The 72,089-nt window shown below is 44.5% G+C and overlaps 2 protein-coding genes and 1 pseudogene across 4 annotated transcripts; 2 read left to right on the top strand and 1 right to left on the bottom strand.

Annotated features, from left to right (window-relative positions):
• Nucleotides 1-30,487: 30,487 nt before the first annotated feature.
• Nucleotides 30,488-37,997, top strand: LOC124682305 (probable protein phosphatase 2C 67). Of its 2 annotated transcripts, none has more exons than XM_047217021.1 (11): nucleotides 30,488-30,602; nucleotides 31,330-31,738; nucleotides 31,821-31,929; nucleotides 32,455-32,491; nucleotides 32,938-32,982; nucleotides 34,252-34,304; nucleotides 34,782-34,943; nucleotides 35,475-35,558; nucleotides 36,543-36,632; nucleotides 36,733-36,780; nucleotides 37,566-37,997. In XM_047217021.1, exons 2-11 carry the CDS (start codon nucleotides 31,392-31,394, stop codon nucleotides 37,671-37,673), a joined length of 1,083 nt encoding a protein of 360 aa, XP_047072977.1. In that variant the 5' UTR covers nucleotides 30,488-30,602; nucleotides 31,330-31,391; the 3' UTR covers nucleotides 37,674-37,997. The 2 variants fall into 2 exon arrangements, with proteins under 2 accessions (XP_047072977.1, XP_047072978.1); XM_047217022.1 differs by having other exon boundaries at nucleotides 30,497-30,606.
• A 594-nt stretch (nucleotides 37,998-38,591) lies between these two features.
• On the top strand, nucleotides 38,592-41,917 carry LOC124682303 (GDP-fucose transporter 1-like). 2 transcript variants are annotated; one of them, XM_047217019.1, is made up of 2 exons: nucleotides 38,592-38,802; nucleotides 40,440-41,917. In XM_047217019.1, exon 2 carries the CDS (start codon nucleotides 40,454-40,456, stop codon nucleotides 41,483-41,485), a length of 1,032 nt encoding a protein of 343 aa, XP_047072975.1. In that variant the 5' UTR covers nucleotides 38,592-38,802; nucleotides 40,440-40,453; the 3' UTR covers nucleotides 41,486-41,917. The 2 variants fall into 2 exon arrangements, with proteins under 2 accessions (XP_047072975.1, XP_047072974.1); XM_047217018.1 differs by having other exon boundaries at nucleotides 38,594-38,800; nucleotides 40,437-41,917.
• A 983-nt stretch (nucleotides 41,918-42,900) lies between these two features.
• Nucleotides 42,901-45,672, bottom strand: LOC124682302 (annotated as a pseudogene).
• Nucleotides 45,673-72,089: the final 26,417 nt, after the last annotated feature.

Here is a 72,089-nt window from a genome sequence, read left to right as displayed (position 1 = left end):
ACCATACCTACCTACTACATGGTATTTCTCCGCCATTCCAAAGTAAATTGCTTGAGTGCTACCTTTAAAATTTCCATCATTCACCTTTGCAATATATAGCTCATGGGACAAATAGCTTAAAAACTATTGTGGTATTGAATATGTACTTATGCACTTTATCTCTTATTAAGTTGCTTGTTGTGCGATAACCATGTTTACGGGGACGCCATCAACTATTCTTTGTTGAATATCATGTGAGTTGCTATGCATATCCGTCTTGTCTGAAGTAAGAGAGATCTACCACCTTAATGGTTGGAGCATGCATATTGTTAGAGAAGAACATTGGGCCACTAACTAAAGCCATGATTCATGGTGGAAGTTTCAGTTTTGGACATATATCCTCAATCTCATATGAGAACACTAATTGTTGCCACATGCTTATGCATTAAAGAGGAGTCCATTATCTGTTGTCCATGTTGTCCCGGTATGGATGTCTAAGTTGAGAATAATCAAAAGCGAGAAATCCAAAATGCGAGCTTTCTCCTTAGACCTTTGTACAGGCGGCATGGAGGTACCCCATTGTGACACTTGGTTAAAACATGTGTATTGCGATGATCCGGTAGTCCAAGCTAATTAGGACAAGGTGCGGGCACTATTAGTATACTATGCATGAGGCTTGCAACTTGTAAGATATAATTTACATAACTCATATGCTTTATTACTACCGTTGACAAAATTGTTTCATGTTTTCAAAATAAAAGCTCTAGCACAAATATAGCAATCGATGCTTTCCTCTTTGAAGGACCTTTCTTTTACTTTTTATGTTGAGTCAGTTCACCTATCTCTCTCCACCTCAAGAAGCAAACACTTGTGTGAACTGTGCATTGATTCCTACATACTTGCATATTGCACTTATTATATTACTCTATGTTGACAATTATCCATGAGATATACATGTTACAAGTTGAAAGCAACCGCTGAAACTTAATCTTCCTTTGTGTTGCTTCAATACCTTTACTTTGATTTATTGCTTTATGAGTTAACTCTTATGCAAGACTTATTGATGCTTGTCTTGAAGTACTATTCATGAAAAGTCTTTGCTCTATGATTTAGTTATTTACTCATGTCACTACCATTGTTTTGATCGTTGCATTCATTACATATGCTTACAATAGTATGATAAAGGTTATGATGGCATGTCACTCCAGAAATTATCTTTGTTATCGTTTACCTGCTCGGGACGAGTAGAACTAAGCTTGGGGATGCTGATACGTCTCCGACGTATCGATAATTTCTTATGTTCCATGCTACATTATTGATGATATCTACATGTTTTATACACATTATATGTCGTATTTATGCATTTTCCGGCACTAACCTATTAACGAGATGCCAAAGAGCCAGTTGCTGTTTTCTACTGTTTTGGTTTCAGAAATCCTAGTAAAGAAATATTCTCGGAATTGGACAAAATCAACGCCCAGGGTCCTATTTTTGCACGAAGCTTCCAGAAGACCGAGGGGAAAGGAAGTGGGGCCACGAGGCGCCGACACGCTAGGGCGGCGCGGCCTGGCCCCTGGCCGCGCCAGCCCGGCGTGTGGGGCCCTCGTGTGGCCCCCGCGTTGCCCTTCCGCCTACTTAAAGCCTCCGTCGCGAAACCCCCGGTACCGAGAGCCACGATACGGAAAACCTTACGAGACGCCGCCGCCGCCAATCCCATCTCGGGGGATTACGGAGATCACCTCCGGCACCTCGCTGGAGAGGGGATTCATCTCGCGGAGGACTCTTCATCGCCATGATCGCCTCCGGAGTGATGAGTGAGTAGTTCACCCCTGGACTATGGGTCCATAGCAGTAGCTAGATGGTTGTCTTCTCCTCATTGTGCTTCATTGTTGGATCTTGTGAGCTGCCTAACATGATCAAGATCATCTATCTGTAATACTATATGTTGTGTTTGTCGGGATCCGATGGATAGAGAATACTATGTTATGTTACTTATCAAGTTATTACCTATGTGTTGTTTATGATCTTTCATGCTCTCCGTTATTAGTAGAGGCTCTGGCCAAGTTTTTGCTCTTAACTCCAAGAGGGAGTATTTATGCTCGATAGTGGGTTCATGCCTCCATTAAATGCGGGACGAGTGACGGAAAGTTCTAAGGTTGTGGATGTGCTGTTGCCACTAGGGATAAAACATTGATGCTATGTCTAAGGATGTAGTTATTGATTACATTACGCACCATACTTAATGCAATTGTCTGTTGTTTTGCAACTTAATACTAGAAGGGGTTCGGATGATAACCCGAAGGTGGACTTTTTAGGCATAGATGCATGCTGGAGAGCGGTCTATGTACTTTGTCGTAATGCCCAATTAAATCTCACTATATTTATCATATCATGTATGTGCATTGTTATGCCCTCTCTATTTGTCAATTGCCCGACTGTAATTTGTTCACCCAACATGCTTTTATCTTATGGGAGAGACACCTCTAGTGAACTGTGGACCCCGGTCCTATTCTTTACATCGCATACAATCTCATCGCAATACTTGTTTTCTTGTTTTACGCAAACAATCATCTTCCACACAATACGGTAAATCCTTTGTTACGAGCAAGCCGGTGAGATTGACAACCTCACTTTGTTTCGTTGGGGCAAAGTACTTTGGTTGTGTTGTGCGGGTTCCACGTTGGCGCCGGAATCCCCGGTGTTGCGCCGCATTACATTCCGCCACCATCAACCTTCAACGTGCTTCTTGGCTCCTCCTGGTTCGATAAACCTTGGTTTCTTTCTGAAGGAAAACTTGCTACTGTCTGCATCACACCTTCCTCTTGGGGTTCCCAACGGACGTGTGTCAACTGCACGCATCATAGATACTGTTGCCTTTTGCTGCTCCCGGCCATTTGTGTAGGCTCCCTATGAGACGTATTTTTTAAATACTCGTTTTATGTAATGTGCTCTGAATATGAATGAAAAAAAACGTGTCTTACCGAATGATTGATGTCTATACTTTCTTCTCTTCCAGTTAATTTTCGACAATTATAATGGAGTTGGTCCTTCTGACGCTTCTCCTGCTACCTCCCATTCTGCGAGGGTACCTGGTGTTGCTTCTTTGGATGCTTCGTCGTGTCCTAGATCTATCGACCAAGAGATAGCTGACCTGCGACAACACTTGCAGTCGATGAAAAAGCAAATTGTAACTATTTTAGAACAATCTCATAAATCCTCTGTTCGGGAACAAGCTGCTCTTTGTCAAGCGCAAGAAGCTCTCGAATTGAAGGAATCTGTGAATGTTGACGCCGCTCAATCTTCTCAGCGCGAAAGTTATATGCTTGACCTGATGACTGACGCAAGTCAAGATATGGCGGGTATGTCACTTCTGACTCATTGTTTCTTTGTTGTTTTTTTGTATCCCTCCTTGCGCTATATTGCTTTTCCTTTTTTGTTTCTCATAGGTTCGTTCCTGGATGCTACCGCCGAAGAACAAAGAGTTAATTTGCGAGTTGAATCCCTTCTTCGACTTGCCAAGGCTAATGACATTGATTTTTGGGTGGATGAAAATCGCACTCGCCGTATTGTTCAATTTCAAGATCGAGCCAGCCCAACTCGAGAATTTCTTGACTTCTGCAACAGTACCTTGGCCATGGTGTGTAATGCCATGTTTCCTCGGAACCCTCAGCCCGATAGTCTTACCGAGATCATGGGCAAATTCAAGGACGTGCGCAATATCCACGAATTCGTGAAGGCTCAAATGGTGGCTGGTGCCAAGTTTGCTTTAATTTGGTTGAAGATTTGCCACTCAAAGTTGGATTTTGAGAAAATCTTCGAGAGTCTTCTTCTCAAGATGTCGAAGAGGAGGGTAAACATTGACAAGCACAATGCGGCCGTGTCTCCAATTGCCGAAAAAATGATTGATGAACTCCTTAAGGTGGACGCCAATTTCTTCAAGGATTATCGATACGATGACTCGACAAAAAATATACTTGCTTCTAGAGAAAATATAGATAGGTGGATATAGAACTTCCTTAGTGCGTGAGTTTTTGACCAAGACGCAATGTTGTCTATGTATATTTGTCGTATATCTATATTGTTGTCAATTTCTTCGAGACGGGTGAAGTCATAGCAAAGTCTTCTATTTGTAATGTGTTTTTCCAACTAGCCCCCGAGTATCTCGGGTGGCATGATTGTATTTTACTTTTCACGAGGTATTTGTAGAACCAAGGCGTGTATATTGATAAGTGTACCGAAGTCGAATATATTGTAAGTTTTTCAGGTTCAAGCCCCCGAGCGTTGCTCGTAAAGAGAGAAATATATATCATCACTATTTTTATTTCAACCATGCTATATTGAAGCATCGCAAGCCCGCCTCATTAAAAACCTTTCAGCCCCACTCGGTGCCCTGACAGGAAAAGAGTGTGTCCGAAAATTTGCGAGCTCTTCAAATACAATGTATGTTTACATAGTTGGTACTATATTGATTTCCTTCTAGGCATAAAAATGTCGCAGCTACGCAACATTCCATGGGTTCGGCTCGTCCTTGCCCGTCTTCTTGTCCTTCAGTCGATATGCTCCTCCCGGAATAACTTCAGTAATGATATATGGTCCCAACCATGGAGATTCCAGCTTCTCGTCTCCATCTTGCTTGAGTCGAAGGACTAGATCGCCGACTTCAAATGATTTGGGCTGCAAACGTTGGTTGTGATAATTTTTGAGGTTCTGCTGGTATGCACTTACTCTTGACAGCACCACATCTCTTGATTCATCAATTGCGTCAACATCATCCTCTAGTTCCTTCTGTGAAGCTTCTCCTTCATATTCCACAATGCTGGGAGAGTTGTGTTCTATTCCTATCGGGAGCACTTCTTCAGCTCCATTGACCAGAAAAAACGGAGTTTCTTGAGTTGCTGCGTTTGGTGTTGTTCGTAAGCTCCACAATACATAGGGCAACTCGTCAACCCAGGTGTGTCGCTCTTTTTCAAGCGGTGCCAACAGACGTTTCTTGAGGCCATTTCAGATGAGACAGTTTGCCTTTTTGACTTGACCATTGGTTTGCGGATGCGCCACCGAAGCAAACTGCAACTTGATGCCTACACCTTCACAATAGTCCTTGAATTCTCGGGAAGTGATGTTGCTGCCATTGTCCATGACTATGCTGTTGGGGACGCCGAACCGAAAAACTATCCCCTTGATGAAGTTTACTGCTGATGTTGCGTCTTCCGAAGTTACAGGTACCGCTTCAATCCACTTAGCAGCCACAAGCAAATATACGTGTCCTCCTGGCTAGGACTTGTGCAATTTTTCCACCATGTCTAGTCCCCATTGTGCGAAAGGCCATGCCAAGGGTATTGGCATTAATTCTGCTACTGGAGAGTGAGGCTTAGATGCGACTCTCACAAGATTCTCAGGTGCGCACGATGTCCTTTGCATCCTCTATTGTTGTCAGCCAATAAAATCATGCACAAAAAACTTTGGCTGCTATTGCTCAACTGCTCGCGTGGTGGCCACATATTCCTTCGTGTATGTCTTTCATTATAACTCGCCCTTCCTTGGGTGTAACACACCTCTGCAGCAAACTCGATATGCTTCGCTTGTATAATTCTCCTTTGACCATGGTGAACGCCTTAGATCGTCGAATAACTCGTCTTGCCTCGACCGGATCTTCAGGTATTTCTTTCTACATGATGTATGTCAAGTATACCTGCATCCAGGGAACTTGGATTCATGACCTCCTCTATTTCTTCCTCGTCATCCGACATATGTGTTTCTGGAGCTGATGGAGCCCCCGAGTCTTTCTTGGGTTTCTCCTTTTTCTTTGGCTGCTTCGGTGCCTTCTTTGACTTGGTTGATCTTTCGGTAATTTCTTCCCAGAAAACTCCGGGTGGTATGGGCAGACATTGCAAGCCGATATTTTCCAAAACGTCAGCCTCGTCGTTGCTGAGCCTGCTCACGTGATTGACTTCACAACCATCGAAGGTTTTCTCGAGTTCATTATACACCTCCTTGTATGCTATCATATTGTCATTGACTGCATCACACTTTTTCATCACCTGCTGAGCAACCAGCTAGGAGTCACCGATTTTTTTTAGGCAAGTAGTGCCGCACGCTTTTGCCATCTTCACCCTGTGAATAAGGGCTTCGTATTCTGCTTCATTGTTTGATGCGTTGGGAAGGTCGTCCGCAATATATACTTCACCTTGTCACCTTGTGGTGAAACAAGTACCACGCCTGCTCCCGCTCCTTTCAATCTCTTGGACCCTTCAAAGTTCATATGCCAGGTACTCGTTAAATCTGGGGGTCACGTGTTTTGGATTTTCATCCACTCTGCAAACAAAGTTCGGCAAAATTTGCGACTTGATTGCCTTTCTTTTTCATATGTGATGTCCTGAGGGGAAAGCTCGATTCCCCAAAGGGAAACACGTCCTGTGGCTTCCTGATTGTTCAATATGTTCGAGAGAGGTGCCTCGTCGATCACTATTATCGGGTGTGCCGAAAAATAGTGTCTTATCTTTCGTGCTGACATAAAAACTCCATATGCCAACTTCTGATGGTGCGGGTAGCGCTGCTTGGATTGTGATAAGACTTCGCTGAGGAAATATATTGGTCGTTGAACCCCATGAATTTTCCCTTCTTCCTCTTGTTCTACCACGAGAACCATGCTAACCACTTGAGGTGTGGCCGCAATATATAGCAACAGAGGTTCTTTTTCTCGTGGTGCCACCAATGCTGGAGGTGTCAACATTGTACGCTTCAGATGCTCAAAAGCCTTCTCTACCTCCTCGTTCCACACGAACTTTTCTCCTTGCTTGATGAGCGCGTAAAAGGGCAGCGCTTTTTCTCCTAATCTTGTGACGAACCTGCTCAGAGCTGCGACTCGTCCAGTTAACTGTTGTATCTCTTTGAGCTTGGTTGGTTTTCTCATCGTCAAGATAGCTTGTATTTTCTCTGGATTGGCCTCGATTCCTCTGGCTGACACCAAGTATCCGAGGAGTTCTCACGCAGGAACACCAAAGGAACACTTTGTCAGGTTCAGCTTGAGACGGAATTTGTCGAGGTTGTCGAAAGTCTCCCTAAGACCATCAATGAGGGATGACCCTTGCTTTTCTATTATGACTATGTCGTCGATGTAAACTTGGATGTTTTTCCCGATCTGCATGGCCAGACACTTCTGCATCATCCTATGATATGTGGCTCCCGTGTTTTTCAACCCGAAAGGCATTGTTCTGTAGTAGAACACGCCATAAGGGGATATGAAAGATGTTTTGACTTCATCTTCTTCTTTCAAACGGATATGATTGTAACCAGAATACGCGTCGAGGAAGGAAAGACGTTCACAAACTGTCGTGGAATCGATAATTTGGTCGATCATCGGGAGGGGAAAGTGATCCTTTGGACAATGTTTGTTGAGACACGTGAAATCGACGCACATGCGAAGGACTTCAGTGTTTTTCTTCGGGACCAGCACTGGATTAGCGACCCATGTGGCTTCAGTGTGTAGTTCCTTGATGAAACCCGCTTCTTTAAGTCAACGGATCTCAGATAGCATAGCTTTGCGGTTTGGCTCGAAGAATCGCCGCAAAGGTTGTCGAATTGGTCTAGCTGTTGGATCAAGATTGAGAGGGTGCTCTGCAATTTCCCTGGGTACTCCTGGCATGTCAGCTGAACACCATGCGAAGATTTCCCAGCACTCACGGAGGAACTCAACGAGCGCGCTTTCCTATGCGCTGTCCAAGTTGGAAGCGATGGACGTCGTCTTTTTAGGATCTATCGGGTGGATCTGCACTTCCCTAGAATTCTTGGAGGTGTCGAAAGCTTGCTCTTGCAAGGATCTACCTCCGTCAGGCAACACATCGTAGTTGGTAGTGAGCTTGGATGCCTCATACTTAGCCTGCATCCCGAATGTTTCAGAGAGCTTGTGGAAATCCTTGTCGCATTTATCTGCCATAGAAAAACTTCCTTTGACTGTTATTGGGCCTTAGGTCCAGGGATTCTCCATAGTAAGTACGTGTAGTGGGGCACGGCCATAAATCTGGCATATGCGGGTCGTCCCAAGAGGGCGTGATACTGTGACGGTCATTCGATGACTTCGAACTCCAACTTCTCCTTCCTACAGTTTTCTCGTGTTCCAAAATGCACATCAAGTGCGATCTTGCCCAGAGGATACTTTGGTTTCTCGGGTGCAATGCCGTGAAAACGCGTGTCCGTTGGTGTCAAGTTTGCCAGAGAGATATTCATCTTCCGCAATGTATCCGTGTATATGAGATTCAAACTGCTCCCTCCATCTATGAATATGCGGGAGACATCATATCCCGCGATGACCGCCGGTAGGATCATAGCTGATTGCCCTAGCCGTGGAACTTGAGGTAGATGATCCTCTGGAGTCAATCCTGTTGGTTGTCCCGACCAATTGAGGTACTCAGTGGTTGGTGGAGGAGACTTTTCTGCCATGTACACCTGTCGTGAAATTAACTTATGCGATCTATTCGAAGGTCTGTCATTCTGTATCGTCGACACTGCTCCTGTTGTATCTATGAAGTCGCCATTGTTTCCCAGAGGCGCCGCAAGTTGCAACTGATGTTGGTTTGCACTGGTAATTGCGGGTGGTGGTGGCAGGTGAACTTCACTCCTTGGCCCCTGCGCATATCCCCTGTTTGCTGCTTGCGTGTTTGCATTCTCCGTATATCCCGCAAAGCTTGGGAAGTTTGGCAGTCTTTCTGAAGATGACCCGACTGTCTCTTTCCATCATTGTCAAGGTAGAAGTGCATCTGGCACGGCCCATTCAACAGATCTTTGGGTGACATGTTGTATGGCCTTGGAAACCTTGACCGATTATTTTGTCTGCTGGAACTCGGTGCATCTCTGTGATCATTGTGTTGATCGTTACCCCTTTGGTAATCATCACGATGGTTTCCTCCACTATTTCCTCGGAAGCTAGCCGCTACTTGGCTGGGACCGTCATAATCTGTGAAGTGGCGAAAACTTCGCCTATTTTGATTGTTGTTTCCGTTGCGATCCTTTCCAGGTGACCTCTGTCGTTTGTTATGAACATCATCTTCCCCGTCAGGCCAGCGATTCGTTATTTCCATGAGGTCTGCTATTGTTCTTGGGTTGGACCTACCCAATTATTCGATTAGATCTTTCACTAGTAACGTATGGGTCTTCAATGACGGTATGATACTGACGATTGAGAAATCCATCAGTGATTGTCTTTTTCTATGACGATAGGGCATTTTTGCGTCACAGATGGCGATTTGGGCCACTCGCCCGAAAAATTAGTGACGGGCAAGGTCTAAACGTCAATGATTGTGCAGAAATGAGCGTCGCGAGTACTGGTGGGTGGCCCGAACTGCGGAGTTAGCAGGGGGTGTCACAACAACTTGGCTTCGGGCCGGTGGACACACCTGACCCACACTCTGCACGCTCCTGTTCACGTACTTTTTTGTCTGCCCGCAGAACAGTCCAAGGCCTGCAACACTGGGATCCATATTTGTAAGGGGAGACAACCACTGTCTGCACACATGTGCCTGGCCTGTAGCACTCGGGCCCACATGTCAGGTACCGACACGACCCACCTGCGTGGGGCCGCCTGTTTCGATAGCCTCCCAGCATGCGAAGTGGCCCAAAACTATCAGTACCACCAACATGGGTTCCACATGTCAGTTTCCATGCCAATTTTTTGCGCACGTGCCAGCACAAGTGTCTGCCTGCCATCAATTCTGGACGCATGGCCCCGCAGGTTAGAGCCTGTTGGGACCCTTCTCTAAGAGTTTTGGTGGGTCCAGCATGCCAGAGATCTGTGGAGGACGCATGTCAGCCTGGTGGGACCCACGTATGACAATTTTAGTGGGACCGACATGCTAGAGATATGTGGGGTCCGCATGTTAGAGCCTGGTGGGTCCAAGCATGCCCGAGCTTGGTGGGCTCAACATGCTAGAGTGTGGACCCAATATGTCAGAACTTGTGGGGCACGTATGTCAGAGCTTGGTGGGTCCCTGGTCCCAACCCCGTCGGGCCCACAAAAAGAGAAGATGGTAACTGCAGAACTAGAGGATCTTGTCAACACCTAGCGCAATCAAATAAATCAATTGGCCAGCAAGATGAAGGAAAATGAAGACCTGCACTCTGGGATATATGCAAAGATGGAGGAGTTGCTCAGGTTCATTCACGAGTAAAGGTAGACTTCCAAACCCATATAATGGCTATGATGGACTGGTGCTGCGATGTTCAATGGTTGCTTTTGATGGTTGGCTGGTTATTGGCTGAACTGTTATTTTGGTGGTGCGATGTTGAACTACTGGTTTAGATGGTTGGATGGTTATGGTCCACATTAAACTAATGTTCCTGCAACTATACTCGTTTAACTGTGATGTGTGTATGCTTGTAATAATTCTCGTTCAATGTAATTATATTATTATATATGCCTTTCATGGCTTCTATTTCTGCAAGCAATTCCATTGGGCCGTTTTATGTCATGTACGATGCGTATTCCTGGGTCTGTAATTTATCATAGCAGGCTGATATCTTTTATATGATGGGCCGTGGGCACACCGTGTCATGTATTAAACTGGCAAACTGGGCCGAATATAATCCAGCCGTGAACATATAAATTTCTCGCTTCATAAAGGGCAGTGTCATAATTTTTATTGGGCCGAACTAGAAAACCAGCGCATAAGTAAGCAGGCCTCGCTTTGCGGGCTTCCAACGTGCCTATTTTTACCTGGGCCGAACTTGAAATACGGCCCAACTATAAGCAGGCCTCGCATTGTTGATTCCGAACACGTGGCTATTTCTTACTCGTCCACCTGGCGGAGAGAGCAATGTTAGTACAGACACGTGTCAGTCAACGGGATGGGCCACGTGTCGGTGTGTAAAGTTTGTCGGCCTAAAATTGGCACGTGTCGAAATACTACTGGTCCTCTTGCCCTATTACTATTTGTCCACGAATTGAGATGCTATTGGATAATGTGTCCTTATTCATTTGTCGACGTGGCACGCTTCATTTGGTAAGGCTATCGTCATCAGACAGACACGTGTTGGCTTCCTAATGTGCCACGTTACCCATGCCATAGCGATGCTGGCGTCAGGCTAGATGACAAAGCTTAGAGTCGACCGGACTGGCAGCTTAATGATTGGTCTGACAAGTCAATCATTGTCCCAACATGGTAATCATTGGCCTCACACACCTAACACGGTGGTCGCCGGTGAGGGGAGCCGGCTCATGACGGTTATTTGTGTCACAACTACTTGGGCCAGGCGGGCTCTGGGCCAACACAAATCCGTTATGGATTCGTGACGGCACAATATAACTGTCAGCCTAGCCATTTGTGACGCGAGGTTCGCCACGGTCCTGCAAACCGTCAGCATGAGGCCTCCATGACGGATTTTGCACATTCGCTGACGAACTAAAATCGTTATGGACTAGCCAAATGTTACTAGTGTCTTCTTCGGGTTCCTCCAACAAACACATCGATTGCTCTTTCATCAGACACGTGCTCAGCAGAGTTTTTTAATGATGCTCCACTGCTGAATGTACATCCTCATCGATTCATCCGACTTCTGCTTGCAAGTCCTTAACTGCTCTATTAATGCAGGTTTTTTGCACGTGGAATGGAAACTCCTCACGAACAAATCCTCGAAAGTTTCCCAGCTATCGATGGATCCTTCTGGTAGCTTCTTCATCCTGGATCTTGCGGCTCTAGTGAGGTGGGCCTGAATGCTTTGCATGGCTATTGCTCTGGTTCCGCGCATCAACTTCACTGTCTCCAGATAATCGACTAGCCAATTCTCTGTATCTTGCATCCCATCGAACTTTTTATAGTTATCAGGTAACTTGAAAGTAGTGGGCACTCAAGTTTTGCGAACCCGTCGAGTAAAGCAAGAGAGTCCGCACAAGTCCTTATCATTAACTTCTGGCGAATGTCGACGTTCTCGTGTTCTATTTTCGCGACTCATCTCCTCACGTGCCCCGTCGATTCGAGTTTGAGTCACCGTGTTCCTTGCGTCACCTTCTCTTGGAGAGTCTCGCGCCGCCACCGCAGTGGGTCGGGGACTATTTTGTCTTGGATTGTTTCTGCATGGAGAACTTCGGGTTGTGGTGCAACTTCTCTTCCTGCTATCGCTGCCCCCATAACACTGACTCCTGCCATAGCCATCTGGTACAGTGATGCCTGATACGTCTCCGACGTATCGATAATTTCTTGTGTTCCATGCCACATTATTGATGATATCTACATGTTTTATGCACACTTTATGTCATATTCGTGCATTTTCTGGAACTAACCTATTAACAAGATGCCGAAGAGCCGATTCTTTGTTCTCGCTGTTTTTGGTTTCGAAATCCTAGTAAAGAAATATTCTCGGAATTGGACGAAATCAACGCCCAGGGTCCTATTTTGCCACGAAGCTTCCAGAAGACCGAGGGGGAAAGGAAGTGGGGCCACGAGGCGCCGACACGCTAGGGCGGCGCGGCCTAGCCCTTGGCCGCGCCAGCCTGGCGTGTGGGGCCCTCGTGTGGCCCCCGCGTTGCCCTTCCGCCTACTTAAAGCCTCCGTCGCGAAACCCCCGATCCGAGAGCCACGATACGGAAAACCTTACTGAGACGCCGCCGCCGCCAATCCCATCTCGGGGGATTCTTGAGATCTCCTCCGGCACCCTGCCGGAGAGGGGATTCATCTCCCGGAGGACTCTTCACCGCCATGGTCGCCTCCGGAGTGATGAGTGAGTAGTTCACTCCTGGACTATGGGTCCATAGCAGTAGCTAGATGGTTGTCTTCTCCTCATTGTGCTTCATTGTTGGATCTTGTGAGCTGCCTAACATGATCAAGATCATCTATCCGTAATACTATATGTTGTGTTTGTCGGGATCCGATGGATAGAGAATACTATGTTATGTTAATTATCAAGTTATTACCTATGTGTTGTTTATGATCTTGCATTCTCTCCGTTATTAGTAGAGGCTCCGGCCAAGTTTTTGCTCTTAACTCCAAGAGGGAGTATTTATGCTCGATAGTGGGTTCATGCCTCCATTGAATGCGGGACGAGTGACAGAAAGTTCTAAGGTTGTGGATGTCTTGTTGCCACTAGGGATAAAACATTGATGCTATGTCTAAGGATGTAGTTATTGATTACATTACGCACCATACTTAATGCAATTGTCCGTTGTTTTGCAACTTAATACTGGAAGGGGTTCGGATGATAACCTGAAGGTGGACTTTTTAGGCATAGATGCATGCTGGATAGCGGTCTATGTACTTTGTCGTAATGCCCAATTAAATCTCACTATATTTATCATGCTGGATAGCGGTCTATGTACTTTGTCGTATGTGCATTGTTATGCCCTCACTATTTGTCAATTGCCCGACTGTAATTTGTTCACCCAACATGCTTTTATCTTATGGGAGAGACACCTCTAGTGAATTGTGGACCCCGGTCCTATTCTTTACATCGCATACAATCTATCGCAATACTTGTTTTACTGTTTTTCGCAAACAATCATCTTCCACACAATACGGTTAATCCTTTGTTACAGCAAGCCGGTGAGATTGACAACCTCACTCGTTTCGTTGGGGCAAAGTACTTTGGTTGTGTTGTGCGGGTTCCACGTTGGCGCCGGAATCTCCGGTGTTGCGCCGCACTACATCCCGCCGCCATCAACCTTCAACGTGCTTCTTGACTCCCTCTTGGTTCGATTAAACCTTGGTTTCTTATCGAGGAAACTTGCCGCTGTGCGCATCACACCTTCCTCTTGGGGTTCCCAACGGACGTGTCAACTACACGCATCAAGCAAATTTCTAGCGCCGTTGCCGGGGAGATCAAGACACGCTGCAAGGGGAGTCTCCACTTCCCAATCTCTTTACTTTGTTTTTGTCTTGCTTTATTTTATTTACTACTTTGTTTGCTGCATTATATCAAAACACAAAAAAATTAGTTGCTAGCTTTACTTTATTTACTGTCTTGCTTTCTATATCTAAAACACAAAAAAAATTAGTTACTTGCATTTACTTTATCTAGTTTGCTTTATTTACTACTGCTAAAATGGCTACTCCTGAAAATACTAAGTTGTGTGACTTCACAACCACAAATAATAATGATTTCTTATGCACACCTATTGCTCCACTCGCTACTACAGCGAGAATTCTTTGAAATTAAACCTGCTTTACTCGAATCTTGTTATGCGAGAGCAATTTTCTCAGTGTTAGTTCCGATGATGCTGCTGCCCATCTTAATAATTTTGTTGAACTATGTGAAATGCAAAAGTATAAGGATGTAGATGGTGATATTATTAAATTTAAATTGTTTCCTTTCTCATTAAGAGGAAGAGCTAAAGATTGGTTGCTATCTCTGCCTAAGAATAGTATTGATTCCTGGACTAAATGCAAGGATGCCTTTCTTGGTAGATATTATCCCCTGCTAAAATTATATCTTTGAGAAGTAGCATAATGAATTTTAAACAATTGGATAATGAACATGTTGCTCAAGCTTGGGAAAGAATGAAATCTTTGGTTAAAAATTGCCCAGCCCATGGATCGACTACTTGGATGATCATCCAAACCTTCTATGCAGGACTAAATTTTTCTTCGCGGAATTTATTGGATTCAGCTGCTGGAGGTACCTTTATGTCCATCACTCTTGGTGAAGCAACAAAGCTCCTTGATAATATGATGATTAATTACTCTGAATGGCACACGGAAAGAGCTCCACAAGGTAAGAAGGTAAATTCTGTTGAAGAGTCCTCTTCCTTGAATGATAAGATTGATGCTATTATGTCTATGCTTGTGAATGATAGGACTAATGTTGATCCTAATAATGTTCCGTTAACTTCATTGGTTGCCCAAGAAGAACATGTTGATGTAAACTTCATTAAAAATAATAATTTCAACAACAATGCTTATCGGAACAATTCTAGTAATAACTATAGGCCATATCCTTATAATAATGGTAACGGTTATGCTAATTCTTATGGGAATTCTTACAATAATAATAGGAACACACCCCTGGACTTGAAGCTATGCTTAAAGAATTTATTAGTACACAAACCTGCCTTTAACAAATCTGTTGAGGAAAAGCTCAATAAAATTGATATTCTCGCTTCTAAGGTTGATAGTCTTGCCTCTGATGTTGATCTTTTGAAATCGAAAGTTATGCTTAATAGGGATATTGAAAATAAAATTGTTACTACAACAAATCCCATCCAAGTTAGAATTAATGAGAATATAAGATTAATGGCTGAACTGCGTGCTAGGTGGGATAGAGAAGAAAATGAAAAACTAGCTAAAGAGAAAAATGTAGCTAAAGTTTGGACTATTACCACCACTAGCAATGCTAATGATTCACATATTGCTGCACCTCCTACTATCAATGGTAAAATAATTGGTGTTGGTAATGTTTCTACTCCTAGTGCAAAGCGCGCAAAATTACCTGAAATTGCTAAAACTGCTGAAACTGCCTGTGATAAAACTGCTCAAATTTTTTCCAACCTTGGGGATGATGATCCCATTGCTGTAGCTCATAACGATTTAGATTTTGATGATTGCCACATCTCTGAAGTTATAAAGTTCTTACAAAAACTTGCTAAGAGTCCCAATGCTAGCGTTGTAAACTTGGCTTTCACAAAACATATTACAAATGCTCTCATAAAAGCTAGAGAAGAGAAACTAAAACTTGAAACTTCTATTCCTAGAAAGCTAGAGGATGGTTGGGAGCCCATCATTAAAATGAGGGTCAATGATTTTGATTGTAATGCTTTATGTGATCTTGGTGCAAGTATTTCGTTATGCCTAAGAAAGTCTATGATATGCTTGACTTGCCACCATTGAAAAATTGTTATTTGGATGTTAATCTCAGCTGATAATGCTAAAAATAAACCTTTGGGGAGAGTTGATAATGTTCATATTATGGTTAACAATAACCTTGTCCCCGTTGATTTTGTTGTCTTGGATATTGAATGCAATGCATCTTGCCCCATTATATTGGGAAGACCTTTTCTTCGAACCGTTGGTGCTACTATTGATATGAAGGAAGGTAATATTAAATATCAATTTCCTCTCAAGAAAGGTATGGAACACTTCCCTAGAAAGAGAATGAAGTTACCTTATTATTCTTTTATTAGAACAAATTATGATGTTGATGCTTCGTCTCTTGATGTTACTTGATTTACACTTTCTGCGCCTAGCTGAAAGGCGTTAAAGAAAAGCGCTTATGGGAGACAACCCATGTTTTTACTACAGTATTTTTGTTTTATATTTGAGTCTTGGAAGTTGTTTACTACTATAGCAACCTCTCCTTATCTTAGTTTTATGTTTTGTTGTGCCAAGTAAAGTCTTTGATGGTAAAGTGAATACTAGATTTGGATTACTGCGCAGAAACGGATTTCTTTCTCTGTCACGAATCTGGGCCTAATTCTCTGTAGGTAACTCAGAAAATTATGCCAATTTACGTGAGTGATCCTCAGATATGTACGCAACTTCCATTCAATTTGGGCATTTTCATTTGAGCAAGTCTGGTGCCTCAATAAAATCCATCTTTACGGACTGTTCTGTTTTGACAGATTCTGCCTTTTATTTCGCATTGCCTCTTTTGCTATGTTGGATGAATTTCTTTGATCCATTAATGTCCAGTAGCCTTATGCAATGTCCAGAAGTGTTAAGAATGATTGTGTCACCTCTGAACATGTTAATTTTTATTGTCCACTAACCCTCTAATGAGTTGTTTCGAGTTTGGCGTGGAGGAAGTTTTCAAGGATCAAGAGAGGAGTATGATGCAATATGATCAAGGAGAGTGAAAGCTCTAAGCTTGGGGATGCCCCGGTGGTTCACCCCTGCATATTCTAAGAAGACTCAAGCGTCTAAGCTTGGGGATGCCCAAGGCATCCCCTTCTTCATCGACAACATTATCAGGTTCCTCCCCTGAAACTATATTTTTATTCCGTCACATCTTATGTGCTTTGCTTGGAGCGTCGGTTTGTTTTTTTTTTTTTTTGTTTTTGTTTGAATTAAATGGATCCTAGCATTCACTGTATGGGAGAGAGACACGCTCCGCTGTTGCATATGGACAAGTATGTCCTTAGGCTTTACTCATAGTATTCATGGCAAAGTTTCTTCTTCGTTAAATTGTTATATGGTTGGAATCGGGAAATGCTACATGTAGTAATTCTAAAATGTCTTGAATAATTTGATACTTGGCAATTGTTATGCTCATGTTTAAGCTCTTGCATCATATACTTTGCACCCATTAATGAAGAAATACATAGAGCTTGCTAAAATTTGGTTTGCATATTTGGTCTCTCTAAAGTCTAGATAATTTCTAGTATTGAGTTTTGAACAACAAGGAAGACGGTGTAGAGTCTTATAATGTTTACAATATGTCTTTTATGTGAGTTTTTACTGCACCGTTCATCCTTGTGTTTGTTTCAAATAACCTTGCTAGCCTAAACCTTGTATCGAGAGGGATTACTTCTCATGCATCCAAAATCCTTGAGCCAACTACTATGCCATTTGTGTCCACCATACCTACCTACTACATGGTATTTATCCGCCATTCCAAAGTAAATTGCTTGAGTGCTACCTTTAAAATTCCATCATTCGCCTTTACAATATATAGCTCATGGGACAAATAGCTTAAAACTATTGTGGTATTGAATATGTACTTATGCACTTTATCTCTTATTAAGTTGCTTGTTGTGCGATAACCATGTTTCTGGGGACGCCATCAACTATTCTTTGTTGAATATCATGTGAGTTGCTATGCATGTCCGTCTTGTACGAAGTAAGAGAGATCTACCACCTTAATGGTTGGAGCATACATATTGTTAGAGAAGAACATTGGGCCGCTAACTAAAGCCATGAATCATGGTGGAAGTTTCAGTTTTGGACATATATCCTCAAATCTCATATGAGAATAATAATTGTTGCCACATGCTTATGCATTAAAGAGGAGTCCATTATATGTTGTCCATGTTGTCCCGGTATGGATGTCTAAGTTGAGAATAATCAAAAGCGAGAAATCCAAAATGTGAGCTTTCTCCTTAGACCTTTGTACAGGGCGGCATGGAGGTACCCCATTGTGACACTTGGTTAAAACATGTGTATTGCGATGATCCGGTAGTCCAAGCTAATTAGGACAAGGTGCGGGCACTATTAGTATACTATGCATGAGGCTTGCAACTTGTAAGATATAATTTACATAACTCATATGCTTTATTACTACCGTTGACAAAATTGTTTCATGTTTTCAAAATAAAAGCTCTAGCACAAATATAGCAATCGATGCTTTCCTCTTTGAAGGACCATTCTTTTACCTTTTATGTTGAGTCAGTTCACCTATTTCTCTCCACCTCAAGAAGCAAACACTTGTGTGAACTGTGCATTGATTCCTACATACTTGCATATTGCACTTGTTATATTACTCTATGTTGACAATTATCCATGAGATATACATGTTACAAGTTGAAAGCAACGACTGAAACTTAATCTTCCCTTGTGTTGCTTCAATACCTTTACTTTGATTTATTGCTTTATGAGTTAACTCTTATGCAAGACTTATTGATGCTTGTCTTGAAGTACTATTCATGAAAAGTCTTTGCTTTATGATTCACTTGTTTACTCATGTCATTACCATTGTTTTGATCGCTGCATTCATTACATATGTTTACAAATAGTATGATCAAGGTTATGATGGCATGTCACTTCGAAATTATCTTTGTTATCGTTTTACTGCTCGGGACGAGCGAGAACTAAGCTTGGGGATGCTGATACGTCTCCGACGTATCGATAATTTCTTGTGTTCCATGCCACATTATTGATGATATCTACATGTTTTATGCACACTTTATGTCATATTCGTGCATTTTACTGGAACTAACCTATTAACAAGATGCCGAAGAGCCGATTCTTTGTTTTCTGCTGTTTTTGGTTTCAGAAATCCTAGTAAAGAAATATTCTCGGAATTGGACGAAATCAACGCCCAGGGTCCTATTTTTCCACGAAGCTTCCAGAAGACCGAGGGGGAAAGGAAGTGGGGCCACGAGGCGCCGACACGCTAGGGCGGCGCGGCCTGGCCCTTGGCCGCGCCAGCCTGGCGTGTGGGGCCCTCGTGTGGCCCCCCGCGTTGCCCTTCCGCCTACTTAAAGCCTCCGTCGCGAAATCCCCAGTACCGAGAGCCACGATATGGAAAACCTTACTGAGACGCCGCCGCCGCCAATCCCATCTCGGGGGATTCTGGAGATCTCCTCCGGCACCCTGCCGGAGAGGAGATTCATCTCCCGGAGGACTCTTCACCGCCATGGTCGCCTCCGGAGTGATGAGTGAGTAGTTTACCCCTGGACTATGGGTCCATAGCGGTAGCTAGATGGTTGTCTTCTCCTCATTGTGCTTCATTGTTGGATCTTGTGAGCTGCCTAACATGATCAAGATCATCTATCCGTAATACTATATGTTGTGTTTGTCGGGATCCGATGGATAGAGAATACTATGTTATGTTAATTATCAAGTTATTACCTATGTGTTGTTTATGATCTTGCATGCTCTCCGTTATTAGTAGAGGCTCTGGCCAAGTTTTTGCTCTTAACTCCAAGAGGGAGTATTTATGCTCGATAGTGGGTTCATGCCTCCATTGAATGCAGGACGGTGACGAGAAAGTTCTAAGGTTGTGGATGTCTTGTTGCCACTAGGGATAAAACATTGATGCTATGTCTAAGGATGTAGTTATTGATTACATTACGCACCATACTTAATGCAATTGTCCGTTGTTTTGCAACTTAATATCTGGAAGGGGTTCGGATGATAACCTGAAGGTGGACTTTTTAGGCATAGATGCATGCTGGATAGCGGTCTATGTACTTTGTCGTAATGCCCAATTAAATCCCACTATATTTATCATGACATGTATGTGCATTGTTATGCCCTCTCTATTTGTCAATTGCCCGACTGTAATTTGTTCACCCAACATGCTTTTATATTATGGGAGAGACACCTCTAGTGAACTGTGGACCCCGGTCCTATTCTTTACATCGCATACAATCTCACTGCAATACTTGTTTTACTTGTTTTTCGCAAAAAATCATCTTCCACACAATACGGTTAATCCTTTGTTACGAGCAAGCCGGTGAGATTGACAACCTCACCTGTTTCGTTGGGGCAAAGTACTTTGGTTGTGTTGTGCGGGTTCCACGTTGGCGCCGGAATCTGCGGTGTTGCGCCGCACTACATCCCGCCGCCATCAACCTTCAACGTGCTTCTTGACTCCTACTGGTTCGATTAAACCTTGGTTTCTTACTGAGGGAAACTTGCCGCTGTGCGCATCACACCTTCCTCTTGGGGTTCCCAACGGACGTGTCAACTACACGCATCAATGCCCTGGGATCTCCTTGAGGTGGTTTAGATTACATTAGGTAAGCATGTGTCGCCATATACCCTACCTCCGGATATTTTGGGATGATGTGCCTTCTCGTGTCTATTGACATAAAGGACATGTTGAGATTTTGGATCAGATTCTCCCTATCTTGCTTGGGTATCCCTGCCAATCGAGATCTTGCCCTTGAGTGGGTATTCCTGTGACTATCTCCTGAAGTCCTCGAGTGCCGACTCAGGTTGTTTCTGCGCTCACTTGACGCATCAGCTGCAGCTCTTCTTTTCGTCGAGTGTTCTCCGTAATTTTTCTAACTCGCGTCTGGAACGAGCGATTTTATAGTGATATACTTGCAACACTTCTAGCGTGGCTGTAGTGATCATCGGCTCTATACCATCCATGGCTCTCTGAGCTCTATCCCACGCTTCCTGCAGCAGCTGCACTTTTTCTCGCGGCGTAATTTCGATGTACTTGTTAGTTGTTACCGGTTCCACGTGTGAGATCTGCGGGATCGACGTAAGGGTTGCCCAAATCGTCGAAAGCCTCAGACGCTTCATCCTCTTGATGGCTTGTTCCCGCGATTACGCAGATTTGGTGGTATGTTGCAGCTGTGTTTTCGTTAGCCTCAGGGTCGGTGACGCCGTCGTATAGATCGGCGAAGACCTCCCTACTAGCAGTAGAGTTGTCGATGAAGTCGAAGTTGGTGAAGCCGTGGTTGGTGAAGTCATCGTTGTTGAAGCTTTCCGAGTCACTTTCCAGATCAGAGTCCATGAACGACCCGAAAGTCATGTCACCGAACAGATCGGTGAGTGCTCCGCCGTCGGGAAGCTTGGTGAAGCATGACAGCGAAACTTCCTCGTCGCCTGACTCGACAGATGATGTTGAGGATCCCGAGAAATCAGATCCGACCGCTAACGGTCCCGAAAAAATCGGTGCCGCGAGATGGTGCGATCCTTCTTTCCTGACGAGGAAGCGGAAGCTCCCGAACGTCATCTCCGTCGACTCCTCTAGATCGGCATATGCATGCAAACGGGTGGGAGGGTGAGGAACAAAATCGGCGAGATCAGGTTGGAATCGTTTACCTCTGTCCATCGCGTTGCTTGCTGTTGACGATGATGTTGACGATGCCATCGTAATCAGGACCTTGCAACCTCCAATCCCCACAGACGACACTAATTGACGAGAGATTAACTCGTCAATGCCTACAGATTGTAGACTTAGGGTTTCGTAAGAAGTATAGGGCAAGTATATCTCGAGGGTTTCAGCCGACAAAGGTGCACGACTAAAGGTTTCGATGGTTCTGTTGACAACAGATTCGATCCCTTGCTTTTCCCTCGGCTCACCTTTATATAGGAGGTGGAGTCGAGGCTTTTCGTGCCGTATAAGTTACAAACTGCGAGAGTCGTGTTGAGTCTTTCCTATATTGCTACAACATTCCTATTACAACTCTACTTTCGTTATCTGAAGTTCTCTGGGCTTCTGGGCCTCCAAAGCTTCGGGTTGTGGGCCTCACGTCTTTTCCAGATAACCCATGTGCTTTATTCGGCATGCCTATTCGGCATACCTATGTCACTAGGACACCTTTAAAGTTCAAAGGGTGACTAGATAGAAGTAATTTGAGAACAAGCAACAACATAATCATGAATCAATCAATAATAAATTTTGGGACTATGCACATTATACTCAGAATGACAACTATGCTCTCATAATTGGTGCATAAAGTAAGCAGATGGAGACTCAACATAACAGTAAAATAAAGGCTCTGCGCAGAGGGAAGCAAGATTACTCATGTGCTAGAGCTTTTTATTTTGAATGCAATAGAGGTGTTGAAAATATATTTGGAGAGGTATGTATGTCTATGTCAAAGAATGGTATCAAATGATCTATCATCCTTTCATGTTTAATGGATTCAAGAGCGGCTCTCATAGAGAGAGCAATAAAGTTTCTCTTCTCCTTTCTTTAAACAAGCTAAGTTCATGATTTCTCAAGTACGTAGTGTGTTAGGAGATTTAGATTATTAGTTCAATTTATATTTAGTGGGTGGGCACCCGCACCTGCTATTTTGCAAAATTAAGGACCAACACATTGTGCATGCTAGTCAAAGTGTGAAGCCAAAATAAACATGACAGAGATGATAAAGCATTCAACACTTTCTCATGAGCTAAAACAAAACACAAAACATGTAATAGTTTTTGAAGGTTTAAAGGTAGCACACAAACAATTCACTTTGGAGTGGCGGTGAAATACCACATATAGGTAGATATGGTGGACACAACTGGCAAACTTTAGTTTTTAGGAGTTGGATTCACGACTAGAGCTCATACTCAGTACAGGTGAAGGCTAGCAAAAAACTGGGAAGAGCGACCAACTAAGAGAGAAATAATGACCATAATCATGCATAACGACAAAACATTATTAATCAAAGCATAAAGTGATATTACAACTCAATAAATAAATGATCATAGAGGCTTTAAGTGACTGATTTGTAGTCATAACATGATGTAAACATGTGCCAAGTCAACCCAATAAAGCATCAAAGGAGAATACCACAATATTATGCTTTGTATAATGGAAACAACACATGATTATTTCAATAGCACATTAAGCACTCTCAGATATTTGAGACAAGTCATGCTACAACAATAACTACTAAGCATATAATTAAAATAACATCCAACATGACATGCCAAAGTCTATGCCACCAGTCTAAACAAGCTTCCTTATGCATCACTATAAACATGAAACATTTTACTCGTCTCCAACATCAATCAACTTATTTGAAACAACTCTCATAGATAATAAACAATAAAGACCAGAGAGCTAATCATACCTAACTAAAGAAAACTAACAAGCTCTGAACAAAATACGGGTGGAAAACCAGAGCTAAACGCAATACTAGCAAAAGAGAACACTCGCACAACAATATGAGTGAAAACTAGAGTGTTCTATGCAATTAAAATGGAGTGTGTCATTCTCCAAAATAAATATGTTGGGATCCAACCATATGCTACAGCAAACAAAACAAAATAAAACTACAAACAAAAATATATACGCTCCAAGAACAACACATAGCATATGAAGCAATAAAAATATAGCGTCTTGAAAGATGACCTGATACTTTGTTGATGAAGAAGGGGATGCCCAACGCATCCCCAAGGTTTGACGCTTGTACCTCTTGGATATTTATTGGGGTGACATGGGAATCCCAAGCTTGAGATTTTGTCCATAGTTCATCTCATTACATCATTCTCCTCTCCCTACACTTGAAAACTTCCTTCATACAAAACTTCACACAATTTTCATTAGCAACATTAGTGTAATCAAAATAACAAATCCACTTGGGTTCAATTTTAACATATGTCAAACATCCATTAAAACATTAGCTACTATAGCAACTTCTTCAAAAAGCTCTTTCTCTCGAAAGAACTCAAAAAAGAGATTAAGAGCCAAATGCAAATAGTGGCAGAAATCTATCAAAAACAGAACAGTAGGTAAAGATCGATTTTTTAGAAAATGTCTTTTACTCAAATCGAAAAGTGCTAAACTAACGAAAGTTATATAATAACCCGGGGCATATGCTCAAAAATTATCAGCTAAAAATTACATTCTGGCTGTGAATACGATTTTTTTGGTGACAACAGAGAATCTGTTTCACGACAGGTACTTCCCCAAATCTTACTTTCTTCCTAATAGAGACTATTCTTGGCACAAAAATGAAATAAAAAGGATAAGGTGAGGTTATTACATAGGTAATAACTTCCAAGACTCAACAAAAGAAAAAATTATAGAAATAAAATATGGGTTATCTCCCAAGATTGCTTTTCTTTAACGCGTTTCAGCTAGGCGCAGAAAAAGAGCTCGCATCAAGTATTTTCAAGTGAAGAAGCATCAACATCAAAAATTGTCCTAATAATAGAATCAAAAGGTGACTTATTTATTTTTCTAGGGAAGTGTTCCATACCTTTCTTGAGTGGGAATTGATATTTAATAATCCCATCTCTCATATCAATAGCAGCAGCAACAGTTCTAAAAAAAGGTCTTCCGAAAATAATAGGACAAAACATTGCATTCAATATCCAAAACAACAAAATCAACAGGGACAAAGTTATTATTAACCATAATAAGAATATTATTAACTCTCCCCAAAGGTTTCTTCTTAGCAATATCAGCAAGATGAACATCCAAATAACATTGTTCCAACGGTGGCAAATCAAGCATATCATAGATTTTTCTAGGTATAACAGAAATATTCGCACCAAGGTCACATAAAGCATTGCAATCAAAGTCATCTATTTTAATCTTAATGATGGGCTCCCAACCATCTTCTAACTTCCTGGGAATAGAAGCTTCACGTTTTAATTTCTCTTCTCCAATTTGGATGAGAGCATTTGTAATATGTTTTGTAAAAACCATATTTATAGCACTAGCTTTAGGACTCGTGGAAAGATTTTGTAAGAACTTAATTACTTCAGAGATATTGAAATCATCAAATCAAAGTCATTATTATCAAAGGTAAAAGGACTATTGTCTCCCATACTTCAAAAGATTTCAGCACTCTTATCAGAAACATTTTCAGTGGTTCTAGGAAATTTTCTAGGAGTGGGGACTTTTCCTACACCAATTATTTTAACATTAATAGTAGGAGGTTTGCTAGCATTTGAGACTTCAACATTACTAGTGGTGGTAATGGTACAAACTTTAGCCATATTATTATTTCTAGCAATTTAATCTTCTCTTTCCCAGTTAGCATGCAATTTCATAGTAACATTGTCATCAATTCTAACTTGAATGACATTCAAAGTTTTGCTTTATTTAATATCATGAGGCATAACCGTTAATTTAAGAAGTTCAACATCAAGAGCAAGGCTATCACCTTTAGAAGCAAGAACATCAATTTTGCCGAACTTTTCCTCAACAGATTTATTAAAAGCAGTTTGTGTACTAATAAAGTCCTTAAGCATGACTTCAAGATCAGAAGGTGCTTTTATTGTTGTTGTAGGAATTTCCATAAGAATTTCCATAAACATTACCATTAGTAGAAGGATATGGCTTATAATTGTTACTACCAAAGTTATTTCTATAAGCATTGTTGTTAAAATTATTGCTTTTAATGAAGTTCACATCAACATGCTCTTCTTGAGCAACCAAAGAAGCTGAAGTAATATTATTTGGATCAACATGAGCTTTACCATTAACAATCATAGACATAATGGTATCAATTTTATCACTCAAGGAGGAGATTTCTTCAACAGAATTTACCTTCTTACCTTGTGGAGCCCTCTCGATGTGCCATTCAGAATAATTTATCATCATATCATCAAGGAGTTTTGTTGCAGCCCCCAAATTAATGGACATAAAGGTACCTCCAGCAGTTGAATCCAGAAGATTTCTTGAAGAAAAATTCAGTCTTGCATAAAAAGTTTGGACGATCATCCAAGTAGTCAATCCATGAGTGGGACAATTCTTTACCAAAGATTTTATTCTTTCCCAAGCTTGAGCAACACGTTCATTATCAAATTTCCTAAATTTCATTATGTCACTTCTCAAGGATATAATCTTAGCAGGAGGATAATATTTTCCAATGAAAGCATCTTTGCATTTAACCCAAGAATCAATACTATTTCTAGGCAAAGATAACAACCAATCTTTAGATCTCCCTCTCAAAGAGAAAGGAAATAATTTCAGTTTAATAATTTCACCATCTACATCCTTATACTTTTGCATCTCACAAAGTTCAACACAATTATTAAGGTGAGAAGCATCATCATCATTACTAACACCAGAAAATTGCTCTTCCGTAACAAGATTTAACAAATCAGGTTTAATTTCATAAAAGGCTGCATCAGGAGCAGGTGGAGCAATAGGTGTATAAATAAAATCATTGTTGTTTGTGCTAGTAAAGTCACACAACTTAGTGTTCTCAGGAGTACCTATTTTAGCAAAATTAAAACAGAGCAACATAAATAACAGCTATAATAGAAACTAATTTTTTGTGTTTTTGATATAATGAAGCAAATAAGACAAAATAAAATAAACTAAGCAAAACAATAACAACGTAAAGAGATTGGAGATGAGAGACTCCCCTTGCAGAAATCCTCTTTCTCCCCGGTAACGGCGCCAGAAAATAGCCTTGATGAGTGCAGAGCACACCGTTGGGGAACCCTAAGAGAAAGGTATGATGAGCACAATAGCAAGTTTTCCCTCAATAATAAACCAAGGTTGAAACCACTAGTAGGAGAAATAAATGACTTCTGAGGGTATTGCTAGCTGACTTTTAGTAGGGCGCACTACCAGCGTCAACAACAACACGCAACCTGCACACAAACACAACCAAAATATTTTGCCCCAACTTACAGTGAGGTTGTCAATCTCACTGGTTTTACTGAAAACAAAGGATTAACCGTATAGTGTGGAAAGAGATGTTTGTTTGAAGTGGAGTTAAAGAGAACAGTGCTTGCAGTAAGTAAACAGAACATGTGTTTGCAGTAGATGATTTTATTAGTGTAAAAGAAAGGACCGGGGTCCATAGTTCACTAGAGGTGTCTCTCATAAAGATAAATAACATGCTGGGTGAACAAATTACAGTTGGGCAATTGACAAAATAAAGACCATACATGACAAGATGATAACTGTGAGATTCATTTGAGCATTACAATATAATACATAGACCGTAATCCAACTACGTCTATGAATAATAATCCACCTTCCGGTTAGCGTCCGCACCCCTTTAAGTATTAAGTTGCAAGCGACAGATTATTGCATTAAGCAAAGTGTGTAAAGTAAACAATAGAATTATTCTTAGAAAAAGTATTGTTGTTTTCACCCTAGTAGCAACACCACATCTACAACCTTAGAAGTTATTGTCACTCTTCCAGATTACTAGAAGCACGAACCCACTATCGAGCATAAATACCCCCTCTTGGAGTTACAAGCACATACTTGGCCAGAGCATCTACTAGCAACAGAGAGCATGCAAGATCACAAATAACATATGACAAGTATATAATCAATCTCAACCATAGTTTAATATTCATCAGATCCCAACAAACACAACATGTAGCATTACATAAAGATGATATTGATCATGATAGGCAGCTCACAAGATCTAAACATGAATCATAAATTGGAGAAGACAACCATCTAGCTACTGCTATGAACCCGTAGTCCAGAGATGAACTACTCATGCATCACTTCGAAGGCGGGCATGGCGATGTAGAGGCCTGCGGTGATGATCCGGCAGGGTGCCGAGAAGAGCTTCAGAACCCTCCCGAGCTAGGGTCGGTGATGGCGGCCGCGACATAACTTTTCATGGATGGAGGCTCAGGTACTTAGGCTTTTCATAAAAAGATTACTAAATAGGCGGAAGGGCGAGGTCGGTGGGTGCTCGAGGGGCCCACACCATCCCCTAGGCGCGACCAGGGGGTGGCCCGCGCCTAGGGCAGGTGTGACCGCGTCCTGGCACATCTTCGTCTTTCCTCCGGACTCCGTCTTTGCTACAATAAATATGAATTTCGGCTTTTGTTTCGTCCAATTCCGAGAATATTTTCTGTACAACTTTTCTAAAATACAAAACAGCAGAAAATAGGGAACTGGCACTGTGGCATCTTGTCAATAGGTTAGTTCCGGAAAATATATAAAAGTGCAACGAAGTATAAACAAAACATATAGAAATTGGTGTAAAACAAGCATGGAGCATCAAAAATTATAGATACGTTTGCAATGTTAGTAGCTACAGGTATAGTGCTTCTAGTTGCACTGTCAGTTTTATTAGTGTTAGATCAGTGCATTACTTCTAGTATTTGATAATGTCGGATTATTGTTACTGGTTCTCTTTAGTTGCAGGTAAGTATAGTTACAAGTTAGTTTATGTAGTGACCTCACATTTATTAGGTGCCGATCCCTGTGCTTATAGTGCTAGTCCAGGATCAAATTGCTAGTTCACACATTTGCAAGATGAATATCAAGAAACAAAGGTCAATCACTACCACAAATGATCCAACAGAAATAAAATAGTTTATCACAACTTGCATAGCTCATATCTAGCTTTTAATTAGAGTTCACAACGGTAAAGTAGAAGCATGGAGCCATCTTTCTTCTGGATTCCTAGGGCAGACATGTTGGCCGAAGACTCGTGAACTTGTTCAAATATCTTCATTCTTCGTAAAAATCTGCGCCATGAGAAGTTGCAGCTCTAAAGGGTCAAATACTTTGAATGAGATCGGATCATTCAATGGCCACAACACATCGGCAGGGCTCCGCCGTGCCAAGATGTGAATGAGATCGGATCTTGTGGTGGCTCTCCTATACTTTATAAAGGCAAAGAAGGGGCCTCCAATAGTCTCCCAACCGACCTTAGCGCCTAAGAAAAGTTTAGGAACAAACGGGGACGAAGTATGTGGAGAGTCGCGTCAGTTCTGTGCATTTTTGTGATCCAGAACCCGTGGTACGGGCGCGTGGTACTATCACCACGACTATACCAGTGTTCGTTAAGGGTTCTGCCATGCTTTAGAATTTTGGTCGCCATTTCTTTATATGAACTCTGATTTAGGTGTTATTTGGCTCCTTGGATTCGTGTCAATGAGGGATGCAACACCATGATGTTGGATATTTATTATCTTGTGATGAAAACATTGACTGCTTTCCACCCATGAAATGGCTAAATCGTTCATTTAACTACTCCATATTGCCTCTCTTTGACTCCTTTTCTCGTGCTTTGTCCATAAACATTCATAACACCTACACACATATCAAATACAAGGAAACATGATAAAATTATACTAATACCAGTTGTGAAAATCTCTCATGAAAATGAAGCAATACTTGTAATCATGCATTTTAGGATATATATAGTCGAAGCTAAATAGAGCATGCAATGAGATAAAAAATATATGTTTATATAGTGAAAAACATGTCGCTTTTAGAGTCATTAATATGCCAAACTAAACCCCTATAAAATTTAACAAGTTAAGCATCTTCACAATACCATAAAACCTATAAACATGATTTGCATGGACATTATCAAGCATGTAAGCCAAGTAGTCTGGACCATGTGTCAAAGTAACACATGGTAGAGAGATTCATAACATACTAAACAAAATAGGGGAAACACCACATTTAAATTCTCTAATCTCATATGTTGCTACATATCAAATTCTTCGGGCTAGCAACAACCAACAATAGAATCGAATTCATGCAACTAAAACACAATATACTAACCACAACAACAACAATTTAAGAGAACAATCATCTTATCCCCATACATTGGCTTGGGTTTTCAATAGAAAAGTTCTAGCCTTTCTTGAATGTGAAAAGTAGATAGTTACTTTGAAATAAAAATTTATACCTCTAGAACCAGCTTAAGGAGGCAGGATCAGAGCAAATGCTACAAAAGCAAGAATCCACTGTGCACCTCACCATCATCTCCGCGGTGCGTCCCCCACAAAAAAGACCACCCCCTTAAATTCATACATGAATCGATCAAACACATGGGAGTTAACAACAACACATAATAAGATATCGATGAGCATAATGACTTTCCGTGGCCACAAAAGTGGCAAGAGGGGACAAATACCTCCTACATGCACGCACTCTGCCCATGTCACTCTTTTCTTTGACATTCGTTACATTTATCATAAGTCAAAAAAATTATCTATTTTTGCAAAGGACGACCAATATTTTTTGTTTTACTTGTTCTCTCTAAATCAACAACTATGTTTTCTCTGAACTCACCATTGTTTAGCATAAAGGATAAAACATACGAGTTTGAGTATGAGCCAAAACATCTACTCCCTCCGGTCGGATTTAATTGACGCGGGAGGTAGTGCATACGAAGTAAGAGCTAAGCGCGAGTGTGAGTTGATTAAATTCGACCCGAGGTAGTAAGATTCAGGTCTATTAGCATTCATGTTTCGTGATTCAAATATTCACTAGGGATCGTGATTGTTTGTATTCATATATTTTACACTTTTTTGTTGTTGTTGTTGAGAATTATTTACTCGTTTTCTAAGAAAACTACAGTTCAAATGGGCCAATTTGCAAATTGCAAAAAGCAAACGGAGGAACAGGCGGGCCCACCTACGTCGTGATATACTGGGCCTTATTCTAGCAGCCCATGGTCCACACCGGCTTGAAACCTGGCCCATTTCTTATTATCGTTCCATCGATTCTCCACCGGCCAAACCACCGTTACCTCCGCCGCTCCTCACCGGCGACATCGGCGGCGACCGTGCAGATCCCGTGGCATCCGCCCGCGGTCCAGAGAGACAAGTACCGCCGTCCGCGTCCGGGTTCTGGTGAGTACGTGTACCTTCCCTGCTGGACTCTGCCCATCTCGTTCTGTTCTCATCGGCACTTCTTGGTTTCTCCTTTGGTAGTTGCCTCGAGATTGGCAGATATTTCGCGGTTCTACTTGTCCGGCTCGTACAGTAAAGCCTATTCTTTTTTGGTTCTAGGACCACTATCGGAGCCCTAAACGGAAGCAAGGCTGCCATAGATCAACATCGTGCTAGCAAGTGGTTACTTGGTAGAATCTGTCGATCTATATTTGCTTGAGTGGTTGAAGAGAATACAGTGCCCTAGGTTTCTGTATTCGCTGAAGCTAGTTAGCGCAATATGTGTTGTGTAAAGTGGGTTGATGACCTGGCAGGCTTAGTTTTTTTGTAAAGAATTTTAGGAACAAACTTATAATTTTGGCTTTGAGGGTACTGCGACTAGCATATTGATAGCTCCGTCTAGTGTTTCGGTGTGAGCATGTATCCATATTTCGCTGATATCTTTATATACACATTTAGATATGCACGGTTGTTATTCAGAAGTACTATGTTAGTACTTATAGATTTGTGACCTAATCTAGGTTGGTGGCGTGGTTCCTTTTTAGCTTTTAGCTTTCCTCCTTGGTAGTTCACAAAAGCATATATTCCTTGGCTGATACCTAGTTAGCGCAATCAGTTTCTTTGGGTGAAACCGTTGTTTTAGTTTGCATACGGTACCTTTGCTAACATTTATGTGTTGTTCATCCAGCGGTGGCTTAAATTGGTGAAACTGATACAAAGCTACTGGAATCTTTAGAGTCTAGTGTCATCATGGCTCATCAAAAGCGCGAATCCAGCTCCACCGATGAAGATTGGGCATCAAAGCGCCTGAAAGGTGCTGCCAATTCTACTGAAAAGGATTACAATGTAGACACTGCTGCTTCTCAAGAAACAAATGGTGAAAAGGGAGACACCTCTCAAAAAGAAAGCAAGGCGTCAATGAGCTCATGTATTTCGGATGAGAAGTCCATAGCCATCTCGAAAGTTCTAAGTCAGCAAGATATGATATTAACTACTATTGAAGCCGATGCCGCAGAAGATAAGGGCTGCAGACATGCAATGGAGGATGCCTGGGTGGTGCTTTCTGATGCTAGCATGGAATCTCCAGGAAATCTGAGGTTGCCCCTCTTTTATTCAGATTAGTTACTGCAGGATACCTTCTGATGCTAGCATGTAGCTAATGTAAGTAGCTTGATGCAGATGCGCACATTTCGCAATATATGATGGCCATGGTGGCCGCTTGGCTGCGGAGTATGCACAGAAACATTTACACCAGCATGTTGTCGCTGCAGGATTACCACGTGAGTTGGTCTGTTCACATTGTCGGCTTCTGTTCAATGTTTGCATTAATCATTAGTTCATTACTAAATCACGATGTATTTCTTCTGTCTTCAGTTGCTCATACAGATGTTTTTGTACCATCAACTGTTTTTTCATTTCTTAGTGCTATACTCAGATGGTTTCTCCTTTTTTTTCATATGCTTCTATGCCTATTCAAAATAATGTCTCCTTGGAATATTGTTTTAGTAATTTATATGCGTAATAACCAATAAGAGCAAAAATTTGATGCTAGCTCTATTTATGATTATGCACTTTTGCATCCTCTTTTGCCTGTTGACTGACGAATTAATAATTTTATGAGATCACATGGCCATTTACTGTTTCTTGATATTGACTTCCTCGCTAAGAGTGCAACCTTACTTTTTGTTTAATTTGATTGCGAGACCATTCAATGACTAGATTCATTTTTAAGACTAAATTGCATGATTCAGATACTTCAATGTGCTTATCCTGTTGTTGGTAATTTAACTAATATGTATGTATTGTTTTGCAGATGAATGTTAAACTGGCAAAGAAGTCCATTATTGAAGGTATCTAATACATCAAATTCTTTGCTTGTCTAGACTCTAGAATATAACCAGGCTAATACTAATTAGAAGAACCCCTTCTACTATTTTCATCATTGTACTTTGCAATTTTAGTTTGTGCTTGCAATACAAAAATTCATTGTCGCCTTACCCTAGATGGTTCTATATCTTTATTTCTCTGATACACTTCTATTGACATGTCACTGGGTTTGCCATCATGTATGGAGCGTGTCAGGTTTTGAGTGGAAATGATTTTAATTTGATATATTCTGTTTGCTTGTACAGTGCCATATTGACTGTCTGTTGCATATTCTTTTCTTGTGTGCCTCTGTGGTGCCTTTTACTCTTCATTCATCTTCTTAGTGGTCATGCAGTGCTATTCTGTTGAAACTTTGTTAGGTATTTGTATACCTCTGATTTAAGCTTTTCTTAATGCTTGGCATTTGCAGGTTTTCATAGAACTGATGAGTCACTACTGCAGGAAAGTACTAAAGGTAAGAATTGTAGTCTCAACTTTCTTCATCTGTTTTGCAAAATGACCAGTCAGACCCTATGACCATGGTTGGGAAATTGTCAGGCAAGCTGGTCTAACAACTAACAACTGATATATTTATTGGTTATAGTAACTTTTTTAAATGCTGCAAATGTTATCCTGTGTTCTGTAGATCTACCCTTTAATCAGAAGCCACCTCCTTTAGAAGTGATACTTTTGAGAAAGTATCCGGTGGAAAACACATTACGACGAAAACTCTGTGGAAACCATGTTTAGGAGTTCGTAAAGATTATCAAAAAAATACATTATGTTCAAAATTTCAAGTTCCAACTCATAATCATTTTGCAGTTATGTAAAAGACAAATTCAGCAATGAGTAGTAGCATTTATTGTTTGCTACTATTCATCTCTCAGTTCGTTTTTTTGTAGCTCCTAAATGATTCTGATTTTGAACTTGAAAGTTTACTTCAAAGAACTCCACCCCCAACATAAATTGTTGTGATTTTTTAATGAAAAATTTAATCATCGATTTGCGTGGTTTTCACCGGTTTCCATGATTTTTGAGTTGCGACTCAAAAGTGAGTCGCCGAGGCTGCGACTCAGTGTATAGTCGACCAAAGTCGCTTTATAGTCGCCATAAGTCGCTGTATAGTCGCGAGTCGCCGTGATTTTTGGAAAATGACTCCTCGACTATAGAACGACTATTCAGCGACTCAAAAACCATATCCGTTTCCACCAGATATTTTAATGATACTTTCAAGTGTATTGTTTAGCTGGTGGCAAGGTTAAACAATCCTCTATTGGGTGTTACTATGGTGTTGAGGATGCCTAGATGCTCTGCTGTGGCGTGACACAGCGCTGTGACCCTACGCAGTAGTCTAAGAGACCTACAATATCCTCAGGCGACGAATTGACCTTACTATTCCACTTGTGAGCCAGCTTGATGGGCCAGTCTCCACTCTTATCTTTTTAGCTTTTTACATATACCTCTTTCTTCTCTATTGGCATTGATAGTTTTTTAGATGGTACAGCCTTGGCAGTGACTCATCCCTGGCCTAGCAGCTAGCGTTTTTCTGAACCTTGGTTGGTGTGCAACGACACAATGAAATAGTTGTTATGATGGATTGATGGTAAATTAACAACAATAGACATTTTATTTTACCAAGTACGCAAAGCCCATAAAAATGGTAGTTTTGGAGGATCTCTATTTTGTAAGTTACTTTCTTATTGCTTGCTTATTTCATGATAGTACTCACATGTCTTATCTATAGGAAACTGGCAAGATGGTGCAACAGCTGTATGTGTTTGGGTCTTGGGACAGACGGTCAGTTTATAGTACCAGGGATTTTCTTCTTTCTTCATATGCATCATATCCTGGAATTCTTTTCGGTTATCGAATTTAAAATCCGTATGGAATCATGATTTATGAGACCATTTGTTTCTTTAGTATACAACTATACATTGGGTTTAATGCCCATTCCCTGACTTGAAGAACACCGATTCTTCATTTCTTTATAATGAATTTAGTTTATACCCACATTCCTATCTTTGAGTCAGCAACTCAGCATACTGCAGCAAAATTTACCATGGCTAATCTACAAACATAATAATTCATGCATTGGTTTTTGTTCTCATGCATAAGTAACTCATTATGTGGTGTTATCATTTGGGTACTATTTTTTTTGAGATGCATAGCTTATGCATTTCAGACATTTTACATGCCAAATCAAATCTCAATTTAAATTCAAATCTAGTTATGCAATCTATTTTGCTTAAGCTGCTCTTTATTGACATGTTCCAGGTTGTGGTTGCGAATGCTGGGGATGCTAAGGCAGTATTAGCTCGTTCTACTTCAACCGATGGCGAAGTTGCAGTGGTTGACACTAAAAGTCTACTGAAGGCTATTGTTTTGACGAGAGAACATAAAGCCATCTTTCCACAAGAGCGCTCTAGAATCCAGAAGGTTAATAGCTATGTACTTCCAACATTTAGCTCAGTTGTCCTCCTAACTTAAGTTTGCTTGGTTATGCATATTCCAAAGGAATCAATTCCCTGGTTATTTTATGGGGCCATTGCAGTCATGTTGTATCTTTTTCCTGGCAGCACTATCTGTCAAATGAGATCAGATTATGGTAATAAGTAGAGGGAAAAAAAACGTCTGATTTTGGTAATTATGTCAAATTTAAGCTCTGACATTCATTCCAGTTTATTCAAAGGACTTTATCAAGCATCGGAATATTAGCATTTCCGTTGCGCATCCAACCCATGCCAACTTCTTACTTTAATTGCTGCCAGTTTTTAGTGAAGAACTAGCTGATTTGTGATAAAAAAACTGTTGTCCTTTCGTTGATTCATTTTCTCATGTTATCTCATTTTGCTCGGTCTAATGTTCGAATACAGTATTAGATGAGCATCTTACCCGCTACATATTGCATATTGAGCTCTTATTTTGATATGTCCTTGCTCACGATTCATTTAACCTTGTACTGTAAAGTCTGGAGGTTCTGTTGGTCCTAATGGGAGACTGCAAGGACGCATTGAAGTATCTAGAGCTCTTGGAGATCGCCACTTTAAGAAGGTTTACTGATGCAAACTTATTTGCTGATAAAACGAACCTGGTGTTCTGTTTGTGTATATAGAAAATATATTACTGTTTGAGTATCACTAGTGCTGTGATGAATGGTTGAGGTGTTCTCTAGAGAACAATTCCCTCCTTATTCCCATCTCCCTCCTTTTTGTTAATTGGTAGGAATTAGATCCTCTACTTCCATGCCCCATTCCTCCTAAATTCCCATGGCCACCTACAAAACAGATGACTTTTTTTTAGTTAAAATACCTAACTTCCAACTGAACTCGTTGTAAGTTCTGTGGGATCTATTAGGAGCTTCAGGTAACCGATAACGGACACAGAGATGTATCTGCTTGCTTAGAAATAATTATGCTTACAGTTATGCACATTTTCATGTTAACTCTAGATCAATTAATGGTTTGTTATTTCTGAATGCGAGCTAAACCATAGTTCTTAACTTCTTATTTGTTATTTTCTGGTGTGACCATCCATGCAAAACAATGCAATAATGGAGGTACTTGGTTAGCATGGCTCGTTCATGAAAATACAGGTCTTTTTTACAGAAGCAATGCGGGCACCTACGCATCAGTTATATACAGTTTTGGGCTTACAGTTCTAATTTATATCAGTTTCCCAGTTCTTACATTGTGTTGCTTACATCCAAAACTGTCGAAAACTCAATGCTCTACATTAGTATGAGGTGCCCGCATTTCAGAGATAATTTTACCACTGCTGTCAAAGTGTCAAACGTTCTATCCAAATTTTGGGAAGACATAGACGCTTATTTTTGCAGATGTAGCTGTGTCAAGCTAAACTAACCAATAAATCTAATTTATCGTAAAAAAAGCTATACAAAAAAAAGTGTGTGCCGCATGCCTACTATACATGCTCCTTCAGCATGCTTTCTTAAAGCCAGCGTTCAACAGATAAGAAGGCTAGTTGTAAAAAATACGTTTGTGGGGCATGAACATTTATCAATCAACTACTGTGCAGGTCGGGTTAATTGCAACACCAGATGTACATTCTTTTGAACTTACAAAGAAGGATCAGTTCATCATTCTTGGCTGTGATGGCTTATGGGGAGTATGTTCATTTTCCTTTCCTTGTTGCATCAGTTTTTTTTTGCCTCATTTGGATTTCTTCAATTGCATTTATGTTGAGTCTAATTTGTTACGTATCCCAGGTATTTGGACCAAGTGATGCTGTTGAATTTGTCCAGAAGCAATTAAAGGTTCTAAGTTGTAACTTTTATATACATTTGTTTCTGCTACCCACTATTTGCTATAAGTTGTCTCTACTGAGGTAAAACTGATTAGGCTTTGATTAGATGATGCTAAAATTAAATTGTAAGCCTATTTTCCGTAGTGAAGTTTATGCTACCCATTCCCCTATCGACTAGATTACCCATGTATACATGGTAGAGCTCTGGGATCTCAATGAGTAGCCATGACCTGGGAGCACTCGTGATAAATAGGGTTTGGGGAGGGAGATTAACTAGGGAAAATAATAATTATTTTGCTTGGCTTTCATGAGTACAGACTACAGACTAGTCTTTACATATGACATCCATGACTAACTTAATCCTTATCTGATTCAAACTCTCAGGCATAATAACCTTTCCTAACACGATGGCTCTTTATTACGAAATAGAAGCCTGAGAAATTAGTGAAAGATGTAGCTCCTCTCATAATCCGGCGTATGCGTTACAGCTGGCGTGGTTTCCTAAACTCTGCAGGAAATTCACCACATAGCAATATACTCCCTCTGTTCCAAAATAGTTGAAGTTCTGGGTCTTTCCCAAGTCATACTTCTATAAGTTTGAGTGGATTTATAGAAAAAAATGTGTCAATATATATCTACAAGGTTAAATCTATATTTTATGATGACTGTAGGAAATTGTGTCAATATCTAGAACTTCAACAATGATTCTTATTAACTACTGCAAACATATTTTCATACCTTCAGTAAATTTCATTTTACCCTAAGCATCTCACTGTATCTTACTGTACCACTCAGGAGACATCTTCAGCCACGCTAGCTGTGCGGCGTCTGGTGAAGGAGGCTGTTCGCGAGAGGCGATGCAAGGATAACTGCACGGCCGTTCTGATCGTCTTCAAGCACTAGAAACTCTTGGCTGTTGCTACACACCCAGGAAGACAAGTCATGGACAGAGAACACTCTCTAGTTGAAGCCTACATGATTCTTTTGTTCTCAGTGCTTACCATGGGTGTTAATGAGTCTGATTAGTACACAATCTGACCACATTTCATTTGGATTTTCGTTTTCGTTTGGACCATGATTTCCTGGCAAATGTCTCTTCTAAGTGTCCCGAAGGAAATATTTGTTTAGTTGATTAACTCGTCTTACGCTGCTCGTGTATACTGTGTGTACTCTGTGCAGCTATTTCCAAGATCTGGTAAACTGTTTACCTGATCTGTTCTTTTGTTCGTTGATAAGACTAGTTCTTTAGAAAATGTATACAGGAGCAAGTGAATTCTCGTTTTCTGGTCCGCCGTTAGTACTTGCAACTTAAATCTTCAATGTATCTATCTCGAGAGAAGTATTGGATCCTTGGAAGACTCCAAGGTCCTAATTTGGCTGGCATAGAATCAAATTCTGCGAGGAAATGTACACCCGGTGCTGAAGTATAATACTCCAGTACGCTTGTGATTCAGTCAAAGCCTCCTCGAGTTGACCATGCTTCTCTCGAGTAGTACTATCTCAATTTTAAAATAAGTGACGCAACTCTTTTTATATATAGAGATGAATCTAGATGTATTTAAATGTGTGTATCTAAACAAAACCAACCGTGTCACTTGTTTCAGAACGGAGGCTAGCTACCAGTACCGCTAGTCTAGGGCTGCAATTTGCGCCCTTTGAGTAAAGCTTGTGCTTACGTGAAGGAGACATTTTTTAAAATGAGGATGCTTCCTTCCTCCACCAATAAAAAGTGGAGTCAACAGTCGCTGGCGTGCTAACCAGAAAAAATCGCAGATGAAGAAAAAAAATGTCTTCTTCAGCATCGTCCGTGAGACAAGCCGACAGGCCTGTGTTAAGAAACGATGGGACCTGGGTGCCGAGGTTTAATGGCTTGCTCCCTCTACTCTAGACGTGATTAGCACCAAGTGCGCAGCCAGTCGTACTACTCCATAAATCATCAACTTCTCTTCCAGCCACACACACCCCGCACTGCAGGCTGCCAGAAGCCCCCGGGGGATGCTGACCCGCCCGCACCTCTTCTTCTTCTCCCCGTACGTCTCTCTCTCTCTCTCAGTTATTGTTTGGTTGATTTTCATGGATCTGTTATCCGTAGAGCGTTCTTCCCCGTTCTCCCTTTTCCTGTTCTTGCTACGCGCATCCGAGATCGGGCGCTCGAACCGTTGGAGTAGATTCTTGGCTGCACTGAAACGCCCAAAAGATTTGTTTTTTTTTGTTTTCTTTCCTGTGGCCTGTGTGATCTAGCCCCGTTCTTATTCAACTGATTGCCCCTTGCCCCAAATCTTAAATAGCTGCCCCGCCCCGCTAATCTTGGCTGGATTCATCTAAAAAGAGTAAAAAATTCTTGGTCTGATTGCGACGCGGAGGTCCCGTCAGTGGGCGGAAGCCATCAAGAGATTGCGCGGAAAATTGCCCCAAAATAGAATGGGCAGCTGTGTCCATCTTGGTGCTTGAATCGGTTCGTCGTGAAGTTTTTTTTTTTTTTAGAGGATTCGTCATGGGAACTTCCTCGTCGTGAAGTTAGGATGCCTCATTTTAGGAGTTTCTTTCTTCACTACTACTAGTATAGTATTATATTTCCGGTAATTGTGCCTATTCAATCCTGCACTGGTTATCTCCAGCCAATTGATTGGTGGTGAATCAGTGAATGAATATTCCACACTTAAAAAAAAGGCTTTTATGAGCCCATGCCACAACAGCTTAAGCTAAACAACATGACAAGTGCTGAATCTGGTGTTCGCAACTGAAATATGTTGCTGGTTCAGATTGGACTTGGTAGTTGGGAGAGCACCACTTCAGCCTTTGGTGCCTTAGTTGTAGTAATTCTGCTGTCATGATTCATACGCAAGAGGAACAGGCTGCATTTAGTTCAATATAAGATGTCAACTGTAATCGTATGCCAGAAGCATAGTAGCCAAGTTTCCGGTACGGTGGGTTCGAGGAACGGGAACGGGGGACGAGAATCGTGGCTAGCAAAAATTAGGAAACAGTCAGGGTATACATCTCAGGGGTGGGACGCGATCCGGAAAATTTGGGGACGATGAACCGGGGACGATGGAATGGATCGAGTCAGATCAGCCGTATCTAGCTACAGCCCACGTTAATACAGGGCCCATTCTAAGCCCTTGCATGTCCACATAGCCAACATGACACACATACCAGTCGATCTCCTTCCTCCCAAACCAGAATACTGAGCAATCCATGCCACTGCCGCCGCCGCAATCCTTCCTTAATCATGGCCTCCAATCTCACCAGGTGCGCGACCTGGAACGCGTACTGAGAGCAGGAACACGTTTCCTCTCCGAATCCTCTCGTACCGGCTCTCGTTCCCGACCCCGATTCCGGGCCAGTGAATCAGGATCGAGGAACGGGCCACCATTCCCCGTTTCCGGCTGCTATGGCCAGAAGTGCCTGCTAAGAAATTGTTGCCTGTTGATATTTCTAATGCTTATGTTGTTGATCTGGGTATCCCAGTTTTATTTGTTGGCCACGTTGTAATCTGTCAAGTAATTACATGCTTGTGTGTTTATGCGCATTTATTTATGGACGTCTGTAATTAGTTCTTTATAAGCAAAATAGAATTGCAAAACACCTGAGGTAGCTTGCAATTTTTTAGAATAATATCTATCGGTTTGATTCTCATGTGTGCTGTTACCTTACCAATTTCAGGTAAATAATCTGGTCTCATGGCGAAGCAACACTACGCGACCAGCAGCCTTGTGATAGGCTATGCTTTGTGCTCGAGCTTGCTGGCAATCATCAACAAGTATGCTGTTACAAAGTTCAATTACCCTGGCCTCCTGACAACGCTGCAGTACTTTACATCTGCTGCTGGTGTTTGGGGCCTTGGAAAGCTGGGCTTTCTCTGCCATGATTCCTTCAACCTGGAGACTGCCAAGAAATTCGCACCAGCTGCTGTTGTCTTCTACCTCGCAATATTCACCAACACAAACCTCCTCGTCCATGCCAATGTGGACACATTTATAGTTTTCAGATCCTTGACTCCGCTTTTGGTTGCTATTGCTGACACATTCTTCCGGAAGCAGCCATGCCCTTCCAAGCTCACATTCTTTTCCCTTGTAATCATATTGGGAGGAGCAGTTGGCTATGTTATAACAGATTCCGCTTTCAGCCTCACAGCATACTCATGGGCGCTTGCCTATCTGGTGACAATTACAACGGAGATGGTGTACATCAAGCACATTGTGTCGAGTCTGGGTCTAAACACATGGGGATATGTGCTGTACAACAACCTTCTTTCGCTGATGATTTCCCCCATCTTTTGGTTTCTGACAGGAGAGCACAAGTCGGTCTTCTCAGCTGTTGAATCGCGGGGCGAGAGTTGGTTCCAGCTCGACGCCTTTGTTGCGGTAGCATTGTCATGCGTGTTCGGGTTGCTCATCAGCTTCTTTGGCTTTGCGGCTAGGAAAGCAATCTCTGCCACGGCATTCACGGTAACTGGGGTTGTGAACAAGTTCCTCACAGTGGCGATCAATGTGACGATCTGGGACAAGCATGCGAGCGCATTTGGTTTGGTTAGCCTTCTGTTCACTCTAGCTGGTGGAGTACTCTACCAGCAATCAGTTACTGCAAAAGGAAATACTGCAGCACCACAGCGTGAACTGGCATCAGAGCAAACTAAGGATGACAGTGACAGTGCAGAGTATGATGAGGAGAGACAGAAGTTGGTTTCATCTGGTGAACGCCCCAGTGCATGAAGAATGCCATTCTTAGCTTTAGACCGACAGGTTTGTCCTTTAATTTTGTTCAGTAGGCCCTCCTGCTCGACCGTTGCAACAGAACCACACAATAGGCAATGCCAGTGTATTATGTAGTATTTGTTTACAATCAGAAGTTCCCTTTTGTCTGCACTACTCATTTTCGACTGGAAGAAAACTAGGCTTAATCACTGTTGTTTATGGTAGGGCTGGTGCCTGTTGTAAAATCGTAATACACTACCTGTATGGACACCTCATATTATTCTAGATGTTATATAACCAAAAACAAGAAGGTGGGGTAGGTATTAATCGTAAGTTGCACTTCGGAGCTAGCGAGCTTTTGGACTTGCAAAATATCAAAGGGGCGTTATGCCTCAGAACAAGTTGTGTTATACTATCAAAGGGTTGGAATGTGAAGGTGTTTTAGTGTAATGTGGTTACCTGGCCCATGAGGTGGAGGGGGGCATTAGTTCTTGGTGTATGGTGGACTATGTTCTACATGTCTCTGTCTCCCCCCTAATCTTGAGGGTCTTATGTTCTCTTGTATGCATGTGTTTTCTTCTCTCCTCCTTGCGTGCAACGAAGTTGCCATTGTGCAGGAGAGCATGTGGGTGAAATCAAAATTCTCCCTTCGAATGATGCCTCTGTTGTTTTTCTCTTGACTAGGTTATAAGAACCAAAATATTGATTCGCTGGCAGGGGAGCTTGCATGTTTGTCTGCTGACCTCACGTACTCATATAGATCGATAATCATAAGCTGTTTATGGAGAAGCTTAAGATGAAAAGAACTAGCCCTGAAATACCCCAAATTAAGCCACCAATCATCTAGGATGTATTTTTATACTTTTGTTTTCTATGAGGTTGCTTTTCAAAAGCACTCATCAATTTTTCTGTTTGGTTTTCGTATTTAGTTGAAAAAAGGTTTTGGTTTTACTGTTTTAGCTGAAAGAAAGACAGTTCAACAATCTCAAACCGAGTCTTGTTTTTTTATTCTCGGCAGGAACCTAAGATATGTTAACTGTTTTACATCCGTCCCAACTGAAAGATAAAAGTGAAAATTCACCATGACCACACAGGTGAAATTTCACAATTGCACAACTTAGCATATAAATGGCATAAAATGAACCTTCTCTCCTGTCTTTATTTTCACGATTGAAGCATCATCATAACTGGATAGATAAAACATTCTTTCAAGAGTAAACATGGTAATATGTCAGGAAATGGTAGTGCTTGATATATACACCAGCTAGTGCTTTTGTTGTGCATGGAAAAATGCCTTGTGCATGGTAAACCTTCAGCCCGCAGGCAATATCCTTTAGCAGACAACAAATGCAAATTTATATATTGGATATATGTACCATTGAAATGGTTCATACAATCCATCTTCTTTTCACATGGTTTTGTTTCCCCCATCCTCAGTTTGAAGCTTTACAAATAGTGAAGAAGTAGAGAGACCACAAGCATGCTATGCTAGCGAAGAAGACAAGGAAGATCCCTATGACTTTAATCTCCCCAATCATGGGCAGCGAAAGCATCAAAGAAGTGGCAAGCAGAGGAATCAAATACCATTTGATGCCATTGGGGGTGCCAATTCTGGAGATCAAATTCTTAGGCATGACATTTGAAGACCAGCCCTCCAACTGATGGTCAACTACTGACCTGACAACAAGATCCCGTTGCTCCCCAAATGCTTGGAACTCACCCGTCTTCTTTGTGTACATGAAGAACGGAGATCCATCTGTCAAGTTGCCATAAACTTTGTTGATGTCATGAATGGCTGACCAATCTTTGCCACTGGGAACTAACATGCCGAGTAGTTCCTCCGTGCCAAATACGGTTAATGACTGTAGCACTGACGTGTGCTCTGTCAACCAATCCGGAAGCCTTGTAAGCTCTCTGTCCACTATGTGGAGGTGCCTTACACACTTGACTCCCTTTACATCTTGCAGCCCGGAGCAGCCAACAACCATCAGAACTTCAAGTGATGGAAGATTGGCAACAGTGGTAAGACTTTTGCTGTCTTGTACAACTAATTCTTTGAGCATGGGTAGGTTGCCAATTGCTTTGAGGCTACCAGCAGCAACAACCTGCATGCTTGTTAGTTGTTTGGAATACTCAAGGAAAGCTGGGAGTGACTCTATGTTTGGGCAACTATCTAGATGAAACTTGAGCAGGGAAGGAAAGTCACCAGCTTGGAATCCTTCCCATGACTCCAAATTCTCCAAGTCATCTAGATGGAGATGCTCTAGCTTCAGAAATGCCGGCTGTGTAGTAGATCTTGTGTACCGCCCTCACTGAATGGTGGGCAGCTTGGAACAGCCGGTTATGGTGAGAAACTTGAGTTCAGGTAGCTGTCCGAGACAAGGGAGGCTCTCACAGAATTTGCAATCAGCAAGGACAAGCCGTCGGAGACTGGGGAGCTGCACTAACCAGTCTGGAAACAATTGTCCATAGTAACTTACAATTTTGAGGGACTCCAAGCATCCGGGAGGGCGGAGATTTTTAAGGACATCATGAAGCCTTACAGCTTCTGCCGCTGGTATGTGGAGATGCATATCACTGGTGCTACCACATAGATGAAGCTGTGTAAGGTGGGGCTTCATCTCCAGTGCAGCTTCTTGAGCCCTGGAGGACTGCAAAACCCTGTCTATCTTCACTATCTGGAGGCTTCTCAAAGAATTCAGATGTTTTAGGTCTTCCAGTGGCCACCCACTAACATCTTTCTCGGTAATTATCTTGTGGTTTACTACGAAACCACGCAGAGTAGTTAGCTGCTTCAAGTCTACCAAGTTTGGCAGGATTAGCTGTGGCGCAGTCCCTTTGAGATCAAGACACTGCAACCTATGCAGCTTACTGATTCCCCCTGGCAGAGAGTGAAGCCCATTGCAATTTCGTAGGACCAAAAATTGCAGATTTCTGAGGCTCTCAATGGACTCCGGAAGCTCAGTTATTTGGGTTAGAGAGAGATTCAAGAGCCTAAGGTGAAGGAGAAATGCTATTGACACTGGAATATGCCTAATACCAGTGCCGGTAAGGTCGAGCACTCTCAGATATTTTCGTGCAGTAATCATTTTGTCCAGGCTACGATCAGCCAAGGGATTCTTGCAGATAACTGTCCTGAAGCTTGTCAGATTACCTGCTTCTTCAATAGTAGATGTCCGTGTGTTCTTCCCAAACCACCGGTGCTTAGTTAAGGATTGCAAAATGGACCTAACACAGTCATGCACTGTGCATCTTTTCATGTCAAGAGAGCCAATCTCAGGTTCCAGAAGGTTTGTCAGTACCAGCTCCCTGTAATAACGGTCTGCGACATCTTGAGGACTGCAGTTGCTTTCTTCATTGATAAAGCCCTCTGCTATCCACATCTGAGTCGCAACATGCTGCCTGATCACAAAGCCTTCTGGGAGCTGTAAGCAGTAAAGCAAACATAGCTTCAAACGGTATGGCAAATTACTGTATGCCATGTAGACAGGCCCACTTAACTTTTTCATGCCAACAGGAATGTCATCAGGATCAATAGACCATAGTTCACTTTCATTAACTTGCTGCCACTCCTCCGGTGTCGGGTCCTTGGTTCCCAGCATACCACCTATAATCTTGATAGCCAGTGGAACCCTGCTACACCTTTGGATAATCATTATCCCAATTTCCTTCAAATTCTTCCTATCATCTTCCTTATGCAAGCCTGCACTAGTACAAAGGAGAGACCAATAATCTTGGAATTGCCATTCCTGTATATTATGGATGTATCTACGATTCGTCGCTGTAGCAACACTCTGGTCTTGACTTGTGATCAGAATTCGGCTTCCATTCTGTACAAACAAGCGATCTTCTATGAAACTTTCAATGATTTGGTGACTGCATACATCATCAAGAACCAGTAAGAATCTCTTCCCTTCAAGTATTGCAACCAACATGTCAATAATTTTTTCCCTACTTTGCGGTTCCGCTCTAGGTTTCCCACCAGCGGCATGTACGATTGCAGACAGTAATCCCACATCAGTTGAATCTTTGGAACGACCTACCCATATAGTAGTACTGAAAGCATTTTTCATGTAGCAATCATCATATACTTTTCGTGCTAATGTAGTCTTGCCCATTCCACAGCACCCAATTATAGCACCAACAAAGCTGGAGCTTTGGCTGTCAGTCAAAATATCAATCAACTTCATCTTTTCTTTCTCTACATCTCCCAGAATACCAAAGCTAGGTGACACAACCCCAGAAAATTTGCATATCCAATCCTGTTGCTGCCAGTTGATTTGTACGAGATCTTCCCGTCCCTGCTCTAAAACTGTAAGCACTTTTTTGTTCAGCTTTTCAATATTGGCATTCAATTTTTTCTCTGTCCTGTGGACAGTTGATGATGGTAAGATCCAACGGAGTATCTGTTCAAATTAATAACATAATTTTGTTAGTGACCAGAAAAAGATGAAACAACAAGGATTTTCACAAGACCACTGAATGTTCTTTTTAATATTTGTATGTTGCTTACAAATCCAAAAAAAGATGCTGAATTTCCAAACATAGCTTGTGGCACATTGCAATTCCGATTTGGCTGGTTTATCTTTTTCTCCATGAGTTTATGATTAATGTATGTTCATTATATATTGGAAACAATCATGTAACCGGTTGGACTGCATTGTACAGGCATGGCTTGCACCATGTAGCAATTAAGCTGCGAGTGCAAGGTTTCTTTTTGTCCTAATTTTTTTAGGGAGGACTACTGGCATATATTAGTCATTAAAGCAAAAGATGTTTCTTCAATCTAAGATTGCACTAGGAAAGACTACAAATGTTTGCACTAGGACTACGGAATTAAAGCCTGACAGCAAAGTATATCTAACATTACATTAACAAGCTACTGTGTTGCTTGCTAGGATATGAAGGTCCTAAAAACGGCATGGGTTCAGCTAAACCACCCTATAAATAGCCTTGTACTGGCTCGACAGGCCGTTCTAGAGAGCCATATGTGGACAGCAGATGCAAAATAGGTCTGATGATTCCCTGAAGCTAGTGAAGTTGAGAATCAAACTATAAAATGGACAGGCTTAACAATGATCTGAGATCTGATACATGCCCACCAAATGCATCAAGACTGCCAAATGGTAATTTACACAATCACATGGGCACCTATGGACTAACACGAAACAAGAGCAATGTTAAGACTCAACAATCCATCTACCTATGCCACCACCTGGTCACCCAAAACACCAAGAAGTTGGAGGTTAAAGCTGAGAGTTGGGGTAAACTGAATTAGGGTAGGAACCGTAACCCTTAGGGCCGGCTGGTATTGTATTTATATAGGGTAGTTACAAGGGGTATACGGTAGGTTTATACATCACCATACCGTATGCATACAAGTTAGGTATTAGTCTAAATACATAGTTTATCACCCTCCCTCAATCTCAACTCTTCCATGAAGATTGAGATTGCGCTTGCAGTGTTCAAACAATGGCAAATGTAGCGGCTTGGTAAAGATGTCAGCCAACTGATCCTTGGAAGAAATAAACCGTATCTGAAGTTCCTTTTGAGCAACCCTCTCACGCACAAAGTGAAAATCAATCTCGATGTGCTTAGTGCGAGCATGAAACACCGGGTTAGAACATAGATAGGTGGCTCCAATATTGTCGCACCATAGTATGGGTGGACTTTTCAATGACACTCCAAGTTGACTAAGAAGAGCTTGTACCCAAATGATTTCAGCAGTAGCATTTGCAAGCGCTTTGTATTCAAACTCTGTGCTGCAGCGAGAGACAGTGGCTTGTTTCCTAGCGCTCCAGGAAATGAGATTACCACCAAAGAATATAGCATATCCCCCCGTGGATCGACGGTCATCAACACTGCCAGCCCAGTCAGCATCAGAAAAAGCAGACAGGAGCGGAGCAGGTGTAGGAGAAGATCTCAACAGTAGGCCATGTGAGAGAGTAGCCTTCACATAGCGAAGTATACGTTTGACCGCCGACCAATGAGTGCAGCGAGGAGCATGGAGGTATTGGCAGACTTTGTTCACAGCAAAAGACAAGTCTGGCCGTGTCATGGTAAGGTACTGAAGGCCTCCAACAATGCTACGATATCGCGTGGAGTCCTGTGGGGATAGAGGAGATCCATCCATGAATGAGAGTTTATCAGAAGGTGTCATAGGAGTGGAAACTGGAGAACACTTCTGAAGCCCAGCACGATGTAAGAGATCGAAGGCATATTTCCTCTGGCTCAACAAAAGACTACCACGGCCCGGACGGTGTACCTCAACACCCAAGAAGTAGTGCAACTGACCAAGATCTTTGAGAGCAAAAGAGGACCCAAGCTGAACAACCAGACGATCAGCTGCAATAATGGATGAACTCACCACAATGATATCATCAACATAGACTAGGAGGTAAACTGTGATGGTAGGGCGCCTAAGAATAAATAACGAAGTATCAGCCGTAGAAGGAGTAAACCCAAGGCTGGTAAGCACAGAACAAAGCCGAGCATGCCATGCACGAGGAGCCTGCTTAAGTCCATAGAGAGCCTTGTCAAGTCGACACAGATAACCAGTATGAGTGGGATCTTCAAAGCCTGGAGGTTGCCGCATAAATACCTCTTCTTCAAGAATGCCATGTAAAAAAGCATTTTGGATATCAAGCTGACGGAGATGCCAACCTTGGGAGAGAGCCATGGATAAGAGCAGACGAATGGTAGTAGGCTTGACCACAGGGCTAAAAGTATCTTCATAGTCAAGCCCATGTCGCTGTTTAAATCCTTTGGCCACAAGGCGTGCCTTGTATCTATCAATATTACCATCAGCTTTCCGTTTAATCTTGAAGACCCACTTACAGTCAACAATGTTGATGCCAGACCGAGGAGGAACAAGTCGCCAGGTCTGCAACTGTAAACTCATGCTCCATAGCCGTACGCCAATGAGGCGAGGAGAGAGCAAGGCGGTAGTCAGTCGGTTCAGTGTGGAGCATGGTAGGATCAGAAGACCGGGTTATGCTCCAGGCGACAGTACCATCGGTCCGAACCTTCTGTTGACGAATGCCACGCTGTAAGCGCGTGACCACACCCTTAGGAGCAGGTGGTGGTGTATCCAATCCATCGCTGGTAGACGCGGTGGGAGTAGGCGACACAGAATTCGACGCAGCCGTAGTCGACGTAGCCGACCCCGGTGTATGGGCCGCGTCGGGAGAGGACGGCCCAGAAGCAGCCTGGCGAGCGCTGCCAGGCAGATGATCGACGTGCCTGGACGAGGTGGAGCTCTCGCCTGCATGTCCCATGCGATCGACGTCAGGACGGCGAGAATCAGCCGCCGGTGCCGCACCGCAAGGAGGTGGCGTCGATGGAGTGCCGGGTGTGTCATCCGTGTCATCGAGTAACTCAGGCCGAGCGCCACGACCCAATCCTGCACCATGATTAGCTAACAACAATGGGGTATTGTTATCACCAGATTTTGGCCAAATCAGGAGATGGGCCGTAAGTGAGATGGGCTTGAAGGATGTACGCGTGGAGGATCTTTGAAGCGGCCTGGCACGAAGAAGTTGGGCTAAATTGCCCATGTATCTGTATTATAGTAGATCGCATCTTAATTTAGAAGTTAGAGTTTAACCCGTGCACGGTTAGGTGCACGCCTGAATTAGAAAGTCCCCTGGACTATAAATATGTATCTAGGGTTTATGAAATAAACAACAACCAACGTTCAACACAAACCAATCTCGGCGCATCGCCAACTCCTTCGTCTCGAGGGTTCCTTCCGGTAAGCACCATGCTGCCTAGATCGCGTCTCGCGATCTAGGCAGCACAAGCTTATCACGTTGTTCATGCGTTGCTCGTGCTGAAGTCTTTTTGATGGCGAGCAACGTAGTTATCTTAGATGTGTTAGGGTTAGCATTGTTCTTCGTATCATATGCCGTCGTAGTGCAACCCTTATACATCTAGCTGCCCTTACACCTATCTTAGGTGTAGGGGCGGCACCCGCTTGATCATTGTTTAGTAGATCCGATCCGTTACGGTTGCTCCTTGATTCTTCAAGGATTAGTTTAACATCCGCAATAGTTAGGCCTTACAAAGGGTTGTAGGATCCATCGGCGTGTAGGGTGGAGTTTGCTAGCCCTAGACAGGATGTTCCGGGGATCAACCTCGTGTTGGTTTTTAGGCCCTGTCTAGGATCGGCTTACGGTCACCGTACGCGAGCGCGAGGCCCAATCGTGAGTAGGATGATCCGATTATGCGGTGAAAACCCTAAATCGTCGTAGATCGCTTTAGCTTTATCTTGATCAAGCAGGACCACCATATATTCGTACACCTCGTACGAATCATGGGTGGATCGGCTCTTTGAGCCGATTCACGAGACAACCCGAGAGCCGATCGAGGCTCGTATTTAACGTTTACGTGTATGCCATGCAGGAAACTAAGCGAGGCATCATCCAACACCTTCCCGACCGGCATAGGTCAGGTGGCACGCCCTTGCGACAGCATCGGACGTGTGACCGAAGGCTTTGCGGGCCGTCGCTCGGAGGGACCAGTGGCCAGCCGCAGCCCCGGGAGATTCCCGGCTCTACGGTGTTGCCAGTCGCTGCCCGCCGGTGGGTTTCTGACCGCAACACATTGTGGCACACCCGGTGGGACAATCTTCGACATCCACCGCATCGCCATCTACATCCGAGATGGCGGAAAGCACTCCGGTCAAGTACGAGGATCTGACTGACGAGCTCAAGAAGAAGCATGACGAGATCAAAGTAGTCCTCGAAGCCGACCTCATCGACTCTTTCCACGTAACCCGCTCCCATGGCATCAGGTGGAAGGGGTTCTCACCCGAAGGCGCGCTCGATGGAGTGGACCTGTCCGCCCCGTCGAAGAACGCACCAGTGTCGCTGCGTCAGAGATCAACTTCATGGTGGCTCATTCGCCGCACCGCCACTCGAGAGCCTGGTGAACACTTTGGAGCGTGTCGCTCGCGCGTGATCCAGAAATCATGAGCCACCGCACTCTCCGTCAGGACCAGCTCCGGGACTTACCAAGGAGAGATGCCACTCCAGTCCCGTCCACCGCTGCCGTTCGCGTTGGCAGCACCGAAGTGCCGAACTCATCGACATACGTCGTCTACAAGATTGGTGGTGACCCTAGTGACTACCAATTCCTACATGAGGCGCCCAAGGAGATCCCGCACGGATACACGTGCGCATACGTGCCAGGATCGCAGTGAGCTGGGCACTCTCTAACCAGGCTGCAACGACAGAGACCTCTCGGAACAGCAGGAGGAACGTCAGGAGCAGATCTTGAGAAGCGTACGTGGCTAGCTAAGTACGCCACTCCGACAAACCTCCGTGAGCTCAGCTCCTGCAGCTTGGCTCGGAACCGGAAAAGCAAGCATGGCTAGCTAAGTATGCCACCCCGGCGAATCTTCGTGGTTCGACACCTTCACCATCACCGCGGATCAGATTTGTACAATTCCGAAAGATCAGTTCGGCATGATGCCGAAAAGGAAGACATTCGGCTATACCAAGCCGTACCCCAACGAGTACGAATTGATCCCGCTACCACCCAAATATCGGCTCCTCGACTTCACAAAGTTTAGTGGATCGGATGGTTCCAGCTCCATCGAGCATGTGAGCCGATATTTGGCACAGTCGGGCACAATCTCAGCATCGGACGAGCTGCGTGTGAGGTTCTTCGCACGATCCCTCACAGGATCGGCTTTCGGGTGGTACACATCGCTGCCACCGAAGTCAATCCGGACTTGGAAGCAGCTTGGAAGAGCAGCTCCATGAGCAGTATCACTCGGAGACTTCCGAGGCTGGCATTGCCGATCTAGCACAAGTACGACGAAGCGCGGGGAAACAAGTGTCGAATACATCCAGCGCTTCAGGATCGTGAGGAACCGATGCTATTCGGTTCAAGTAAGTGAAAAAGAAGCGATCGAGTTGGCGGTGGTGGGTCTCTCATCATCGATCAAGAACGTGGCCTCCCAAGCGAGACTACCCTTCATTGGCGCACATGGTGCAGACGCGTCGGCATATGAACAAGCGCCACCCGGATGTTTACCGAGACAAATTCAAGCGCGCGGTGGTCCCGGTTGAGGCGGCACAAGGATGAAGGTGCTGCGGGAGATCAAGAGGTAGCAAGTGGCTGAATGGGCTCGGCGGCAAGCCCCGTGTCCTGTAAGTGGGTTAAGCCACAAGGTCCTCCAAAAGGGTTCGACTTCGACGTGACCAAAGCTGAGCAGATTTTCGACCTCTTACTCACGGAGAAGCAACTAAAGGTACCCGAAGGCCACAAGATCCCCACGGTGCAAGAGCTGAACGGAAAGCCATACTGCAAGTGGCATAACACGTTCACCCACGCCAGCAACGACTGCAGGGTGTGGCGTCAGCAGATCCAAATGGCGATAGAAAAAGGGCGGCTAATTTTCAACCAGTACGCCATGAAGGTCGACACACACCCCTTCCCCTCCGTTAATATGGTGGAGTATACTTACCATGGAGGGTGCCAGCCAGATTTCTCGTGCAATATCAACATGGTGGGACCTGGGCACCACTCTGGTAAGGACGGAGATGGGGGCAGACTGCTCTCATAGCAAAGACACAGAGGAAGCCGCTCCACGCGATCGGCTCCGCCACAACGGCAAGCGCTACGTCACGTAGGGAGAAGTGAAGAACATAAGATATCAGCGACCTCTCTCTGATCACCTCCTCAACAAGTATGTGAGTCAGTATGACCAACGCCGACGATACAACGACAATGATGAAAAGGATCGTCTGGCTAGGGACGACAGGAGACGTCGTCGGCATGATCGCGACGAGGAGCGATATAAGCTCCACGCCAAGGAAAAGTCAAGGGAGCAAGACGACGAGGATAGGCACTGGGACTGCCCCTTCTTCGGACACTCGCTGGGATTCAGGAATGAGCCGATTGCCAACAATCGGCAACCGCCCGAATGCAAACAAAAGAAGAAGGATGCAGCTAACGTGTCCGTGTTCAAGCGTCTAGGGCCTCTCCCGCCTCGAAGCAAACGCGCTGAGTCCCCTCGGATGGAAGATCTTGAGGATTTGGAAGACGAGGGAGAAGAAGAAGAAGACAGGTACCACCGGCCAAGGTGGTGCCCTGATGGACTCAGCCGTTCCCAAAAACGAAGGGTTCAGCATCTACGTGGGTTGGAGGAAGCTGAAAGGTTATACCTGCACACGTTGAGGAAGGCACGGCCTGATCTGGCCGCTAAAGTGCAGCGAACCCTGGACGAAGAGGGTCGGCCACAAAGGAAAGAGTGGCGCCCCAGACAAAAGAAAGCCGATGATGAGACATCGGCTGGCACAAACATGGTGTTCATCCTTCCAACGGAGTTTAGTGCTCCAGGATTAGACGAAACACCTGTGGCACAACTTGACTGCGGCCCACGGCCGGTCATCTTTGAGAAGCCACGAGAAAGAAGTTACGAGCATCTGAAGGCCCTGTACTTGCGAGGTTACATCAATGGGCAGCCTGTCAACAAGATGTTGGTGGACACCGGAGCGACAGTTAACATTATGCCATACTCCATGCTACGTTGGTTGGGACGCTCCAGCTCGGATCTGATCAAGACCAATGTGACACTGAGCGATTTCAACGGCCAAGCATCAGACGCACAAGGTGTTCTGAACGTGGATCTGACCGTAGGAAGGAAAACTGTCCCTACGACGTTCTTTATTGTCGACAGCAAGAGCTCCTATGCTTGTCCTACTAGGGAGAGATTGGATCCACGCCAACCGTTGCATTCCATCCATGATGCACCAATGCCTAATACGATGGGATGGAGATGAAGTAGAAGTCGTCCACGCAGATGATTCAGCCGAGATTTCGACGGCCGGCATGAACGTTTGGGAGACATCAGGCCAAGAGCCACTCTCGGGCATCAATTTGGACGATCGCGAGCGCATCGACGTGACAAAGAACGGGGTTAGGCTGGTTTTATCCACCGGCCTGACCGTGTAACAAAAGCAAACATCGATGGACGAACGTGGCGATGCCGATCCAGGTGATCGGCCCCAAGGATTTATGGAGGAACATTACAAAACCTTCATCGAACAAGCAACGTGGAGGCCGATTCCAGCAATCGGCCAAAATTATCCTCACTGTACATTCTACCTGGGTTCAACATTCGATCCAACGAGGGAATACCTGAAGAGCCGATACCATCAAATCCCTTGAAAGAATCGGCTCGGGGGGCACCCAGGTGGATAAAACACGAGGATATGCAGTAGAAGCGTCTTTCAAATGCCCAGCAGCCCAAGATATCCTTTGATGATGGGTATTGAAGTATGGGGGCCGATACATAAATCGGTCGTAAAAAAAATTCAAATTTTTTTAAGCACAGCCGATGCGCAGACATCGACTTAAGGATAGAAAGCCGATGCATGGCCATCGACTCCAGAGGTACAACTGTTGTGAGCAGAGGCTCGGAACTCCGAAGGTTCTCTGCCTGGAGGAGCTCGGGGGGCAGCTCACCCTGAAGGTTCTCTGCTCTGGGGAGCCGATTTTGTTGAAATCGACTGGCTCTGCATCATGACTTGGAAGCCGATGGTGACACGTGTGGTTGGCCCACTGCTGTTCTCGCCTTGATGGAGGCTCGGGGGGCAACTGACTGCGTAGATATTCTGTTCTTAAGAAGCCGATTGAGATTTCATCGGATGGCCCTCCATCATAACCTTTTTCAAGGGGATTGGGCAGGTTTGAAGAGTATCACTGAATATCTGAACATCCAGAGGTATTGGCTTCAGCGTCAAGTTGTTTTCAGCGAGCGGTTCGGGGCTCTCTTAAGGATAGATCGTGAAGGATTGATATGTTAACATCGGCTTCGAGCATTGATCAAGTTCACGATCACTCCGACGTCAAAGAGATGAAGAACGGATCATGAGAGACCGATGCGTTGTCATCGGCTCATTGAGCATTGGCTAAGTGACGATCGGCGGAATCAGTATGAGGGGAAATCGGCTAAATTGGCATAAAGGAAATCGGCAAAATCAAATTGGGGAATTTCTTCATTGATAAACGAGATTTCTTACATAGAAGAGCTGATTGCTCTCAAAAGGGAGTACTAAGGGGATACATTGCCCCGTCTACTACTACTGATCCTATGCTAAGAGCCTATCTACGGGCCGTCGCTGCCCTCGTCGTCACCCTCGTCGCCGCTGTCGGTGCTGCTCCCGGCGGGCTCGTCGTCGCTGCTGTAGCGGCCGCCGGCAGGACCTTCGTTGTCCTCATCCTCCTCGTCGTCGTCGTCGTCGTCGCTGTCGAAGTCACTGAGATTCCCCGGCCAGGGGTAGTGGCGCTTGGCTGGCGGCTCGTAGGAGGAGCTGTCGTCGTCGTCGTCGTCCTCCTCCTCCTCCTTCACCTCCTCGGAGGAGGTGAAGTCATCCCAGGAGAAGCGATCGTCATCGCTCTCCTCCTCCGATTCCCCGTCGGCGAGGAAGCGGAGGTCGCTCTCCCCGTCCGTCGAGGACTTGTCGTCCTCGGACCGGATGGAGAAGTCATGGCCGGGCTCCTCCCGGCCTCTATGGCGCGGCGGGTGTTGGCCGCATGGACCTCTTGTGGGTCCCGTTCGGCGTCGGCTCGTGGGAGGAAGAGGACTCGAGGGAAAGTCCCGACGAGGCGGAGGAAGAAGAAGACATGGTGCGCAGAAGGGCTTTTGGAGTGCTAATGCGGAGAGGATGAGGAGGAGAACTGTTCGGTGCGGTTAAATAAACGAAGTGGGGATTTAATGTTCGAACAGTTTTCGAGGAGGTGGTGCCAAAAACTGTCAAATCGTGCGGAGAAGTTGGGAAGGCAAGTCGTCATGATGAAAAATATCGCGACGGTTCCGCTTTGCTACGACATGACCCCTCGGAGAAAAAGGAGTGGTTTTGAAATTATCATTACCAAAACCAGGGGGCATGTGTTATCACCAGATTTTGGCCAAATCAGGAGATGGGCCGTAAGTGAGATGGGCTTGAAGGATGTACGCGTGGAGGATCTTTGAAGCGGCCTGGCACGAAGAAGTTGGGCTAAATTGCCCATGTATCTGTATTATAGTAGATCGCATCTTAATTTAGAAGTTAGAGTTTAACCCGTGCACGGTTAGGTGCACGCCTGAATTAGAAAGTCCCCTGGACAAATATGTATCTAGGGTTTATGAAATAAACAACAACCAACGTTCAACACAAACCAATCTCGGCGCATCGCCAACTCCTTCGTCTCGAGGGTTCCTTCCGGTAAGCACCATGCTACCTAGATCGCATCTCGCGATCTAGGCAGCACAAGCTTATCACGTTGTTCATGCGTTGCTCGTGCTGAAGTCTTTTTGATGGCGAGCAACGTAGTTATCTTAGATGTGTTAGGGTTAGCATTGTTCTTCGTATCATATGCTGTCGTAGTGCAACCCTTATACATCTAGCTGCCCTTACACCTATCTTAGGTGTAGGGGCGGCACCCCGCTTGATCATTGTTTAGTAGATCCGATCCGTTACGGTTGCTCCTTGATTCTTCAAGGATTAGTTTAACATCCGCAATAGTTAGGCCTTACAAAGGGTTGAAGGATCCAGCGGCGTGTAGGGTGGAGTTTGCTAGCCCTAGACAGGATGTTCCGGGATCAACCTCGTGTTGGTTTTTAGGCCCTGTCTAGGATCGGCTTACGGTCACCGTACGCGAGCGCGAGGCCCAATCGTGAGTAGGATGATCCGATTATGCGGTGAAAACCCTAAATCGTCGTAGATCGCTTTAGCTTTATCTTGATCAAGCAGGACCACCATATATTTGTACACCTCGTACGAATCATGGGTGGATCGGCTCTTTGAGCCGATTCACGGGACAACCCGAGAGCCGATCGAGGCTCGTATTTAACGTTTACGTGTATGCCATGCAGGAAACTAAGCGAGGCATCATCCAACACCTTCCCGACTGGTATAGGTCAGGTGGCACGCCCTTGCGACAACATCGGACGTGTGACCAGAAGGCTTTGCGGGCCGTCGCTCGGAGGGACCAGGACCAGCCGCAGTCCTGGGAGATTCCCGGCTCTACGGTGTTGCCAGTCGCTGCCCGCCGGTGGGTTTCTGACCGCAACAGGTATATGCAACATCAACAAATTGGTCAGGATTAGTGGAAGGTGGAGATGACAACGGTGGAGAAGAAGATGAGGATGTTTGAGAGAAAGGAAAAACCGTCTCATCAAACACAACATCTCGTGATATATAAACTCTGTTGGTAGGTATATGGAGACACTTGTAACCTTTGTGTAAGGAGCTATAGCCAAGAAAAACACACTGTTTGGAACGAAACTGGAGCTTGCGATTATTGTATGGTCTAAGATGTGGCCAACAGGCACATCCAAAAACCTTGAGGAATGTGTAATCAGGAGTTTCCCCTAACAAGCGTTCCAGGGGTGTTTGCATATCAATAACTTTACTAGGAAGTCTACTAATCAAGAAGCAAGCAGTAGTAAATGCATCACTCCAGAACCGGTAAGGTGCATTCGCATGAGCTAACAGAGTAAGGCCAGTTTCGACAATGTGTTGATGTTTGCGTTCAGCAATCCCATTTTGTTGATGGGTATGAGGACATGAGACACGATGTGATATACCAATGTCAGCAAAAAATTGATTCAAGCGATGATATTCACCACCCCAATCGCTCTGCACATGGATGATTTTCCTACCAAGTAAACGTTCAACATGTTGCTGAAACTGAAGGAAAACCTTAAAGACATCAGATTTATGTTTTAAAAGATAAAGCCATGTTAAACGACTGTACGCATCAATAAAGCTCACATAAAACTGATGACCACTAGTAGCAATTTGGGCAGGCCCCCATAGATCTGAATATATTATTTCAAGAGGAGTGGTTACACGAGTGGATAGCAAAAAAGATAATTGATGACTCTTGCCTTGCTGACAGGCATCACAAACTACAGCTTTATTGACTGACATGGATGGGAGCTCATGGCGGTGTAAGATATGCTGAACTATAGGAGTAGCTGGGTGTCCTAGACGCGAGTGCCACTGATCACGTGACACCCTGAGACTGCTGAAGACTTGCTTTATTGTTGACAGATCGAGATTATAGAGACCTCCGCGACATCCCCCTCTAAGCAGAACCTCCCTGGAAGCCCGGTCCTTAATAAGAAAGTACCAGGGATGAAATTCAAAGTAAACGTTATTATCATATGTAAAGCGTTTAACTGATAGGAGATTGCGAGTAACAGAGGGGACACGAAGAATGTTTCTAAGGTGTAGATAGTGAGATGATGTAGGAAATTTGGATTGACCAATATGTGTAATGTGCATACCTGTACCATTAGCGGTTTGGACATTGTCCTTGCCGTAGTATTGCTCCTTCATGGTGAGGTTGTTGAGGTCGTTGGTGAGGTGATCCGTCGCCCCCGTGTCGGCGTATCAGGTGGGGTCGATAGGGTAGGATGGTGTAGACCCCGTAGTCGTGGTAGAGAAGGCGGCGAGCTGTCGTTCCTTGTTGCGTCCATCGTTACCAGCGCCCAGGTAGTTTTTGTCATACCGCTTGAAGCAGCATGATGCAACATGGCCAGGCTTTGTACAGATCTGGCAGATAGGGCGGGTACCACCAGTACCCGTCGGGCGCCCTTGCTGTCCTTGAGAGCGACCACCATTGGGCGCAGGTGCAGGAGCATTGTATGGTGCTGGCTGCTCCTGACGAGGCTGGTAAGGAGGAGCACGACCACCACCGGGGCGAGAGGTGTAGTTCGCATGATGGTTGTCGAAGCTGATCTCGGGACGGCGCGCTTGAACGCGCTGCTCAGTGTTGAGCAGCTGCGCATAGACATCACGCACCGGTAGAGGATCATGGACAGGTCGAGCGCCGACGCGATCCGCGAGGGCATCGTACTCGCTGTCCAGGCCATTAAGTAGAAAGGTATTGAACTCATCTGGCCGCAGGGGCTGTCCGATAGAGGACAGCACGTCCGACAAGGATTTCACCTTGTTGAAGTAGGCGGTGGCGTTGGGGAAGTCATGTTTCTTGAGCTTGCCCAGCTCGGTGCGGATGTGCATGACGCGCGCCGTGGAGTGAGAAGCGAAGCTCGCCTCTAGGGTTTCCCACGCTTGCTGCGACGTCGGTACGAGCATCACCATGCCGAGCACCCCCTCGGTAAGAGAGGCAACAATGGCAGAGAGGATTGCCTGGTCCTGCTGGTGCCATGCCGAGTAGAGGGGGTTGATGATGGTAGGAGTAGCACCGTCTTCGGACGCCTGAGGATTGACGATCTCGGCGGCGGGGCAGGGTATGCTGCCATCAACGAACCCAAAAAGGAGGTTAGTCCGTAAGATCGGATCCACCTGGGTGCGCCAGTAGAGGTAATTCCCCTCGTTCAGCCGGATCGTGATCTTGTTGTCAAGACAGATCGGTGTTGGAGGGATTCGAGACGCCATGCGGGCGCCCCCGGTTGTGATCGACCCGGTAGCAGCCGTCGACGAGGTAGAGAACGCGGAGTTGCGCGAGCCCGTGACGGAGAGGCCGGAGTTGGCCATCGCCGACGATCGAGTAGACGATGCGGCGGCGGCGGCGGGTAGGCGGAAGACGTGGGCGCAAGACTATTGCCTACGCTCTGATACCATGAGAGTTGGGGTAAACTGAATTAGGGTAGGAACCGTAACCCTTATGGCCGGCTGGTATTGTATTTATATAGGGTAGTTACAAGTGGTATACGGTAGGTTTATACATCACCATACCGTATGCATACAAGTTAGGTATTAGTCTAAATACATAGTTTATCAAAAGCAACTAGGCTAGCGAGTCCTAACATACCAGCCAGTTAAATTCTTCCGGGCCTTGTTTGGAATGGAGGTGAAGGAGAGGAATTCTAGAGTATTTGAACCCAAAAGGAATTTAAAGATAGTCATCCATGTTCAACGAGTTCTTACTGATTTCCTAGCCCCCTCTGGCGATGGCTGCCGCTCCTGCTTCATGTGATCTTGGAGATCGTCGACCGCATCGCCCAGATCGTACGTGGCCTCCTGGAACTTCACTAACCACGCGGTGGTGGTCTTGTGGTTCATTACCCTGACTTCCCTGTTGGCTGACTCTGCCGGTGGCTGGAGTTCACTGGCTGGCCTTGACGTGTTAGTCGCTTCGGCTGCCGGCCCTTGCCTTGGCGGTGGCGGTGGCCGAGCGGCCGAAGCGCGTAGGGGAGGGCTCCCGGACATCTCCAGCTTGGTCGACGATGTACTTAAGTTGATTTGTGGCAATTGTCGTTGTCTTGCCTGCCACCCCGAACTCTATTATGTTCTAGTTATGGGATGGTGTTGCGTCCATTGACTTTACAAATAGATCTTGATGTACACCCCCACGTCTCTCCTAAGCTAAAATAGTTTAGCGATTAAATCTGGCCCAGCTACATCCCCATTGCTGGCTTGTTCCTTCTTCATCAACCAAGCTCAAGGGCTGCTCTCCAGCTGCACCCATCGTGCCTTGTCTTCAGTAGTTGGTATCTTGATCCCCTGCTTTCCAGCAAATCCATTCCCCTGCTTTCCAGCAATCTGTTTTCCCGTGCTTTCCAGCAATCTGGTGCTTTGTGATTTGGATTTCGTTTTCTGGTATATACTGCTGCTGTTGGTCTGCACTGCTGCCAGATATTGTGTGTTCTGCACCTTATTCTTGAGTCATGGCAAGAAATGATTTTGGGACGATGGCTCCAACTACAGGGAATGGGCCTTCTCTGCTAGGACTTGTAAGAGCAGCTGGCCTTGCCTCTCACTTGACTGAGGATCCACCTATTCGAGATGCTGAAGCATCTAAGAAGTCTTGGCAAAAGGCTGATGATCGTGTGATGGGTGCTTTGGTTCTTGGTGTTGACCCCTCGCTCCAGATGCGTCTTGAGCATCACACTACAGCCGAAGAGATATGGAAGTACTTTGAGCAGCGGTATCTTCAGCCTAGTGGTGCTCTTTATTTTTCCTTGCTGCACAAAACTTACACAGTACTCAACAAAATGACATGTCCATAGAAGAGTACTATTCTGCTTTCACTCGCATCACTGGTCAACTTGGTTCCATGGTTCCAAAGAGCAGCCCCGGTTGTGAGTCATGTGCTGCTAAGGAAGAATTCGAACAACGGACTTTCATGTACCATTTTGTGATGAGACTTAGGCAGGAGTATGAGAACATTCGCACTTAGCTGCTTGGTTGTCCGACTTCTCCCACCTTGACTGATGCGCTGGCTAGTTTGATTGCTGAGGAGACTCGTCTTTGCTCTATTGCTACTACTTCGACACTGTCTCTACGCTCTAGTGTTCTGGCTTTTCCTCAAAGGCCAGGCCTTTCCAGGACTTCATCTTCGCGTGAATTTTGCTCACATTGCAAGAAGTCAGGACATACCAAGGATGGTTGTTTTCAGCTTCACCCAGAGTTGTTAGCTGAGTTTCGTGCTAGACATGCAGCTCTTCTCGACCAGCAGCGTCGTGCATCTGCACGTGCTCCCTCTTAGTTTGTGAGGCCTTCTACTGCTGTTATCACCGAGCCACCAGCAAGGAGTGCTTCTGTGTCTGCACTCTCTCAGTCTGCTGTTGTTGCATCTCAGCCTTGGGGTTTGGACTCTGGCGCCTCTTTCCATGTGACCTCGGACAACTCTCAGCTTGTGTCTTGCAATATGGTGCCTCTGTTCAGACTGCTGATGGTACACCTTGTTCAATCACCCATAAGGGTTCTCTCTGCTCATCCAAGTTTTCTGTCCCTGCCATCTCCCTTGCTCCATAATTATCCATGAACCTTCTGTCAGTTGGTCAGATTACAAATATGAACTGTTTCGTTGGTTTTGATCCCTCTTTTTGTTATGTGCAGGATCGGCAGAGCAACGGATAATCATTGGTACTAGACATCGTTGTAGAGGATCCACATCCCTCTACATCCTTGATAGCCTACACCTTCCTTCAGCCTCCACCACATCTGTGTTTCGATCAGTTGCTTCAGCGTCGAGATCTACTTCATCATTTTCAGCGTCGAGATCTACTTCGTCATTTTCCTTTGCTCAGTGGCATCATCGTTTAGGTCACCTATGTGGTTTTCGTTTATCTACTCTTGTTCAGCAAGGCATTTTGGGTCGTGTTCCTATAGATGCTAGTTTCAGTTGTAAGGGAGGTAAGCTAGGAAAACAGATTCAGCTTCCCTACTCTTCTAGCACTAGTCACTCTAGCTGTCCTTTTGATTTGGTGCACTCTGATATATGGGGGCCCTCTCCCTTTGTTTCAAAAGGTGGTCACAAACATTATGTCATATTTGTTGATGATCACTCTCGATATACCTGAATTTATTTTATGAAGCATCGTTCTGAGTTGCCTTCTATATATAAAGCTTTTGTGTGTATGGTCCATACTCAGTTCTCTAGTGCTATTCGTGTTTTTCGCTCAGATTTTGGGGGCCGCGGGGGGGGGGGGTATCTGTCTACAACTTTTCGTGAGTTTCTCTCTTCTGAGGGTACTCTTCTTTTCGTGAGTTTCTCTCTTCTGAGGGTACTCTTCCTCAGCTTTCTTGTCCTGGTGCTCATGCCCAGAATGGAGTTGCGGAGCGTAAACATCGGCACATTGTTGAGACTGTCCGTACCCTTCTGATTTCTTCCTTTGTGCCTACGCATTTTTGGGGTGAAGCTGTTTCGACTTCTATCTATCTTATCAATCTCCAGCCTTCTTCTCATCTTCATGGAAAGTCTCCTGGTGAGATCTTGTTTGGTTCCCCTCCCACGTATGATCACCTTCATGTTTTTGGTTGCACTTGTTATGTTCTATTAGCACCTCGTGAGCGTACCAAAATTGACTCCACATTCTGTTCAGTGTGTTTTCCTTGGATATAGTCTTGAGCACAAGGGATATCGTTGCTATGACTTTTCTGCTCGTCGCATCCGGTTTTCTCATGATGTCACTTTTGTTGAGGATCAACCCTTCTTCTATTCTCCTTCCACTCCTTTGCCATCATCAACCTCCATAGAGTCTACATATTTTATTTCACTTCCACCTATCTTTTGAGACGAGTATGTCCCTGAACCGGTCTTGCCATCAGAAGCACCACCACCCTATCAGCCACAAGCTCCACCTATAGATAGCCTTCCTTTTTATTATAGTCGCCGTCTTAGAGTTCCATCTAATACTGCTTCACCGATTCCTCTGTCCTCTACTCCTCCGGCCAGTACTATTGATCCTTGTACTGATGACTCCTCTCAAACAATGAGGTATGCTCTTCGTGGTCGCTCATCTCTTGAGATTCCTAACAGATACAAAGAGGATGTCGTTGCAGGGGCAAATTATGAGCCTAATACTTATGAGGAGGAAGTTGTCTCACCGGAGTGGAAACTGGCTATGTCTGAGGAGCTTACAGCACTAGAGGATACTGGCACATGGGATTTGGTACCTTTACCTCCCCACTCGGTCCCCATCACTTGCAAATGGGTGGACAAGGTTAAAACCAAGTCAGATGGTTCAGTGGAACGCTATAAGGCTAGATTAGTTGCAAGGGGTTTTCAGCAGACTCGTGGGAAAGACTATGGTGAGACTTTTTCCCCAGTTGCTCACATAACTTCAGTTCGCACTTTGATTGATGTGCTTCGAGTCAGTCTTGGAAAATTTCTCAAATGGATGTAAAAAATGCTTTCCTTCATGGTGATCTACATGAGGAAGTGTACATGCAGCCACCTCCAGGGTATTGAGGTTCCATTGGGTCATGTTTGCCACCTCCGAAAGGCTCTTTATGGGATCAAACAAGCTCCTCGTGCTTGGTTTGAAAGATTCAGTTCCGTGGTTCAAGTTGCTGGTTTTTCTCCTAGTGAGCACGACGCTGCACTCTTTATACATACATCTGAGAGTGGTCATACATTGCTACTACTCTGTAGATGATATGTTGATCACCGGAGATGATGCTGCATATATTTCTTTTGTTAAGAAAAAGTTGAGTGAGCAATTCAAGATGTCAGATTTGGGGTCCATCAGTTACTTTCTTGGAATTGAGGTCAAGCACACAGATGATGGTTACTATCTCTCCCAGCAAAGTACACTCATGATTTGATTTTGCGATCTGGCCTTACTACCACATGCATTGCTACTACACCCATGGAGCTTAATTTACAATTGTGTCCTACCGATGGTACTCCTCTTGAGGATCCTTCTCGGTATCGCCATATTGTTGGCAGTCTTGTGTACCTCACATTAACCAGACATGATATTGCACATGCTGTCCATATCCTCAGCAAATTTGTGAGTCCTCCCACCTCAGTACATCATGGCCATCTACTTCGAGTACTTCGATACTTAAGGGGCACTACAACTTGCTGCTTGTTCTATGCAAATTCGAGTCAGCTCCAGCTTCATGCTTACTCTGATTCAACTTGGGCGAGTGATCCTACCGATCTGGCTATTGCATATTTCTTGGTACATCTCCCATTGCACGGAGGTCAAAGAAGAAAACAGCTGTATCACGCTCTAGTGCCGAGGCAGAACTTCGGGCTCTTTCTACTACCACAGAGATTGTATGGCTTCATTGGCTATTGGCTGACCTTGGTGTTTCATGTCATACACCCAATCTCTTCTTTGTGACAGTACTGCTGCTATCCAAATTGCTAATGATCATGTCAAGCATGAGCTGTCCAAACATATTGGTGTGGATGCCTTCTTCATCCGATCCCAGATACCGGTGTACCGAGGTTCCTTCACGATGGCGCTCTCCACCTCCCTCCTCCCCCTCCACCTAGCCATGGCGATCTCCACCTCTAGACCATGGATGCTCTTCTCCATTGGGATTTCTCTCCCGGCCAGGTGGTGGCCGACCAGGTGCGTCGATGCTTTGGATGTCCTGTCCATTTCTCCCCCTCTCCCCTGGCGAAAGAATCTTTTTGGTGGTCTCTTTCTCTTCGGCCTCTTTCCCCTTGTCCGAAGAATCAGTTGGTCTTGCATTGCAATGCTGCATTGGAGGTGTTTGCTCTAGCCTAAGGGTTTACAAATTGAGTGATCGTCGATTCAGATTTTCAGTTTTCTCCAATAAGGTTGGACACTTCATCTATGGCTTGAAGGATCGTGTGTGGCCGGATTTTATCTGTCATTTCTCTCTGTATAGGGGAAATACCTCTGGTTCATTTCAATAATGGGAATTCTTGGTTTTCAAATTCTCATAATTTGGAGGTGGCACAACGTAGTCCCACTCGTTTCAAACCATCTTTGCATGTTCTAGCCTCTAGTGCAGCACGTGATCCCCATACCTCTGCTAAGGAGCTTGCAAAGTTTGGTTTCGTTGATATTGAGGCCAGGCCCAATGGTACTACATCTCCAAGTTCTACATTTCCAAGTTCATCCGATCCATCTTCTTCTTCTTCAACGATGAACTCGAATCTGATAAGTTTTGGAAGTTTTCCTAGTCGTATTGATCTAAGCAAGGAAAGTAATTTCAAATTGAAGAGGACTTTTATTGGCTCTAATTGCGCTCGGATTTTATGTGCTCGGTTACCTATTCAAACCCTTGAGATTATGGAGGATCAACGGCAGGCGGATTATTGTGAGGAGGAAATCATGGACATGCTCAATTTACCTCTTATCCCACCGAAAGCCATTTCGTTTTAATATATTGGCAGATGTTATGGTTGTGGGCTCAAAGACCATCTTCGGCCCAACTGTCCAGGAGTTTGCTCTATGTGCCAGCGTCTGGGCCACAAATGTCCTCATTGTTTGGATAAAGCCCAACAGGATACTACACAGCGACAACAGAAGAAGGGCTCTCAGGTTTGTAAGGGATTTTCTAAGGGATTCTCTCGCTGCCCAAAGAAACAAATCTGGCGAATTAAGAATGTCCAAGGTTCTAGGACACAATTTAATGTCACTACCAAAAAGGTATGGGTCCCTAAACGGAAAAAGGAAGGCGACGATTCGGTTCTCTTTGCTACAGCATACACTGCCGTTTCGCCTCCTCTCTCTGACCCTGCTCTCACCCCACCACCCTCGTCTGACGATTCTCAACCCCTGCTGATCAACGAAGCTGAAGCAATGGCGTCCTTCCCTGTCAATCCGCTGGCCTTTCTTCCTGAGGGAATGACGATTGACCAAGGGCCACCTAACCGCAAGGTACGAACAGATCTGGTCGTTCCTGCTTTAGCACCTCTGCAGCATGACAGAGTCTTGATAGCTGAAACCAATCGATTTATTCCTATCCACCTACGTGAGCAAATGCGTGAGGATGTAAGAGATATGCTGGTTGAGGCTGGTCATATAGTCCGATACTTTGATGATCATCCGTTTGGTTTGAGAGTCTATACTTTCAGAGACACTCTTACTGCTGATTCAGTCTCTGGCCTCACCTTTGAACTGGATGATATAACAACCATTACTTTTGTCAAGCATGATGAAGCCAAGAATATGCGCTTAACTACTTTTGGTAGAGAAACTTGGTTTTTATATCTTGGCTTCCCTTTGAATTATCAAACGACACAAATCATTAGCAGTGCTGTGGAGGACTTTGGTCTGTTGTCCATCTGGCAAAACCCCCGTGGAAACAATAAGTTTGTCCTTGTTAGAGCTGCTATTGTTGACCCCAAGTTTGTCCCAAAAACCTTAGTGATACATCAGCTTGGTGGTGCTAGAAGAAGTTGGACTGTGCTTGTGGTTATGTTAAGAAGTACAGACTGGAATGCTCATGAGGCTGCTGTCCCCCCTCCACCCGAAGACCCACCTTCCAATAACCCACATCCTCTGTATGGGCCTGATCCTACGACTGAAAATATTTATCAACACCAGCTTGCCTTATGGCTGCAGCAGAACCAACAACAACATCAGGGTGGAGGCAACAATCATGGTCATCAACATTTTCATCACCATGTGCAGCCAATTGCAGTGAACAATAATGCAGTAGGGCAACAGCTGAATGAACAAGCAGATGTGGTACCTGACCATGAAGAAGTACATGAAGCACCACCTCTTTTCAATTTCCAAGTAATGCTTGCAGAACAAGGTGTACCATTTGAAGCTGGTTTACCTCCTCCTGCCAATAATGTGACTGATAGCCTACTCCAAGCCTGGACTGACATGGTGGATTCTCCTACATCAAGCATCAGCTCACAAGATATTGTTATGGTTGATAGGCCTCAGGTGCAACAGATGAATTTTCTCAGCTTTGATTCTGGATCCCTTGAGGATTTAACTGCTGAAATTTGGGCCAAGGTCTGCTTGGCTAAGTCTGCTATGGCTTCTGTTATGGCTCCCTCTGTGTCACTGGACAACACACATCATATATCCTTCAAGATTCAGATGGATTCAGTTATGCTTTATGAATTACTGGGAGAGTTCTTTATGTTACAGGCTGGAAGGAAACAGTTCAGCAAGGATTCTGCCACCTCTTCTGCTGCTACACACATGATGATTGAGTATCCTAAGGATGATTCTAGTTCCTCTGCAGAATGTTCTACTGTCTCTCTCCCTCTGGATAACAAAGGAAAAGGGAAATTATTGACTGAACCTGAGTGTACCTCACAGGTTAGGAGGAGTTCTAGATGCAACAAGTATGATGGGTTTAATCATAAAAATCTATCTGAAGCAAGAGCTACTAAATCTAAAGTTGTTGCGGTCAAAAACCCACCGGCGAGTATCTACAGGCAACACAGTAGAGCCGGGAGGCTCCCAGGATTGCGGCTGACCCTGGTCCCTCGGGCGACGGCCCGCAATGCCTCTCCGGTACACGCGTCCCGGTGCTTACGAGGGCGTGCCACCCGACCTATACCTGGTCGGGAAGGTGATGGATTGCTTCGACTAGTTTCCTGCATGGAAAACACGTAAACATTAAATACGAGCCCCGATCGGCTCTTAAATTGTTTCGTGGATCGGCTCAAAGAGCCGATTGCCCCATGGTTCATGTTAGATTTATAAGGACATGGGGATCATGCTTTATCAATATCAAGCTAAGCTAATCTACGATAGTCTAGGGTTTTCACCGTATAATCGGAACATCCTATGCGTAATTGAGCCTAGCGAATACGTAAGATGATGGAAAACCAACCCTAAAGAGGCCTAAAAACCAACGTCAAGTTGATCCCCGGAACAATCCCTCTAGAGCTTAGTAAACCACACCTTACGCACTACCGGATCCTTCAACCCGTTTATAAGGCCTAACCATACGAATATCAAACCAATCCTTGAAGAACAAGGAGCAACTATAACGGATTAGATCTACTAGATCATGAACAAGCAAGATGCTGCCCTTACACCTAAAATAGGTGTAAGGGCAGCTAGATATCAAGGGGTAACGTAGCTAAACAAGTACATCATGAAAGCATTGTCATCAACCCCAAAACACCTAAGATAAGGGTGTTGCTCGCCATCAAAAAGGCTTCAGCACGAGCAACACCAACAACGAATAAACCGATACTGCCTAGATCGCAAGATGCGATCTAGGCAGCATGTTGCTTACCCGGGAGAAACCCTCGAAACAAGGGGTGGCGATGCGCCTAGATTGATTTGTTGTGAACGTGATCGTCCTCCTTTCTCAATAACCCTAGATACATATTTATAGTCCGTAGACTCTCTAACTTGGGAATAAACCCAACCGTGTACGAGCTAAACTCTATCTCTTAATTCTAACCGACACGTATCCTACTATATTTACAGATACACGGACAATCTTGCCCAAACTTCTTGTACAAGGCCGATTCGGGAATATTTTCTATGTATATCTTCTAAGCCCATTTAATCACGGCCCATCTCCAGACTTGGTTAAATTCTGGTGGTAACACATGCCCCCTGGTTTTGGCAATGATAATTTCAAAACCACTTCGTTTTTCATTCGAAGGGTCACGTCGTGGCAGAGCAGAGCTGCTGCAGAATCTTTCATCATGATGCCTTGCCTTCTCAACTTCTCTGCGCGACTTGATAGATTCGGCACCATGTCCTCGAAAACCGTCGCGGCATTAAATCTCCACTTCATCCCCTTTTATTTAACCACGTCGAGCAACTCGCTTCTTCATCCCCTTACTCAGTACTAGACACCGAAAAGCCCTCCTACACCATGGACTCATCCTCCTCCTCTGCTGCATCGGCTCTCTCCTTCCAATCCTCTTCCTCAAGCGAGCCGATGCCAGAGCACAACCAATGGGATGAGCCGGAGTGGGACTTCGACTTCGTGCCCGATGGCCCACCCGAGACCCTCGTCGGGTCAGATGGCGACTTGCCCCTGACCGATGGGGAGGACGACCTCCGGTTCCTCATCGACGGGAACCGGTGGCGGAGAGTGAGGATGACCTCCTCTCCTGGGGTAGCTTCGCCCTCCGGCGAAGAGGAAGAAGAGGAGGATGAAGAGGACGACGCCTCCTCCGACGAGGAGGAAGAGGAGGGCGACACCTCCTCCGACGAGCCGCCGGCGAAGCGCTTCCGCGGCTGGGCCTGGTCGGATGACGAAGACGATGATGACGAGGAGGAAGAAGCCTCCATCGAGGGCTACGGCAGTAGCGACGAGGAGCTCGCCAGCAGCAGCACCGGCGGCGGCTACAATGGCGACGATGAGGACAGCGATGGTCCCTAGAGTAGGGGCCACTTAGTATAGGACTAGTAGTAGCAATCTGTCCTCCTTTTGTTCCTCCGCTCCTGAGCAATCGGCTCCTCCTTGTAAAAAATCCTCCTTATTAAAGAAGAAAATGTTTCTATGTCGATTTTGCCTTCATACCAATTTTTGTCGATTGTCAAAGCAAGTCAACACGTAAAGAACCGATAGCAGCGTATCGGTCTTTCACCATCAAACGCCCATAAGGCCAAACTCAATTGCCAAATTAGACAGGTTCAAGCAAACATTCCTCAAATTCAGACGGTAACTTGATACCCGATCATGATACTTTGTACCCCTGAAGTCGATGGCTGTGCATCGGCTGTTTTATTCTTAAGTCGATGACCATGCATCGGCTCTTGCTTCGCACATATATTTCTTTTATCGGCCGATTGCATACATCGGCCCCCATATTCCACTGCTCAAGTTGATAATTTTTTTTACTGGCCGATTTAAAATCGGCCCCCATATCTCACTGCCCATCATCCCACATGCTCGGGAAATACTTCTTGAGATGCTGGCCATTGACGGCCACTGGGAATTTTACACCATCCAATTGCTCGAGCATGTATGCATTGCCCTTTAGGACTTGGTCAACCCTGTACGGCCCGTGCCAATTTGGAGACCATTTACCATATGCCTTGTCCTTAGTCCCCAACGGCAGTACAGCTTCCCATACCAGATCACCAACGTGGAACTCCTTTGGCTTCACCTTCTTATTATATGCACGAGCCACCTTGGCCTTGTTCTCCTTAATTTTCTCAAGTGACCAAAGTCGAAGTTCCGTCAGATCCTCAACGCTATCACTCATCGTGGTTGCATACTCTTCGGTTGTCAAGTCATTCGAAACGTGACTCGTCTCGACCCAGCCGTGATCTCCCAAGGTAACACGGCTTCTTGTCCATAGACCAGATGGTACGGCGAGGTCTTTACTGCTCCATGACATGACATGCGATAAGCCCACAAAGCCTCCGATAATACCTCATGCCAACGCCTCGGATACTCGTCGATTTTCCTCTTAATCAGCTTGATAAGGCTTTTGTTGGACGCTTCAGCCTGCCCATTCGCCTGAGCGTAGTATGGAGACGATCGGATCAGCTTAATTCCCATGTTATCGCAGAACTTTCTGAATTCTTTAGAGATGAAGACCGAACCTCCATCGGTCGTGATGGTCTGGGGAATCCCGAACCTATGAATGACATGCTCTTTCACAAAGTTGATGACATCCTCTGATTTTACTGACTTCATAGGGACGGCTTCCACCCACTTAGTAAAATAATCTGTAATGGCCAAGATCCACTCGTGGCCTTTGCTCGATGCAGGATGGATTTTGCCGATCATGTCCATGCCCCATCCTCGAAATGGCCAAGGCTTGATGATGGGGTTCATTGCCGATGCGGGTACCATCTCGAATGCTCCCAAACCTCTCGACATGCTTGACACCCTTTATAGTAATTGAAACGAGTCCTCAAGCATGGTGGGCCAATAAAACCCCGATCGCCCGATCAACCACTTCATCTTATGAGCCGATTGATGAGTTCCACAGGCGCCTTCATGTACCTCGTGTAAGAGCCGATTTGCCTCGGCTGTTCCCAAACATTTGAGAAGTAACCCTTCCAAGGTCCCGTAGAACATGTCATCTCCGATAAGGACATACTTCATAGCCTTGTACCTTATCCGTTTAGGTGCCCCCGAGCCGGATCTTTCAAGTAATTGAAGATATCGGCTCTCCAATCGTCCGGCTCCATGAAATGTATCCGGACATCGGCTCCTTCCATCGTCTCCTTATAGCCAGACGCCATCTGTGCGAGATCGTTCGCCTCCGTATTATGCGACCTCGGGACCCAGTTGAAGTTTATGTACCTAAACTGTGTCATCAGCTCGCGGCAATGCATCCATAACGGGAAGAGTGACTCGCTCTCACACTTGTATTCGTCCGTGAGTTGGGAGATCACCAACTTCGAGTCTCCAAAGAGTTCCACTGCTTCTGCCCCGGCTTCAATTAGCAACTCCATCCCCTTACGTCATCGCTTCATACTCAGCAACATTATTGGTGCAAGGGGTAGATAGCCTGATGGAGAAGGTGTAGGTTGCCCCCCGGGGCGACACGAGTAGGATGCCTATGCCGCAACCATCGTCGCAAACTGACCCATCGAAGAACATGGCCCATGCACGTATAGACAGTGCTACTATATTGGTGTTGATCCGTTCAGCGATTAGATCGGCCAAGGCCTCGTCCTTTGATCGCTTTCGCAGGTTGATATCGGAGATCCAATTCCGATAACGCGAACATCCATTTACCGAGTCGGCCTTTCAAGACAGGAGCCGAGCAGCATGTGCTTGATGACGTCCGATTTGCAAATGATGACGATTTCTGCCGTCGAAAGATGTGACGAAGCTTGGTGCGGGTAAAAAATAGGCAGAGGCACAACTTCTCGATCTCCGGGTACCTCGTCTCTCGCATCCAACATCCTTCTGCCGAGATAGAAAGCAACTCTCTCCATGCCATCATAGATTTGCACTACCACCGAGGCGATAGAAGTATCGGCCATCGACGAGTATATATAGAATGTCCTGTCTTGTCGGGGCGGAACCAACACGGGCGGCTTCGTTAGATACTCTTTAATCTCATCAAACGCTCGTCGTTGTCTCGCCCCCGGTGAAACTCCTCATCAGGTTTGATTTTTACCAATCCCATGAACGGCTCAATTCGCCCTGACAGATTAGAGATGAATCTTCTGACGAAATTGATTTTGCCGATGAGACTTTGGAGTTCCTTCTTGGTGGTAGGTGGCTTCATCGTTCGTACTACCTCTTGACTTTTCAGGCCGATCTCAATTCCACGTTCATGAACTAGAAAGCCCAAGAATTGACCGGCCGTCACACCAAAAGCACACTTCTTTGGATTCATTCTAAGTCCGAACTTTCTAGTTCGGTCCAGGACGCGTCGCAAATCCTCCAAGTGTCCTTCCACTGAGACAGACTTGACCACCACGTCATCAATGTAGATCTCTACCAACTTGCCGATCAGATCATGAAAGATATAATTCATGGCTCGTTGGTACGTTGCACCGGCATTCTTCAACCCAAACGTCATGACC

Source organism: Lolium rigidum, unplaced genomic scaffold (genome assembly GCF_022539505.1).
Source record: "Lolium rigidum isolate FL_2022 unplaced genomic scaffold, APGP_CSIRO_Lrig_0.1 contig_8291_1, whole genome shotgun sequence".
Lineage (NCBI taxonomy): Eukaryota > Viridiplantae > Streptophyta > Magnoliopsida > Poales > Poaceae > Lolium > Lolium rigidum.
Note: the sequence above shows the minus strand (reverse complement) of the source record. Positions and strands in the feature narration are given on the sequence as shown.

Excerpts from the sequence above, each read along its gene's own strand:
- LOC124682305 (XM_047217021.1), top strand. The coding sequence starts at position 31,392 with ATGGCTCATCAAAAGCGCGAATCCAGCTCCACCGATGAAGATTGGGCA. Across the intron at positions 31,739-31,820 it reads GAATCTCCAGGAAATCTGAG|ATGCGCACATTTCGCAATAT; the intron begins GTTGCCCCTCTT and ends AGCTTGATGCAG. Across the intron at positions 32,492-32,937 it reads AAAGAAGTCCATTATTGAAG|GTTTTCATAGAACTGATGAG; the intron begins GTATCTAATACA and ends TGGCATTTGCAG.
- LOC124682303 (XM_047217019.1), top strand. The coding sequence starts at position 40,454 with ATGGCGAAGCAACACTACGCGACCAGCAGCCTTGTGATAGGCTATGCT.